Here is a 70,506-nt window from a genome sequence, read left to right on the forward strand (position 1 = left end):
ATTCAGATCACAGCTGGAGTTTAAAAAAAAAACAAAAAATAAAATCTGGAGTTTAAAAAAAATAAATAAATAAAACTTGTAAGTCTACAAAGGAGGAGGATTACAAGGCATTATTATGTACCACGCTAATGGTACTACCAAAATAGACTGGCAGAGCTTTTTTTTTTTTTTTTTGATCAAAATAGTGTTTTTGGTATTATGCGCCATTTTATTTTTATCTAAGTTATCAATTATAAGCTTCCTTTTAAGTGTGACACCAAAGATTAAGGAAATCCATTTAAAAATTCTCAGAGGGAGATTTTAAGGCAGAGATTTAGATTGGACCTTTTGTGAGGAATATATTGAAAAAAGAGATCATCTGTTTTATGTATGCAAATTTGCTCAAATCTTTTGGAAGGACAAACATCATTGGTTATTTCAAAAGATTCTCAGATTCAAAGAATTCAACACAGGGAATACAATTTGGTCTTATGTAAGGAAAGAAAATAAACTCTAATTAGTCAATAATACAATCATTATTTTAGGAAAACTCTTTTTACATAAACTAGATTTATGAAAGTTACGCTATACTTTATTTCCTTTCATGAGGAACAGTGTCAATTCTGCTTATCCCGGCAATATAAGAAGAAAAAAAATGGCAGTCAATTTCTTAGTTTGGGGTTAATGAACATGACCTATTAAAAACACTAACACTGAAAGAGATAAGTCATCAGACCTACTCAATAACATTATGACACAAACTGTATGTCCACTTAATAAGTAGGTCCAATATATAAAAAAGGAGATTTGTCATGCTTACCCTGGTATTATAGCAGGCTTTAACTAGAAAAAAAGTTGATAGAACTACTTAATAAAATCATTTTATTTTATTTCCATTTGATCTAAATAAGCTGCTCCTAATTTAAACCAAATGTGTAGATCTATTGAAGAACTTTCTTAGTTCTGAACTGATCATAAAGTACATCAAAAAGTAAATTTTTATGCTAAGTTTTTCACCTAAATAAAATTAAATCTACTTAAATATAAGCTGTGTTTACTTTTGTTTATTTTGTTTTAATTTAAAAAAAGCAATTCATAAAAAAACATTACTGCACAGCTATTACTTCAATAGCTACTTATACTTAACACAGTTAAGAATATGGAAAACGTTCTTCATTTCTTTTTGATCGGACTTAACTGTGTAATCTAAAGCATTACTTTGTATGTTGTGAAGGAAACAAAGAAGATAAGTACTCTGATGTAGGGTGGGCAACATATTTGGCAAAAAAGTATCACTACGAGGTTCCACAAAAACTCAAAACCAACGGCATCTGATGAGAATCCGTTCACTAAAACTCTTCAACTTTCTTTTCAAATGTACAAAGGTGTGGGGACACCGTGGAACACGCGGCAATATACTGTCAAAAAAGAGGAGGTCCTTTATTCAAAATAATATAATTTATGCAAATATGTTGTACATAATACTTGCTTATTTTAAGTTTAAAATCAGCTTATTTAAATTGTGTAAAATGGGAGTATTCCGTTTTTTTGGAGTTTGTTTTCCCCAAGTATTCATTTGGAGTAAGATCAACATAAAATAAGTGAGTAACGACAACAGTCCTGTTAAAAGGAAACAATTTAATGGTTTTGTTTCAATGTCATTTAATTGTGTTATTGTGACGTCTAAGAAATGGATGTCTAGACGCAATTATCAGCAAGCATTTCTAAGTAAAAAAAACTTATAAACTATATGCATAAACATCCCCTTTAATCTATCTTTCCCTTCTTTATCTCTTCCTTATTCTTTCTTTTATTTCTACAATGTATATTTCACATTCTGCCTGAAGCCTTTATTTTTAACTTAATAAATGATCTGTTCCATTATTGTTGTGTTTTGCATTGGTATTGTATAAATAAAAATAATTTTAAAACGTTATGCTTTGGTTCAACAGGCGCAGGCTACTACCCCTCCGGGTACGGACCCAAGATTGCTTTACCGGGATCCCCGTGCATATGACTTGGCAGGGGTGTGCTATTCAAATGACGAAAAACCGGCCCCCTCCGACCGCTTTACTAAAGCTGTACTCTCTTTAAAGAACATGTCAAATAGTTCTGCAGGCAGAAAAGAAAGGATAGGCGCAGGAATGACAACGGGGCAAAGAAGTCGAAACACATTTAAAGTGTAAAACTACATCTCCCACAAGCTCTCAAGGCCGCACTTTTTCCTGGCCGGGCACCTGCGGCTCACGGTCAAGGTAACCTACCTCCCTCCGTCGAATCCGACGAGCGAGCTCTACTGCCGGCAAGAGAAGCAAAGGATGTTTGGCAGGAGGGATCCGAAGCTGCGAACATCGTTTTGTTGCAGATGTAAAAAAGATAAAGACGGACAGAAATAACTGGGAAGCATAGCGTAAAAATCTCGCTAGCCACCGCTCTAGACTGGAAGCAGCCATCGCGTCGCAAAGAAGCGCATGACCAGACGAGTGTCGAGGCCACGCCCATAGTATGTTTTCCGCGGACCTCACATAGCCAATCACAAAACCCTGCTGTGATCGGGATTCAAATTGTGCAATAGATGTTTCTTATGTCTTGTTTTACAATCCTCCCATTTAATGATATTATACATCATGCTGAAGTTATATCTGTGCATATCGTGTAAAGTCATTGGCTCGGATGTAGCATTACCAGCATTACAAAACACAAATTAAATACATTTCTCCGGTTGACTATCATAAGCTACCTACAGGACAGGTGCACAAGTGCAGTGCAGTAAAAAATTCAGATCCCCGTGAAAATCAGCTTTATGCCAGTGCGTACAGCTTTTAACTGACTCTTATAGCCAAAAATAAATCTTAAAGGAACCGCATCGTATTGTGTCATAAATGCGAGGATTAAAGTTCAAAGTAACAGTCTTCAGAACAGACGACGTCTTCTGATTTAAATAAAAAACAAATAACGTAAATGTTAAAGCGACCCTTAATTAATATGATCAAGTTTATGATCAGTCGCGTGAGGAGTTATTATTAGCAGTGCTGACCTTTGTATTTAATGAGGTTATTAGAAATAAACTTGATGCATTAGGATTAAAAGTCAAGTCGAAGGTAAAGAATTTAGGGGTAACTATTGACTGTGACCTGAATTTTAAATCACATATTAATCAGATTACTAGGACAGCATTTTTTCACTTAAGAAATATAGCAAAAGTTACTCCTCTTATATTATTGAAAGATGCTGAGAAATTAGTTCACGCTTTTGTTTTCAGTCCTCTCAGGACTACCCAAAAAAGACATCAATCGATTGCAACGAGTGCAGAATACAGCTGCTAGAATCCTAACTAGGAAAAGAAAATCTGAGCACATCACCCCAGTTTTGATGTCACTACACTGGTTACCTGTGTCATTCAGAACTGACATTAAAATACTGCTTATGGTTTATAAAGCCTTAAATAATCTCGCTCCATCTTATATTTCGGAATGTCTGACACCTTATACTTCAAATCGTAACCTTAGATCTTCAAATGATTGTCTGCTTAGAATTCCTAGAGCTAAACTTAAAAGACATGGTGAGGCGGCCTTCTGCTGTTATGCACCTAAAATCTGGAATAGCCTGCCAATAGGAATTAGCAGGCTAATACAGTGGAACACTTTAAAACACTGCTGAAAACACATTAGTTTACCATGGCTTTCTCATGACTTCATTTTAGCTAAATCCTGACGCTCTGTATATTCAATTAATTATCATTATTATTCATGATGGCATCAAAATCCGTACTAACCCCTACTTTCTCTTCTGTTCTTTTTCCAGTTTTCTGTGGTGGCGATCTGCGCCATCACCACCTGATCAAAGCACCGTGATGTCCCTCCATTGATGGATTAAAGACCAGAAGTTCACGTGACCATCATTATCAAGTCCTTCCATGAGAACCCTGAATACAATCAGGACTGATTGAGGTCATTTATGTTAGATAGAATGCCTAGAGGGGGCTGGGTGGTCTCGTGGCCTGGAACCCCTGCAGATATTAATTTTTATCCAGCTGTCTGGAGTTTTTTTGTTTTTCCTGTTCTCCCTGGCCTTTGGACTTTACTTTTATTCTATGTTAATTAGTGTTATCTTATTTTAATTCTTATTTTGTCTTTTTTTCCCCTCTTTCTTCATCATGTAAAGCACTTTGAGCTACATTATTTGTATGAAAATGTGCTATATAAATAAATGTTGTTGTTGTTTATGATAGGGTTAAGCTTGCGTGCCCACCTAGAAATTAAAAACCCCTTTTTTCTAACATAGGTCCTTAAACCAAAACAGAGAAAAGCAAAAGAAATGAAAGTAGAACATTAGGTGGGTATAGACATATAGGAAGCAAAGTTTTATGACGAGGGTAACTTTTTCAAAATTAGATGAGGTTAATAGTGGTGGCCCTCAGGGACTGATGATGGGGCAGCTGATATTTTTACTACACATACATGATCTGGACAACAATATAAATAGCAAGTTGGCTAAGTTTGCAGATGATACCAAACTAGGAGGAATTATCAATGTTTATTACGTCAACTTGATCCATTCCATAAGCAGGAGCATTAGGGCAGCAAAATTAATAATAAGGTGGTTAACAAGGTGGACGGATGTACACTGTAGCCAAGCTCAACAGGATATACAACAGCAGAACACAGCATGGCAAAGGCATGGATGCATACATACACAAACACACACACACACACGCAAACGTTCAGACATATATAGCTTCAGTGCAGTAGAGTCAAGATCCTTTCACTCCCACACTCGTGATTTTTTACTGGAAGTTTATTTTATGTTATACAGGTTTAAATGTAAATATATACTGGTCCAGCTTTATTGGGTGTCTGCACACACTGGGGTTTTTGGTCATGAAAAGGCAGACAGTCTGGCTAAAAAGGCAATTAAAAAGCCAGAGGCAGATGGGAAGGGAGGCAGTGAAGACTACTTTTAGAGTGGTTGGGATTAAGAAGTGGAAGAAGATATGGGACAAAAGCACAAAGGGTAGGTGATATTATAGTGCAAGAGAAACATTTGATGTGTAGAAACAGAAAGGAGGATCTGTGGCTGACAGGGCATACAGTGCCCTCCAGAATGTTTAGGAGAAAGTCCGTTTTTTTCCTTCATTTCCCCCTCTCCTCCACATTTAAAATTAGAAATCAGACAATTCAGCTGTGATTAAAGTTCACATTGCTGGATATTTGGATTATTTTTGGTCACACCGCAACACTTTTTCTACATGATCTTCCCATTTTAGAGCACCATAATATTTGAGGCAATTGGCGTCACAGGTGTTTGTGATTCCTCAGGTGGGTTTCATGGCTTCATAAGATACATCAGCTTGCTTCTACCCTTTGGAGTCTGTAGTTGCCATTGTTCAACATGAGGACCAGAGCTGGGCCAATGAAAGTCAAAGAAGCCATTATGAGGCTGAAAATCAAGAAAAAAACATCAGAGACATGAGTAAAACATTAGAATAACCTAGAACAACTCTCTAGAATATCTTTAAGAAGAAAGAACACACTGGAGAGCTCAGTAATCACAAAGCGACTGGTAGGCTAAGGAAGACCTCCACTGCTGATGACAGAAGAATCCTCACTACGGTAAAGAAAAAGCCCCAAACACCTGTCTGACAGATCTGACACAGTCTTCAGGAGGCAGATGTGGATACATCAGAGACGACTATCTGGAGAAGACTTCATGAGGCTACACTGCAAGATGCAAACCACAAGTTAGACACAAAAACAGGATGGCCAGATTACAGTTTGAGAAAAAAGGACTTAAAATATCTTGCAGATGAAACAAAGAGTGATGGCAAGAGCAAAATGTGGTGATGAAAAGGAAATGCCCAACATCCAAAGCAGACCACCTCATCTGTTAAATATGGTGCTGGGGGTGTTGTGGCTACCACAGGTCCTGGCACACTTCTCCTCACTGATGATGGAACTGCTGATGGCAGTGGCACAGTGAATTCTGAGGTGTATAGAAATATCTGATCTGCTCAAGTTCCAGTAAAGGCTTCCAAGCGTATTGGACAGCACTTCATCCTACAACAAGATGATGATTCCAAACATACTGCTAAGGCAACACAGGAGTTTTTCAAAGCTAAAAAATGAAAAAGTTTAGAATGGCCAAGCCAGTCACCCAATTTAAGTCCAATTGAGCAGGCCTTCCATATTCTGAAGAGAAAAATGCAAGAGGACAAGCCCCCAAAACAAGTAGCATTAGAGGCTTGGCAGAGCCTCACCAGAGAAGATCCTCAGTACCTCATGATGTCTATGAATCACAGACTTCAATCAGTCATTGCATGCAGGGGATATGCGACAAAGTCCTAAATACAATGGCTTTAATGGACCTGCCATTGCTGTGTCCCAAACATGATGGTGCCCTGAATTGGAGGGGGGGGGGGGGGGGGGATATGTAGAACAAGTGTTGTGTGACCCAAATGAGTTCAAACACACTTAAATGAAAGTCTGCAATATGCACTTTAATCATGTATGAATTGTTTGATTTGTAATTTAAAACTGTGGTGCAGAAGTATTAAATGTGTCTTGTCCCAAACAGTATCAATGGCACTGTATGTGAATTATAGAACATGTGATAACGGTTTGTCCCAAATGCAGTATAGAACAAGTAAAAAATTTAACAACTAATGGCAAATGCAAAGGGATTTAGAGTAGGAAACACTCTTGGAAGTAAAATTTGGTCAAATAAGGTATGTACTGTATGTAGTATGGTGCATACATTTTTAGTCAAAACACATCCTGGTGGGAGAATCTGTATAGATGGTGGCAGTAAGGCACCTTCAGGTGGGATGCAGGCACAATAATCACACCGTGATTTTTTTTCTTGATATTTTTTAAACAGCACAGACCCCGTTCTAGTGATATGTGGTCTTAATGACTGCTGGTCTGTATGTGCCTTTTACAGGTGGCTTTCCAAATCCTAGGATGCACTGCACTTGTCTTCACAGAGGCAGTCTTTGTGTCGAATTTCTTTGTTCCTTTTATCATGTGGCTAAAGTTAGCTTCTAATACACATCTACATATTTGGTTGTCTCCTTTATTGGCTCCTAAATACTTATTTGCTTGCAGCCAGCGACTTATTCACACAGCTTACACAAACCAATAACATATTCTATACTAACTACAAGACAGATTGTCCTACAGCATATACATTAATTTGCACCAATTATATGAAAAAATAATTTTTCCACTTTTTGTACCTGCATGGCTATGAAAGTGTTAAATCATGTTGGGCCTTCTTAATTTTCACACTTGTGTGCCTTTGTGAAATTGCAGATGTGTTTTGCCAGGCCCAATACCAGGTACATGGGTCATGTTTACTAGCAAATGTGGCACACTTGCACACCAGATAAGTTAGGTTTAATGGGGGCGCTAAAGATTTAAATCGCTTTGGGACACTTTAAATTTTACAGTTTTGTGACAAGAAAGATTCCTTTGTTCAAATCCAGTTAAACTTTGTCCTGCCCAATGTGAATATATGCTTTAAACTGAATGCAAAGGTAGCATACTTTATACCTTATCTAATACAGTATATCAACTAACTATGATATTTAATGGCCAATATAAGGCATTAACTCACAATGGCCAACCTTATTTGTTAAACTTATGTGACAAGGCAGATGCTTTTGTTAAAACTCAGCTGAGTTTTGCCCATCCCAATGATGGCACAAAGGTCAAATTCACAGGCAAACTTGACACAATCTCATGCCTAATGATGTTCAATGGGCACTGAAAATTGTTAAATTGCACTCACTGAGCCAACTTCATTTCCACAGTTTGGTGACAACACTAACTCCTTTGTTAAACTGCAGTTGTGTTTTGCTTGGCCTAATGCAGATACTTAAGCCAAACTGACTGGCATGGTTGACTCTAGCTCTGGCCACATTCCCGTGTGAAAAAGCAGATACGTTTTCCCAGCAAGACAACGTCTGCCCTCATTCTTCTCATGAACTCAGGGTGCTCTAGAGATGGATCATCAACTCCCCTCACCAGCTTGTTCACCAGGTCTCTCCCAAATATAAAATGTATGGGCCGTGTGTCTTCCACTCCCAATCATCAGGGATGAAATTGATCTGATCTGACATTCTGAGTCTGAGCCAATTCTGCGCCCATCTAAAAACATCACCCTGAACTCCCACTTCTTTTAGTTTGATGCCCAACCTCTCATGTGGCACCTTATCAAATGCTTTCTGAAAGTCAAGATAAATAATATCATAAGCTCCACTTTGATGGTATCCTTTTGTTGCTTCCTCATAGAATTCCAGCATGTTAGTAAAACATGACCTCCCTCTTCTGAACACATGCTGACTGTTTTGTAAAACTCCAGTTCTTGGCCTGTGCTACTCAATCTTTTCCTTAATAATTCCTTCCATTAATCTACCTGTGATGTATGTTAAGCTTACTGGCCTGTAGTCACTTGGATCTGCTCTGTCACCCTTTTTATATATAACGGGATAATATTTGCCATTTCCCAGTCCTTTTGAATCTCCCCAGTGCGCAGTGACTTCCTAAAAATATGCATCAAGGGTTCATATATGTACTCATTGACCTCCTTAGAAACTCATTGATAAATATGGTGATTTATACTCTGCTTCATTCTCTACCAAAGAGGAGATAAGCCAGGTAGTCAGTGATTGGAGAAGAAATGGTGGTCCCTAGGTTGAATTAATTCAGCTATGTTCCAGTTAGCCACACCATGTCCTTCAATGGACGGATATTCCCTCCAATGTTATTTGTTGCTTTGTTCCCTGTGGCAGTGTTCAGGTTTAATTGGTTTTGCGTCTTCTTTATTTTGTTGTTAAATCTTCAATCCACACGCTGAGGGCTTTTTCCCATTTTCACTAAAGCCTTAACAGCTTTTGGTGCATCAACAACAAAACGTTTGTAAATTTCTTTCTCCTTCTTGCACATATAGCAAACTGTGAACTCGTTTACACTAATATCTTAGGTCCACATATGTTAAGAAACATCTATTTTATAACAGCCAGAACTGACACCATCACTGTCATCACCTTCCCCTTCACACGTCAGCTAAGTAATAACGACACAAATGGGACAATTTGTTAAAATACATGACACAATGCATAAAAACGTGACTGTCCCAGAAAAGAATGGGATGTCTGGTCAGCCTATATAATGATGTTTTTGCTCTTCTTATCTGGCGTGTCCTTGTCTCCACTGCCTCGTTCCCACTCCTTCATCTCTTAACATCTGCATTGACATCTGTCAGCATCTGTGCTACCTGGACCAGAATCACAAACACACTGACCTGACAATTTATTTCAGTTTGTGTGGCTTTCTGGAAGCTTACTGCCACTAATAATTGCCACTACTACTGACTAACTATATATATATATATATATATATATATATATAATTGCGTTATTTAACAATAAATATTGCATATTTTTGCAAATATATTGCTTGATAATATCATTATCATTGTTCTTGTGTGTGCTTCTCTCTAGTGATGAACAGTGAGAAAGAAAAGTCCTATTTATAACAGAACTGATTATTTCATTCTATGGCTTTCATTATGCCATGTTGGTCATATAGGACTAGCCGTGCCACCCATCTAAGATGGGTTCATATCTAAGTTATCAATGTAGATCTCAGCCTTAACATTTGCATTGCACCATATGTCTCTGTTATATGCCATTTGGTATGGGAGTCATAATAGCAGTGTTAATGTTTGTGATGCACCATCTGTTGGAATGACCAGTGCTTTATTACTAAAAATGTTTGTGATGCACCATGTTTTAGAATGACAGAGACATAGCAAGTGGACACACACACACAAACACTTAACATTTTGTAAAATGAATATCATCAAGACAATTCTTAGCCCAGAGCAGATTAGTAATTAGTCCGTCATTTTTTTTTTGTGCTGTTCTGAATTTTTTTTTTATCAAAACAAATACTTCATAATGAACAAGCCAAAGGGTAGATGTTAGTGTAAGAACAAGTCTTAGAAAGTTCATGTGAAATTCACAGCAGTGTCTGCTTAATTTCTATAGAATATCAGTCTCTTGTATTCACTTATAATATGGTACAGTCTTTTACCCCCTGTAAGTTAACATGAAATGGAACTTTCTTTGCTACGTCTGTGAAACTGAGTGTTAATTAAGCCAGTTAAGAAATAATCTCACTGCTAGCATGGATTGTGACATAAAGTTTATAGTACTAGGGTGTTGTACCGTGTTAGCCATTATGAATGTAGAGAAAAGCCAAGCAAAATGACACCTTTTATTGGCTAACTAAAAAGATTACAATATGCAAGCTTTCGAGGCAACTCAGGCCTCTTCTTCATGCAAGATAAAGATGATAAAGTTTACAACTAGGATATTGGCATACAGTTTACCAGTTTTCTGACTGTTCTACATGTAATATGACTGTATGACTAAACTTAGTGAGAAATAAAACGATAAATAAACCTTAAACAGAACATTCTTTAAAATAAGAACTTTTGTTTTCCTTTTAATTTAAATTTTTCTCTATTTTTGTGTGAACTGTTTTGCTTTGAATTTCACCAAAACTTTTAAAACGAAGATATTTGGATTGTGAAATCATTTGTCATACTATTGCCTGAACTGTACTAGGAAGCAAACTAAAAGCTGCAGAACTTTGGTCATTTTGAACAAACGAGGCTACAGTTTGAGTTGCTGGTTATTCTTTCATTTGCATATTAGTTCACAGTTGGTTAAGAAAATAAGGTAACAGAGTGGGCGGCACGGTGGCGCAGTGGGTAGCGCTGCTGCCTCGCAGTTGGGAGATCTGGGGACCTGTGTTCAATTCCCGGGTCCTCCCTGTGTGGAGTTTGCATGTTCTCCCCGTGTCTGCGTGGGTTTCCTCCGGGGGCTCCGGTTTCCTTCCAAAGACATGCAGGTTAGGTGGATTGGCGATTCTAAATTGGCCCGGGTGTGTTTGTGTGTGTCCTGCGGTGGGTTGGCACCCTGCCCAGGATTGTTTCCTGCCTTGTGCCCTGTGTTGGCTGGGATTAGCTCCAGCAGACCCCCGTGACCCTGTGTTCGGATTCAGCGGGTTGGAAAATGGATGGATGGATGGTAACAGAGTGCAACTGCAGCCCGCAGTGGGCGTATCCAGACTGACAGCAGAGGGCGTTTCCTGACTGACGTCATTGCTATTGCCGACTGCAGTTACACCCTTCTTGGATCGAACTTAAAGACTGTCACGTTGGTATGCAATACTTATGTGTTGCACTAGGGGGAACCAGAGCACTTCTAAACGTCTGCTATGAACGCAAAACTCCGTTAATACACATAATAATAATAAAAGGTGTCATTTTGCTTGGCTTTTCTCTACATAATAATAATGAAACATTTTACTTAAATAACACTTTTTGCATGCTTAACTATTTGCTCCATATAGTGTACAGCAGGAGAAGAAGCAGAGTAACACAGAGGTTTTCAAGTGCAGCTCCCGTAGTGGTGTGATTTTTCATCCCTATGTTTTTTTTTATCTCTCTTGGATTCCTACCGATAATTAAGCAAGCTATTATTTCCTAGCGTCTGTATTTTATTGTGTTACTCTAGTAATTATAAACTGGTTATGCTAAATGATCACTGGATGAAGCAGGCATGTATGCGTTAAATGGGTAACAGTTCATTCTTTTTAGTTGGTTGTGTCATTTTTTTTGTGTTAATTATCCAGTTATTTGAGCCATTACTTGCCAATAAGAACAATAAGTGAATGACACTAATGGAGCTGTCATGTGCACCTGCCAGCTCCTCTGATCATTAATTTTTAGTATTTGCATAAGCTAGAGAGATCAAACACAACACACAAATGTGAATTTAAAAGAAAATCATGAAACAGAGTTAAGCATTTAAAGCTCTGACATTTAAAAATAATAATATATAATATTTTCTTCTAAATGTAAATCTCATACTGCTGCATTTCCCAAATCCAAATTAAAAGAAGGGAAAAAGGTCAGCAAATTAAACAATGAGATCAATCAGGGGAAAAAATTAATCACTGAATGTGACAAAGCCTACAGCCATGGGGGCCTCTAGGACTAAACTTGAAAGCCCATGCAATAACTAATTGATAAATATTATTGAATTCAAAGTAGTATTGAAATATTAAATACTAAACAAGATAATAAAATAATAAAAGCTGGGTTAGAACAAGTATTCATAAAAGTATATAGACTTTGACAAATGAGAGGAGACCAGTCCGTCAAGCTCGTTTGTTTAGCTAATAGCTAACCTATCCCCATATTTCATCCAGGTTCTTCTTAAAGGCTATACTCAGTAGTTGGTTTCAGATTCCCACAATTCTTTGCATAAAGAACTAATATCTGGCTTTAGTGTTAAGCACATTTCTCGTTAATTTCTATTGGTGTCCTCAGCCACAAGATTCACTGCCCACTTGAGAGAATTTTACTAGTTCAATGTCTTTGAGGATTTTCAAAACTTGCGTTAGGTTCCCATTCAACTTCCTCTGCTTGAGACTAAACAGGTTTAATTCGTGTGTCGCAATAACGACCATGAGACATTGCGAAGGTTTGGGGCAGCCACCCATTTAATAGTTCCCGGCTGCAAAACTGCTTCAAAAGTAACGACATGTTTATTCAACAGAGTCCACAACAGAACTGACTTTCTTCAGGCAATATGGCGGCTTTAAAGGCCAGCAAAGGAAGTGATGTCATCAGCCCCGGAACCAGAAGGGACGTCATTGGCTGCCCCAGAGCCGGGCGGGATTTCCCTAGACTGGTCTGCAAAAGATCGAGAGGGAAAGTTAGTGCACTTCGCCACCCCCTGGTCTGGCATGGAATTACATGTATTCAAGCCCTTCGGTTGTCTCCAAAACACACGTGCGTGACACGTGCCACTGCCTTTCCACAGAGATTGGTTTAAACCGCCTTTTTTAATGAATTAATTGAGCCAGAAGAAATGCTTACTTTTGGTTGGTCATTCGTAGGTCTGGGTGCAGTAAAGCTAAAAGATCCATCACCCATACATCACAGGTTAGTTTTGTTGGATGACTAGATTGTCAGCATCAGAGGATCGCAGTGAGGATACTGGACTGAAGTGGTTCAGGAGGTTACTGAGAAAGGCCACGTAAAGTTTTCTAGGTTAGCAACAGGGTTTTAAGTTTAAGTCAAGTCAAGTTAAGTTGGGGAGCATACACTGGTACAGTGCATTGCCTCACCCACTACACAACGAAACAACTCGGGATCTTGGTTTGCAACCCCCAGGCAGACACGGGGTCCAGTCCCACCCTCCGGAAATGACCCTCTATCTGCCACAGCCAGGTGTTACATGGGCGACCCCTTGGTCTGGTCCAACCACTCGGATCCCCAACAGTGAGGATCTTACGAGCTGGATCACCCTCGGGGAAACACGCCACATGGCTATAGTGCCGTAACTGACGTTCCCTCACAATGCAGGTAATGTGCCTCATTCGGGACTCCATGAGCAACCGCTCATTCAACACAATGTCAAACCAACAGTACCAAGGATTTTCCGGAGAGACACAGTACCAAAGGAGTCCAGTCTTCGTCTCAGGTCACTGGATAGCGTCCATGTCTCGCAACCATATAGCAAGACAGAAAGCACCAGGACTCTAAAGACTTGGACCTTCGTCCTTTTACATTGATATCGGGATTGCCACACACCCCTTTCCAGTGACCTCATGACCCCCCCATGCTCTCCCAATCCGTCTACTGACTTCATAGGAAGAGTCACCAGAGACATGAATGTCACTGCCCAGTTAAGTAAACCTCTCAACAAGGTCAACACTCTCTCTGCAAACAGACACACTGCTGATGGCTGTTCCCAAGAGGTCATTAAAAGCCTGGCTCTTGGTTTTTATCCAGGACACTCACAAGCCCAGACACTAAGACTCCTCACTCAGTCTCTCGAGCGCCCCGATCAGAGCCTCCATTGACTCTGCGAAGATCACAGCATCGTCAGCAAAGTCAAGATCCGTGAACCTTTCTTCACCAACAGATGCCCCACAGCCGCTGGACCCCACGACCTTGCCCAACACCCAGTCCATACAAGCATTGAACAGAGTAGGAGCAAGAACACACCCCTGATGAACCCCAGAATCAACTTGGAAAAACACAGAGGTCCTGCCTCCACTCTGCACAGCACTCACAGTACCAGTGTACAAGCTGACCATGATATCCAGCAACCTTGAGGGGATCCCACCAATCCTCAGGATGTCCCACAGTTGATCGAGTTTAAGTTTAAGTTCAAGTTAAATTTGTTGTGAGATTTTTGAAACACAGACAATCCCCCAACTGTGCTGTGTGCTGGAACTCTGTTAACGCAGGCAGAGATTGGTTGGCTGCCATCAGTGTAACTGCAAATTTGCAGGCTCACCGCATAAACTGTCTGTCGCCCAATGGTTGGTGCTGGGAACATTTACGCTCCTTGGAGTTAGCCCCAAGCGTCACTCAGGCTGTAAAAATAGTGCTAAAAGCATTAGTCCCAAGGGTCATTCAGGCAACTATATAGGTTGCTACTACATACTTAAGCGTTAGACCCGAGGATTACTTGGGCTGTAAAAGTGCCAACAGTGTTACTCTGTGTCTTGTCTTGGTAGAGTAATATATTACTCTACTTTCCCCTTTTGTATTATTAATATGTAGCCTTTATCAGAATGCCTCAAATCTCACAGACTTACCACTGTTTATAACGTATTGTATCATATAACCTCTCCCCACCTTCCCTTCTACATCTATAACTTCGGGCAATTAGATGCAGTAAAAGACAAGCAGGAGTTAAGTTACAATTTAAACAATGTATTATTGATAATATTCATAAATAATAACAATATGCAAAGTACATTTGAATATTGGCAACCATACAACTTGATAAATGTTGATGTGTAGTTTCAGGCAGCACACGGACTTGTTAGTTACTTAAAATGTCTCTAGTTAAGTCATCATTTGTGGTCAGCTTTCTTCAGAGCAGGCCGCATGCCTGTCTCAATATGGCTGCCGAGCTGCGCTCTTCATTCTGTTGTCCATTTCAGTTCATGGTGTGAGATGGTCATTCAGCAGTTTGGTAAGAGAGAGAGAGTGAGGGAGTGAGCAAATGTATAGGGTTTCTCTCCAACCCCTAGAGCCAATAGGACATCATGGTACTTAAAGGCTTCTGATACAATCCAATTCCAAACAGCCATACTTCAGACCAATGGGGGGATAGAACACCTTCACACCTGCTCCTCAAAACATATGTTAAGGTAAAGCTTGGCAGTTAGGCAGCCTGGCTTTGTATGGGGGTTGAGAGAGAGACTTTAGCAGAGAAACACTTGCCAAACTGGTTTGAGGCACTTCTCCCAAATCCTGTTGTAAAATTCAAAAAGACCCATTCCTAAAAGGCGGGGGTAAACATGAGTACTTCTCACTAATGTAACACTAATATTATATTGCTTTGCCTAAGTTACAAATAAAGACATACAAAATATTTATCAAGTTGTATGCAAAATTTCACATCACAACACTCGGGAAGGCATGTATTGCATAAGCGACAATGTTATCCAGGCAATGGTGCAGACACGTCTTCTTCTAGCCTGATAATGGTGTCTTGTAAGAAACGTTTTTCAGCAGCCCAGGTGTCGCACACTCTTGACGGAGATATGAGCTGTGATGAAGAAGTGAGTCTGTCTTCAGGTAGTGAAACTGAAACAGACAGTGAAATCGAAAGTGATTCTGATGAATCCGAAAGTGACGCTTGTGTCAATCACACATGTGCAGTCTGGAAAGAAGCAAGGAATCATGTTACTATTGTCCCAACTGTGACGCTGGGTTGTGTATTTCACCATGCTTCAAGATATTGCACACAAATGACACATTTTGTCAGTATATATGATATTATTATTATACTTTCTACACTACCGACTTTGTTCTTTAAGTCTCTTACACATTTTTCAGTAGAACGACCAGATTTAATAACTGTGTAATTTTGCGCCCTAGGATCCAAGTTACCTGAACTATTTTATAACATTTCAGTAATTATTTACCGATCTGATGTTGATCTTTCTGATCATAAAATAGGTCATTATGATAGAAATCAGCAAGAAGAATTCATAATTAATTGCAGAATTATGGTATTTGGGGGTTCCTCTAGAATGCCACTTTCTCTTGCACAATTTGGTTTGAAAACTAATCAGCACATCAACATCTCATAGCAGGCTTACGTTTCAAGTTTGGTATTTTTCCGTCCAGTCATTTTAGCTCTAGACTGTCCTCAAGAAACTGTGACACACAGACACCCATCATCGAGATATCGATGTTTTCGGTATCAGGGGACCCTAAAATGTCAAGATACGTCGAAAACCAGAGATCCAAATTTTTGACGAATCTAAAGTTTTCGCTTCTCCCCCGTAGACGATAGGTTATGGTGAGGGAGGGCGCAAAGCAAAAATGCAATGCTTTTTACATGTTTACTGGCCACTGAGCTGGCTTTGCGTTCTTTTTTCTGTCTTCTCTCCTCCAGAATGGGATGGCTCTAGCCACTGATCTGTAGCCACTGAACCTACCCGACGAGGGAGGCTATCTGTTCCTAAACTGAAGAAGGAAGTTAATACAGAATGATCGATAACATGACTGCTTGATTGCTGTGTTTGTGAAGTGGCAGCTCCCATTTGAATAAATGCAGAGACTGTTCCTGTTTTCACTACAATAAAGGTGATTTTCTTAAACACATGGACTCACTTCCTTCACTCTGCTGCAAGTCAGTGACCCATACATCACAATGTACAGTGTTCAGTAAACATCTTCCCCACATGTGTGACCGGCTTACAACATATCACCACTGTCTGGCACCACAAGTGTTATAACATAATAAACACTGAATGAGCACTCGGTTTCCTTAGACATGCAATTCCGCCCAATACAAATGGCACTCAGTAATATAACATTGTTTACAGATTATTTTGCTTTCCCTTTTCCAAAAGTAAGGTGAAGGGCAAAAATAATCGTATCAGTACTCATCTTCGATTATGTAATTGGTAGGAATGATACAGACAAGAAGAAGGTTCTGTTACTTTGGAAGCCAGTGAAGTGTGAACAGAACAGACATTGTGTTCTCACTGCTGTGAGTTGGAAGAAGGAGTCCTGGAGTAGAATTCTGAGCCAGCAGGAGCTGAAATAAATGATTGTAAGGATATGAGCCTTTGAAGAATTATAGGAATCAGTACAGGATATGATGGAAACATGGACAAGCTTATCAATATTACAAATGGAACATAAACAATTTGAGAGAAATTCAAACAATGTGAGTTACTGAAATTATGATATTATGCTTCAATGTATTTCCAAATGGGCGGCACGGTGGCGCAGTGGGTAGCGCTGCTGCCTCGCAGTTGGGAGACCTGGGGACCCGGGTTCGCTTCCTGGGTCCTCCCTGTGTGGAGTTTGCATGTTCTCCCCGTGTCTGCGTGGGTTTCCTCCCACAGTCCAAAGACATGCAGGTTAGGTGGACTGGCGATTCTAAATTGGCCCTAGTGTGTGCTTGGTGTGTGGGTGTGGGTGTGTTTGTGTGTGTCCTGCGGTGGGTTGGCACCCTGCCTGGGATTGTTTCCTGCCTTGTGCCCTGTGTTGGCTGGGATTGGCTCCAGCAGACCCCCGTGACCCTGTGTTCGGATTCAGCGGGTTGGAAAATGGATGGATGTATTTCCAAATAATCCTGATCCTACGCAACATATTTATAGAAAATGAATGGGTCGGACTTTCAAGCAGTTCACAGAGAGCTGTCTCTAAGGGATGCTTGCACATATTGAGATTTTGATCATCTTTTTTGTTAATTATTCAGCATGATGATAACAGGGGAATACTGAGCAGGCAGCGCTTCCTGAATCAATTATGCAATAAACATGTGATGTTCAAGCTAATTAATTTTTCCTTTGGTGAGTTACACACACTGTAGGATGCAGGCAGAAGACCGGATTCATTTAGTGGTGGTAGTCTGTTTAAACCTGCCAGCTATAAAATGTGCACTCAAACGTGGGAAACTATGCTACAATGAATGTTCGCCCCCTTGGACGTTTTCAAATTTATTTGTGATACACCATTGAATCACAGTGGATTTATTTATTTAGAAAGAAAAAAACTCTTTAATGTCAAAGCAAAAACAAAGCTCTGCAAAGTGGTCTAAATTGATTAAAAATACAAAACCCAAAATTATTGATCACAGAAGTATTCACCCCCTTCGAGTGAGTGTTTAGTTGATGCAGCTTTGGCAGCTATGACAGCCTTGAGTCTTTGTGCACATCTCTCACTTTATCAGCTCTGACATTTTTTTTCCCATTCATCTTTGAAAAACTGCTCAAGCTCTATTAGGTTGCATGTTGATTATGTGTTTACAGCACTTTACAAGTCCACACACAAACACTCAAGTTGAGATTTGGCCACTCCAGAACATTAAAATTATTGTTTCTAAGCCATTCCTCTATAGCCGGGGTACTCAATAGGCGGACTCCGGTCCGCATCCGGACCCAAATACGGTTAAATCTGGACCGACGCCAAAACAAACATGCAAATGTAATCATAATCCAAATGAGTTCTCAATGAAGTGTGCAATTGTGATTCCGCGCGATATATCTTTGAGGTTTCTACTCGGTTTGGTTGCTTCATCTATGTCCAATCACAGCAGTTTGAGTGAACGCTGGCGGGACTGGTCGCCGCTGCTCGTCGGTAACTAGACTGTGATTTTGTGGGTATTTTTTTTTTTTGCCATTTTGTTGACATCTCTGTGTGGCTGTATATGCTGTATATGCATTTAGCTTCAGCCTAACCTCCGTTTCGTTTGAAACTTACCTGCTTATTCTCTGGACGTCTGAGCTGCCTCTGGCCTCCTCACCTACAATGTGGACTGGTAGGATAATCGCCTGGTTAATGCTTGTTTGGAGTCTTCTGTCGCTCGTTATCCAACCTGCGACTGGCCTCCTCCAGTATCCAGCTGCTGAGCTTCTTCGACTGCGTCTTCTCCAGTCTGTGCCTCTGCTGTCGGTGCTGTATTTCGACCCGGATGTCATACTTCTCCCTCGTCGGAGATACATCCACCGTGGGTCTCGTCGGAGATTCCGAATGGACGTCTCAAAAGGAATTAACTCTTTTTGGTCTGATTTTCGGCACCCTCCAAACAACACAGATAGGAAAGCTGACCATAGCGTGTTGGCCAGCTTAGCTCGGTCGACTAACACCACTGTCAAATGCGACAGCAACATTGTCAGCTTTGGTCTACTGAACATCAGCTCACTCACGAGCAAGGGACATCTCATTCAGGATCTCCTCATTGACCGTAAGTTTGACTTTCTCTGTTTAACTGAGACTTGGCAGCAACCTCAAGACTTTTCACAACTTAATGAATGCACCCCCCCGGGGTTTGTTTACACTTGTCAATCCCGTGCCTCTGGCCGTGGAGGAGGTGTCGCGATTATTTATCGCGAGAAGTGGAAAGTCCTGCCGTTGTCTGCTCCTGCTGTTAGCTCTTTTGAATCGACTGTGTGTCAACTGTCTGGCCCAGTTCCTACCATCATTGCAACTGTCTACCGTCCTCCTAAGTCAAACAACAATTTTTTGAACGATCTTGTTACCTTCCTTACTCATTTATCTGTAATTACTCCAAATATAATTCTGCTGGGGGATTTTAATGTACATCTGGACAATATCAATATCCCTCTCACTAGAGACTTTTTATCTTGCCTGGAGAGTTTTGGATACCAGCAGCACACTGATGTTCCTACTCATTGTAAAGGACATATCTTGGACCTGATCTGCTGCTCTGGTGTTGTTCCTTTTGATCTCACAGCAGATGAACTTACTATAACCGACCATTTTCTTCTTTCATTCAATGCCAAACTTACCTTTTCTGTTCCTAAGCTTCCACGTCTCATAGCCTTTCGCAACATTAAGAATATTAACTTGAATTTGCTGTCTTCTAGGATTGATTCCCAACTGGACTTTTATAATTTTTCCACTCCCATAGAACTGGTCTCATATTATAACACCTGTCTTAATGGTATTCTTAATTCTCTGGCTCCGCTAAAAATCCGTTCTGTTTCTTTTTCTTTTTCTGCCCCTTGGTTTACGCCTGAACTTCGGCTTCTGAAAGCTAAGGGCAGGCAACTTGAAAGGTTGTTTAAAAAATCCGGACTCTTTGTCCACAAAGAGATGTATAAAAATCATCTTCTCTATTATAAGGATTGTATAGCTCAAACCAAGTCTAATTATTACACTCAGTTAATTACTCGTAATACAGGTAACACCAAGACTTTGTTTTCTTTACTTAATAATGTTACACAACCTCCAGACTCTTTACCATCTCACCTTTACTCAACTGCTTTCTGTAATTCTCTTATGTCTTTTTTCAACGAGAAAATCCAAAAGATACATCAGCACCTTGGTCCAGATCCTCACTATATTCCTTCTGAACTACACTCGCCTATTCACTTTTTCTCTTCTTTCCAGCTTCCCACTTCCTCTGAAATTTCAGATCTCATCTGCAAATCCAAGTCATCTACTTGTCAGCTGGACCCCCTGCCTACAGTTCTGGTTAAAGCCTGCCTCCCCTCTCTAGTCCCTCTCATTTCTGCCATCATTCACTCTTCTCTCACTACTGGTATTATTCCCTCATCATTTAAAACTGCTGCTATAACCCCAATACTAAAAAAACCTGGTGCTGATCCTACTAATTTCAATAATTTTCGCCCCATTTCTAACTTGCCCTTTATCTCCAAAATTCTTGAAAAAATTGTAGCTATCCAACTTCATACCCATTTATCTCACAATAATCTATATGAAAAGTTCCAGTCTGGTTTTCGCCCCCTTCATAGTACAGAAACGGCACTTGTTAAAATTACTAATGACCTCCTTATGGCTGCTGATTCTGGTCTAATCACTATTCTCATCCTCCTTGATCTGAGTGCGGCCTTTGATACTATTTGTCATACCACTCTCCTTAATAGATTATCTCTGATTGGCATTACCCACACTCCACTTGATTGGTTTAGATCCTACCTCTTAGGCCGCACTCAGTTCATACAACTTAAAACCTTCACATCCCAACCCACCGCTGTTACTTCTGGTGTGCCCCAGGGCTCTGTCCTGGGGCCTCTTCTTTTTATTATTTACCTTCTTCCCCTTGGCAATATTTTTCGCAAATATAACATTAATTTTCACTGTTATGCTGATGACACCCAGCTCTACCTTGCTGGTAATCCCACCTCCTCTTTTCCACCACCCTCGCTTATTGACTGCATTGCTGAAATTAAATCCTGGTTTTCTTCGAATTTTCTTAAATTAAACAGTGACAAAACTGAGGTTCTCCTCATTGGTTCAAAATCATCATTATCCAAAACCAATAATCTTTCTCTTATTATTGATAACTCTGTTGTTTCCCCATCATCTCAGGTCAAGAGTCTGGGTGTCATCCTCGACAGTACTCTATCTTTCCAATCTCACATTAATAACATCACCCGGTCTGCTTACTTCCACCTACGTAATATTAATCGTATTCGCCTCTCCCTCACTCCTCATACTACTGCCATTCTTGTTCATAGTCTTGTCACTTCCCGGCTGGACTACTGCAATTCACTCCTCTTTGGTCTCCCGAATAAATCTCTTCATAAGCTTCAGTTAGTCCAGAATTCTGCAGCACGTATCATCACTCAAATCCCATCTATTCACCATATTACTCCGGTCTTGCAGCAGCTTCATTGGCTCCCGATTAAGTTTCGTATTGATTTTAAGATTCTACTATTAACATTTAAGGCCATCCATAACCTCGCCCCTCCATATCTGTCTGACCTTCTTCATGTTGCCATTCCATCCCATAATCTTAGATCCTCTTCCTCCACCCATCTGACTGTCCCTCCCGCCCGTCTAACCACCATGGGGAGCAGAGCTTTCAGTCGTTCTGCTCCCAAGCTCTGGAATTCATTGCCTGCGGATCTCCGAAATATCAAATCATATTCATCCTTCAAATGTAAACTTAAAACGCATCTGTTTAAAATGGCTTTTTCTTTTTCATCCTGATTATAATGGTTTTGTTTGGTTTTAATTTCTAGATTTTCTGATGTTTTAAGTTTTTTATAATTGTGTCTTTTATTTAATTATTTATTTATTTATTGTTGTTTGGTGTCCTTGAGCTCCCTGAAAGGCGCCTTGTATAAATAAAATGTATTATTATTATTATTATTAGTATCGTTCCCACTACTCCCCGCCTCCCCCCCCCAATACTCGCTCGCTCATTCACGGCAGCCAGATTTATGTACCGGTCACGTGCTCTGGGTCAGGCCGGTGAACAGGCAGTCTCATCACTCGCAGGCAGTGCAAATTTCGATAACTGAATTTTTTTTTTGCTGACTGAAAGTGAAGATGGCTGGCTCAAGACAGTACATTGATAAGAAAAGAAAAGTTGATTTTGAAAACCGCGAATTTAAGAGTGAGTGGACAGAAAAATATGCGTTCGTGCTCCCCGTGGGAAGCAGAAAACCAATGTGTTTAATCTGCAACGAGACGGTAGCAATAATCAAAAGTGGTAATGTGAAACGCCATTATGAAACCAAGCATGCACATTTCGAACAAAATTACCCTCAGAACTCAGAGGTAAAGACCATAAAAATAAACCAGCTGAAATCATCATATGAAGCTACAAGCAGTGTAATAGTTAGATCAGCCACACAACAGGAGCGGGCAACAGAAGCCTCACTTAGAGTAGCATGGGTCCTGGGAAAAAACAAGAAACCCTTCTCTGATGCTGAAGTAGTCAAAGAGTGTATGAGAGAAGTGGTGACTGCTCTGTTTGAAGGGACTCAAAAGGATGAAATAATCCAGAAAATAAACCAAATACCCTGTTCTGATTCCACTGCTGCAAGACGAGCTGAAATACTCGCTGATGATTTGCTTGAACAACTTAGTTCTGCTATAAAAAAAGCCAAATTCATTTCATTGGCTGTGGATGAATCCACAGATATCACGGACAATGCACAACTCATGGTCTTTGTCAGATTTTTTGATGAAGAAAAGGGAGAATTTCATGAAGATGTTTTGGGTCTCACAAACCTCCATGGACACACAAGGGGGGATGATATCTATGAAGCAGTGACACAGATGCTTAGAGACAGAGCGATAGACCTGAAGCATGTTGTTTCCATTGCTACTGATGGCGCACCATGTATGATTGGGAAAGAGAGGGGATTAGTGTCATGCTTGAGAACTCACCACCCTGACCTCATGGCATACCACTGCATAATTCACCAGATGGTTTTGTGTGCCAGCCTTGGAGAAAGGTACTCAGAAGTCATGACAACAGTCATGAAACTAGTCAATTATCTGAGAGCATCCACTGCTTTGCAACATCGTTTATTGCGCTCATTTCTAATAGAGGTGAATGCAACATTTGATGATTTGCTCCTTCACAACAATGTCCGGTGGCTTAGTAAAGGCAAGGTACTGGAGCGTTTTTGGGCACTGCGGAAAGAGCTGGAGACATTTCTGTTGGATCAGAAGAGTGCAAAAGCCAAACCGTTTGTGGATTTCATGAAGAATGACGAGAAAATGGAAATTGTTGCTTTTCTAATGGACATTACTTCCCATCTTAATGACCTTAATATGAAGCTCCAAGGCAAAAACAGCACAGTGTGTGACCTCATGTTAGCTGTCCGTGCTTTCCAGAGGAAGCTGGAGGTGTTCAAATGTGACTTACAGCAGGACCTGCTTCACTTCCCAAGACTTTTGGATCAGACTGCAGGAAAACATCACCATCACAATTATGCTGAATTCCTGGACAAGCTGATTAAAAATTTCCAAACTCGCTTTGAAGATTTCCCTTTGGGAAAACAAGTCTTGCTGTGCATCGAAAATCCATTTCTTGTCAAAAATATTGCAGAATTCTCAAATAAGGCCACAAAAGTCTTCCAATGGGCCAGTGCTGCTTCTCTGCAAACAGAGTTAATTGAGCTACAAGAAAACCTAGCACTGCAGGAATCTCACTGTGACCTTGTCACCTTCTGGACAAAGATGGTTACTGCGGCAGGTGTTCCTCTCCTGCAGAAGATGGCCCTTCAACTTCTTACAATGTTTCCCTCAACGTACTGCTGTGAATCTGCCTTTTCCACTATGAACATGGTGAAAAACACATACCGCAACACCCTCACCAATGAACATTTACATCAGTGCCTCCGCCTTGCCCTCACACCTTTTATGCCCAAGTTCAAACAACTGGTGGCACAAAGAAGGTGTCACCTTTCACACTAAAAGGCCTACCATGTCATTTTTTTGTGTATAGTTCTAAAGTTTGGGGATTGCCTTTTTTTGGAGTTCTCTACTTGGAATTTGACCGTCACTTTTCCGGACCTCAGACTGAATAGAAATTTAGTAAGTGGACCTTTCAAATTTATATTTGAGTAGCCCTGCTCTATAGCTTTGAGGTTGATGTGTTGTTCTACCAAGGTGCAGGTTTTTTGTGGACTGTATGAAGTTTCCATGATTTTGCTGTTTTTGTTTTATTGACTACTCGCACAAGCCTTGTAGGGCCTGCTGTAGAAAAGCATCTCCACAACCTGATGCTGTCACTGCAATTCTTCATGGAGGGGATGGTGTGTTTTTGATAATGTGTAGTGTTTAAACATGGTGTTTAGTCTGATGGGCAAAAGGCTGAGTGGTGGCTCTGAGGCTAAAGATTTGTGCTGGTATCTGGAAGGTGGCTGGTTCAAATCCTGTTACTGCCAGAAGAGATTCTACTGCATTGGACCCTTGAGCAAGGCCCTTAAAGTGAAAATTGCTCCAGGGGAGCTGTACAATGGCCAAACCTGTGCTCTGACCCCTAAAGGTCACAACACAAGACAATTTCCTCTCTGGGATAAATAAAGTGTATGAAATAAATAAAAGTTCCATGTTGGTTTTGTCAGACCATAGAACCTCCTTTCTTCAGGTGTGCCTACTGGCAAACTCTAACCAAGATGTCCTGTGCATGTTTCTCATTGCCACTCTCTCATAAGCTTGTGATTGATGAAGCACAGACTGTTCAGTCTTGAACCACTGTAGCTTGTAACTCCTTCAGAGTTCTTGTAACTCTTTTGATTGCCTACCTCCATATTCGTCTTCTTGCATAGTCACTCAGTTATTGTGGACAGTGTGGATGGTGACAAGTGATGTCAATTTGATTAATTTTGTGACATTTAAAACCGATTGGTGCATCAATTAATGATTTAGGCATGTTACATTAAAGGGGGTAAATTCTTACCCAATCAAATATTTTGTGTTTTATATTTGTAATTAAAACCAATCACATTAAATTTGACCCAACACAGACTCACTCCGGAAGCATGTATATTTTTCTTCACCTGTGGGGCACGTCTTTCCCGTGTCCCATAGGCACAACACAGTCCTACAAGTAAACACACAAGCACAAAACACTCTTCCTTTGCACCACCACTCCTCCCGACTCAGAGATCAACTTTCACTTTGGCATTAGTCATTCTCAATTAATCAGCTTCTAAAAAGTCAAATACGTCTATAAACATTCAATGCTGAATGCCAATAAAGTGCTATACAGTAATCCCTCCTTCATCGCGGGGGTTGCGTTCCAGAGCCACCTGCGAAAAAAGAAAATCCGCGAAGTAGAAACCATATGTTTATATGGTTATTTTTATATTGTCATGCTTGGGTCACAGATTTGCGCAGAAACACAGGAGGTTGTAGAGAGACAGGAACGTTATTCAAACACTGCAAACAAACATTTGTCTCTTTTTCAAAAGTTTAAACTGTGCTCCATGACAAGACAGAGATGACAGTTCCATCTCACAATTAAAAGAATGCAAACATATCTTCCTATTCAAAGGAGTGCGCGTCAGGAGCACAGAATGTCACATAGAGAAAAGCAAACAAATCAAAAGGGCTGTTTGGCTTTTAAGTATGCGAACCACCACGGCACAAAGCAGTTGAAGGCAGCAGCTCACACCCCCAGTGCAGGATTTATGTGTAAGCTACACAAGTTATAGCTTAGGGCCCCCGCCTTCTTGGGGGCCCCCAAAACAAATTGTCCGAATGAGCAATTGTCATATATACTTAAATATACTACAGCATTATTTGTCCCAATCAGGCCCGGCCTTAGGCATAGGCGAAGTAGGCGACCGCCTAGGGCCCCGGATCGACACCTTGGTCTAATTTTCACACATTTCACAGAGCTTCCAGGGGGGCTCCGCCCCCCTCAGAGGGCCCCTGGACCCCCCTTTCGCCTAGGGCCCCATAATACCTAACACCGGGCCTGTACCCTGTACAGACTTAACATAGTGCATAACTAAGTTACTAAGACGTCAGTAACAATGCATTTAACTTGGCCGGAGCTTGCATTAAAACTGCAGTGTTGCGTTGGCCAGGAATCGAACCCAGGTCAACTGCTTGGAAGGCAGCTATGCTAACCACTATACCACCAACACAAGTGACAGACATTTGCTTGTATTTTCCCATTAAATTCATCGAGTTTTTTTCCCAGATTCGTTATGAAATAGGATATGACTCGGTAACGGCCGGATGGGTTTTGTTTTTACTGTGAATGCAGGACGTAGAGATTGGATTTGACGTCCAGAGTCACCTTTCATGTAAATTAGCCAATTTAGCAGAAATAAGTTATTTAACGTTTATTTTTTTTCGTTGTAGTAATAAGGTTCTTCACAACGTCTGAAAACAATTACGAGTGATTTGATACGTCAGATACTTCATTCCTGTAGAAACTTACACTTAAAGACACTGCATTTATTTCCAATATTCAGTATACCCAGTACAGACTTATCATAGTGCATAACTAAGTTAGTAAGACGTTACTAACAATGCATTTAACTTGGCCGGATCTCGTATTAAAACTGCAGTGTTGCGTTGGCCGGGAATCGAACCCGGGTCAACTGCTTGGAAGGCAGCTATGCTAACCACTATACCACCAACACAAGTGACAGACATTTGCTTGTATTTTCCCATTAAATTCATCGAGTTTTTTTCCCAGATTCGTTATGAAATAGGATATGACTCGGTAACGGCTGGATGGGTTTTGTTTTTACTGTGAATGCAGGACGTAGAGATTGGATTTGACGTCCAGAGTCACCTTTCATGTAAATTAGCCAATTTAGCAGAAATAAGTTATTTAACGTTTATTTTTTTTCGTTGTAGTAATAAGGTTCTTCACAACGTCTGAAAAGAATTACGAGTGATTTGATACGTCAGATACTTCATTCCTGTAGAAAGTTACACTTAAAGACACTGCATTTCTTGCCAATATTCAGTATACCCAGTACAGACTTATCATAGTGCATAACTAAGTTAGTAAGACGTTAGTAACAATGCATTTAACTTGGCCGGAGCTCGTATTGAAACTGCAGTGTTGCGTTGGCCGGGAATCGAACCCGAGTCAACTGCTTGGAAGGCAGCTATGCTAACCATTATACCACCAACGCAAGTGACAGACATTTGCTTGTATTTTCCCATTAAATTCATCGAGTTTTTTTCCCAGATTCGTTATGAAATAGGATATGACTCGGTAACGGCCGGATGGGTTTTGTTTTTACTGTGAATGCAGGACGTAGAGATTGGATTTGACGTCCAGAGTCACCTTTCATGTAAATTAGCCAATTTAGCAGAAATAAGTTATTTAACGTTTATTTTTTTTCGTTGTAGTAATAAGGTTCTTCACAACGTCTGAAAAGAATTACGAGTGATTTGATACGTCAGATACTTCATTCCTGTAGAAAGTTACACTTAAAGACACTGCATTTGTTGCCAATATTCAGTATACCCAGTACAGACTTATCATAGTGCGTAACTAAGTTAGTAAGACGTTAGTAACAATGCATTTAACTTGGCCGGAGCTCGTATTAAAACTGCAGTGTTGTGTTGGCCGGGAATCAAACCCAGGACAACTGCTTGGAAAACAGATATGCTAACCACTATACCACCAACACAAATGACGGATGCTTGTATTTACCCATTAAATTCATCGAGTTTTTTTCCCAGATTCGTTATGAAATAGGATATGACACGGTAACGGCCGGATGGGTTTTGTTTTTACTGTGAATGCAGGACGTAGAGATTGGATTTGACGTCCAGAGTCACCTTTCATGTAAATTAGCCAATTTAGCAGAAATAAGTTATTTAACGTTTATTTTTTTTTCGTTGTAGTAATAAGGTTCTTCACAACGTCTGAAAAGAATTACGAGTGATTTGATACGTCAGATATTTCATTCCTGTAGAAACTTACACTTACAGACACTGCATTTATTTCCAATATTCAGTATACCCTGTACAGACTTATCATAGTGCATAACTAAGTAAGTAACAATGCATTTAACTTGGCCGGAGCTCGTATTAAAACTGCAGTGTTGCGTTGGCCGGGAATCGAACCCGGGTCAACAGCTTGGAAGGCAGCTCTGCTAACCACTATACCACCAACGCAAGTGACAGACATTTGCTTGTATTTCCCCATTAAATTCATCGAGTTTTTTTCCCAGATTCGTTATGAAATAGGATATGACTCGGTAACGGCCGGATGGGTTTTGTTTTTACTGTGAATGCAGGACGTAGAGATTGGATTTGACGTCCAGAGTCACCTTTCATGTAAATTAGCCAATTTAGCAGAAATAAGTTATTTAACGTTTATTTTTTTTCGTTGTAGTAATAAGGTTCTTCACAACGTCTGAAAACAATTACGAGTGATTTGATACGTCAGATACTTCATTCCTGTAGAAACTTACACTTAAAGACACTGCATTTATTTCCAATATTCAGTATACCCAGTACAGACTTATCATAGTGCATAACTAAGTTAGTAAGACGTTAGTAACAATGCATTTAACTTGGCCGGAGCTCGTATTAAAACTGCAGTGTTGCGTTGGCCGGGAATCGAACCCGGGTCAACAGCTTGGAAGGCAGCTATACTAACCACTATACCACCAACGCAAGTGATAGACATTTGCTTGTATTTCCCCATTAAATTCATCGAGTTTTTTTCCCAGATTCCTTATGAAATAGGATATGACTCGGTAACGGCCGGATGGGTTTTGTTTTTACTGTGAATGCAGGACGTAGAGATTGGATTTGACGTCCAGAGTCACCTTTCATGTAAATTAGCCAATTTAGCAGAAATAAGTTATTTAACGTTTATTTTTTTTCGTTGTAGTAATTAGGTTCTTCACAACGTCTGAAAACAATTACGAGTGATTTGATACGTCAGATACTTCATTCCTGTAGAAACTTACACTTAAAGACACTGCATTTTTTGCCAATATTCAGTATACCCAGTACAGACTTATCATAGTGCATAACTAAGTTAGTAAGACGTTAGTAACAATGCATTTAACTTGGCCAGAGCTCGTATTAAAACTGCAGTGTTGTGTTGGTCGGGAATCGAACCCGGGTCAACAACTTAGAAGGCAGCTCTGCTAACCACTACACCACCAAAGCAAGTAAAAGAAATTTGCTTGTATTTTCCCATTAAATTCATCGAGATTTTTTCCCAGATTCGTTATGAAATAGGATATGACTCGGTAACGGCCGGATGGGTTTTGTTTTTACTTTGAATACAGGACGTAGAGATTGGATTTGACGTCCAGAGTCACCTTTCATGTAAATTAGCCAACTTAGCAGAAATAAGTTATTTAACGTGTCTTATTTTTTTTTCGTTGTAGTAATAAGGTTCTTCACAACGTCTGAAAAGAATTACGAGTGATTTGATACGTCAGATACTTCATTCCTGTAGAAACTTACACTTAAAGACACTGCATTTTTTGCCAATATTCAGTATACCCAGTACAGACTTATCATAGTGCATAACTAAGTTAGTAAGACGTTACTAACAATGCATTTAACTTGGCCGGATCTCGTATTAAAACTGCAGTGTTGCGTTGGCCGGGAATCGAACCCGGGTCAACTGCTTGGAAGGCAGCTATGCTAACCACTATACCACCAACACAAGTGACAGACATTTGCTTGTATTTTCCCATTAAATTCATCGAGTTTTTTTCCCAGATTCGTTATGAAATAGGATATGACTCGGTAACGGCCGGATGGGTTTTGTTTTTACTGTGAATGCAGTACGTAGAGATTGGATTTGACGTCCAGAGTCACCTTTCATGTAAATTAGCCAATTTAGCAGAAATAAGTTATTTAACGTTTATTTTTTTTCGTTGTAGTAATAAGGTTCTTCACAACGTCTGAAAAGAATTACGAGTGATTTGATACGTCAGATACTTCATTCCTGTAGAAACTTACACTTAAAGACACTGCATTTTTTGCCAATATTCAGTATACCCAGTACAGACTTATCATAGTGCATAACTAAGTTAGTAAGACGTTAGTAACAATGCATTTAACTTGGCCGGAGCTCGTATTAAAACTGCAGTGTTGCGTTGGCTGGGAATCGAACCCGAGTCAACTGCTTGGAAGGCAGCTATGCTAACCATTATACCACCAACGCAAGTGACAGACATTTGCTTGTATTTTCCCATTAAATTCATCGAAGTTTTTTCCCAGATTCGTTATGAAATAGGATATGACTCGGTAACGGCCAGACAGGTTTTGTTTTTACTGTGAATGCAGGACGTAGAGATTGGATTTGACGTCCAGAGTCACCTTTCATGTAAATTAGCCAATTTAGCAGAAATAAGTTATTTAACGTTTATTTTTTTTTCGTTGTAGTAATAAGGTTCTTCACAACGTCTGAAAAGAATTACGAGTGATTTGATACGTCAGATACTTCATTCCTGTAGAAACTTACACTTACAGACACTGCATTTATTTCCAATATTCAGTATACCCTGTACAGACTTATCATAGTGCATAACTAAGTTAGTAAGACGTTAGTAACAATGCATTTAACTTGGCCGGAGCTCGTATTAAAACTGCAGTATTGCGTTGGCCGGGAATCGAACCCGGGTCAACTGCTTGGAAGGCAGCTATGCTAACCATTATACCACCAACGCAAGTGATAGACTTTTGCTTGTATTTCCCATTAAATTCATCGAGTTTTTTTCCCAGATTCGTTATGAAATAGGATATGACTCGGTAACGGCCGGATGGGTTTTGTTTTTACTGTGAATGCAGGACGTAGAGATTGGATTTGACGTCCAGAGTCACCTTTAATGTAAATTAGCCAATTTAGCAGAAATAAGTTATTTAACGTTTATTTTTTTTCGCTGTAGTAATAAGGTTCTTCACAACATCTGAAAAGAATTACGAGTGATTTGATACTTCATTCCTGTAGAAACTTACACTTAAAGACACTGCATTTCTTGCCAATATACAGTATACCCAGTATAGACTTATCATAGTGTATAACTAAGTTAGTAAGACGTTAGTAACAATGCATTTAACTTGGCCGGAGCTCGTATTAAAACTGCAGTGTTGTGTTGGTCGGGAATCGAACCCGGGTCAACAGCTTGGAAGGCAGCTCTGCTAAACACTACACAACCAAAGCAAGTAAAAGACATTTGCTTGTATTTTCCCATTAAATTCATCGAGTTTTTTTCCCAGATTCGTTATGAAATAGGATATGACTCGGTAACGGCCGGATGGGTTTTGTTTTTACTGTGAATGCAGGACGTAGAGATTGGATTTGACGTCCAGAGTCACCTTTCATGTAAATTAGCCAATTTAGCAGAAATAAGTTATTTAACGTTTATTTTTTTTCGTTGTAGTAATAAGGTTCTTCACAACGTCTGAAAAGAATTACGAGTGATTTGATACGTCAGATACTTCATTCCTGTAGAAACTTACACTTAAAGACACTGCATTTGTTGCCAATATTCAGTATACCCAGTACAGACTTATCATAGTGCATAACTAAGTTAGTAAGACGTTAGTAACAATGCATTTAACTTGGCCGGAGCTCGTATTAAAACTGCAGTGTTGTGTTGGCCGGGAATCAAACCCAGGTCAACTGCTTGGAAAGCAGCTATGCTAACCACTATACCACCAACACAAGTGACAGACATTTGCTTGTATTTCCCCATTAAATTCATCGAGTTTTTTTCCCAGATTCGTTATGAAATAGGATATGACACGGTAACGGCCGGATGGGTTTTGTTTTTACTGTGAATGCAGGACGTAGAGATTGGATTTGACGTCCAGAGTCACCTTTCATGTAAATTAGCCAATTTAGCAGAAATAAGTTATTTAACGTTTATTTTTTTTTCGTTGTAGTAATAAGGTTCTTCACAACGTCTGAAAAGAATTACGAGTGATTTGATACGTCAGATACTTCATTCCTGTAGAAACTTACACTTACAGACACTGCATTTTTTGCCAATATTCAGTATACCCAGTACAGACTTATCATAGTGCATAACTAAGTTAGTAAGACGTTAGTAACAATGCATTTAACTTGGCCGGAGCTCGTATTAAAACTGCAGTGTTGTGTTGGCCGGGAATCGAACCCGGGTCAACTGCTTGGAAAGCAGCTATGCTAACCACTATACCACCAACGCAAGTGACAGACATTTGCTTGTATTTCCCCATTAAATTCATCGAGTTTTTTTCCCAGATTCGTTATGAAATAGGATATGACTCGGTAACGGCCGGATGGGTTTTGTTTTTACTGTGAATGCAGGACGTAGAGATTGGATTTGACGTCCAGAGTCACCTTTCATGTAAATTAGCCAATTTAGCAGAAATAAGTTATTTAACGTTTATTTTTTTTTCGTTGTAGTAATAAGGTTCTTCACAACGTCTGAAAAGAATTACGAGTGATTTGATACGTCAGATACTTCATTCCTGTAGAAACTTACACTTAAAGACACTGCATTTATTTCCAATATTCAGTATACCCTGTACAGACTTATCATAGTGCATAACTAAGTTAGTAAGACATTAGTAACAATGCATTTAACTTGGCCGGAGCTCGTATTAAAACTGCAGTGTTGCGTTGGCCGGGAATCGAACCCGGGTCAACTGCTTGGAAGGCAGCTATGCTAACCACTATACCACCAACGCAAGTGACAGACTTTTGCTTGTATTTCCCCATTAAATTCATCGAGTTTTTTTCCCAGATTCGTTATGAAATAGGATATGACTCGGTAACGGCCGGATGGGTTTTGTTTTTACTGTGAATGCAGGACGTAGAGATTGGATTTGACGTCCAGAGTCACCTTTCATGTAAATTAGCCAATTTAGCAGAAATAAGTTATTTAACGTTTATTTTTTTTCGCTGTAGTAATAAGGTTCTTCACAACATCTGAAAAGAATTACGAGTGATTTGATACGTCAGATACTTCATTCCTGTAGAAACTTACACTTAAAGACACTGCATTTCTTGCCAATATTCAGTATACCCAGTACAGACTTATCATAGTGCATAACTAAGTTAGTAAGACGTTAGTAACAATGCATTTAACTTGGCCGGAGCTCGTATTAAAACTGCAGTGTTGCGTTGGCCGGGAATCGAACCCGGGTCAACTGCTTGGAAGGCAGCTATGCTAACCACTATACCACCAACGCAAGTGACAGACATTTGCTTGTATTTCCCCATTAAATTCATCGAGTTTTTTTCCCAGATTCGTTATGAAATAGGATATGACTCGGTAACGGCCGGATGGGTTTTGTTTTTACTGTGAATGCAGGACGTAGAGATTGGATTTGACGTCCAGAGTCACCTTTCATGTAAATTAGCCAATTTAGCAGAAATAAGTTATTTAACGTGTCTTATTTTTTTTTCGTTGTAGTAATAAGGTTCTTCACAACGTCTGAAAAGAATTACGAGTGATTTGATACGTCAGATACTTCATTCCTGTAGAAACTTACACTTAAAGACACTGCATTTTTTGCCAATATTCAGTATACCCAGTACAGACTTATCATAGTGCATAACTAAGTTAGTAAGACGTTAGTAACAATGCATTTAACTTGGCCGGAGCTCGTATTAAAACTGCAGTGTTGCGTTGGCCGGGAATCGAACCCGGGTCAACTGCTTGGAAGGCAGCTATGCTAACCACTATACCACCAACGCAAGTGACAGACATTTGCTTGTATTTCCCCATTAAATTCATCGAGTTTTTTTCCCAGATTCGTTATGAAATAGGATATGACTCGGTAACGGCCGGATGGGTTTTGTTTTTACTGTGAATGCAGGACGTAGAGATTGGATTTGACGTCCAGAGTCACCTTTCATGTAAATTAGCCAATTTAGCAGAAATAAGTTATTTAACGTTTATTTTTTTTCGTTGTAGTAATAAGGTTCTTCACAACGTCTGAAAAGAATTACGAGTGATTTGATACGTCAGATACTTCATTCCTGTAGAAAGTTACACTTAAAGACACTGCATTTTTTGCCAATATTCAGTATACCCAGTACAGACTTATCATAGTGCATAACTAAGTTAGTAAGACGTTAGTAACAATGCATTTAACTTGGCCGGAGCTCGTATTAAAACTGCAGTATTGCGTTGGCCGGGAATCGAACCCGGGTCAACTGCTTGGAAGGCAGCTATGCTAACCACTATACCACCAACGCAAGTGACAGACATTTGCTTGTATTTCCCCATTAAATTCATCGAGTTTTTTTCCCAGATTCGTTATGAAATAGGATATGACTCGGTAACGGCCGGATGGGTTTTGTTTTTACTGTGAATGCAGGACGTAGAGATTGGATTTGACGTCCAGAGTCACCTTTCATGTAAATTAGCCAATTTAGCAGAAATAAGTTATTTAACGTTTATTTTTTTTCGTTGTAGTAATAAGGTTCTTCACAACGTCTGAAAAGAATTACGAGTGATTTGATACGTCAGATACTTCATTCCTGTAGAAACTTACACTTAAAGACACTGCATTTCTTGCCAATATTCAGTATACCCAGTACAGACTTATCATAGTGCATAACTAAGTTAGTAAGACGTTACTAACAATGCATTTAACTTGGCCGGAGCTCGTATTAAAACTGCAGTGTTGTGTTGGCCGGGAATCAAACCCAGGTCAACTGCTTGGAAAACAGATATGCTAACCACTATACCACCAACACAAGTGACAGACATTTGCTTGTATTTACCCATTAAATTCATCGAGTTTTTTTCCCAGATTCGTTATGAAATAGGATATGACTCGGTAACGGCCGGATGGGTTTTGTTTTTACTGTGAATGCAGGACGTAGAGATTGGATTTGACGTCCAGAGTCACCTTTCATGTAAATTAGCCAATTTAGCAGAAATAAGTTATTTAACGTTTATTTTTTTTTCGTTGTAGTAATAAGGTTCTTCACAACGTCTGAAAAGAATTACGAGTGATTTGATACGTCAGATACTTCATTCCTGTAGAAACTTACACTTACAGACACTGCATTTATTTCCAATATTCAGTATACCCTGTACAGACTTATCATAGTGCATAACTAAGTTAGTAAGACATTAGTAACAATGCATTTAACTTGGCCGGAGCTCGTATTAAAACTGCAGTGTTGCGTTGGCCGGGAATCGAACCCGGGTCAACTGCTTGGAAGGCAGCTATGCTAACCACTATACCACCAACGCAAGTGACAGACATTTGCTTGTATTTCCCCATTAAATTCATCGAGTTTTTTTCCCAGATTCGTTATGAAATAGGATATGACTCGGTAACGGCCGGATGGGTTTTGTTTTTACTGTGAATGCAGGACGTAGAGATTGGATTTGACGTCCAGAGTCACCTTTCATGTAAATTAGCCAATTTAGCAGAAATAAGTTATTTAACGTTTATTTTTTTTCGCTGTAGTAATAAGGTTCTTCACAACATCTGAAAAGAATTACGAGTGATTTGATACGTCAGATACTTCATTCCTGTAGAAACTTACACTTAAAGACACTGCATTTCTTGCCAATATACAGTATACCCAGTATAGACTTATCATAGTGCATAACTAAGTTAGTAACACGTCAGTAACAATGCATTTAACTTGGCCAGAGCTTGCATTAAAACTGCAGTGTTGTGTTGGCCGGGAATCGAACCCGGGTCAACAGCTTGGAAGGCAGCTATGCTAACCACTATACCACCAACGCAAGTGACAGACATTTGCTTGTATTTTCCCATTAAATTCATCGAGTTTTTTTCCCAGATTCGTTATGAAATAGGATATGACTCGGTAACGGCCGGATGGGTTTTGTTTTTACTGTGAATGCAGGACGTAGAGATTGGATTTGACGTCCAGAGTCACCTTTCATGTAAATTAGCCAATTTAGCAGAAATAAGTTATTTAACGTTTATTTTTTTTCGTTGTAGTAATAAGGTTCTTCACAACGTCTGAAAAGAATTACGAGTGATTTGATACGTCAGATACTTCATTCCTGTAGAAACTTACACTTAAAGACACTGCATTTATTTCCAATATTCAGTATACCCAGTACAGACTTATCATAGTGCATAACTAAGTTAGTAAGACGTTACTAACAATGCATTTAACTTGGCCGGAGCTCGTATTAAAACTGCAGTGTTGTGTTGGCCGGGAATCAAACCCAGGACAACTGCTTGGAAAACAGATATGCTAACCACTATACCACCAACACAAGTGACAGACATTTGCTTGTATTTCCCCATTAAATTCATCGAGTTTTTTTCCCAGATTCGTTATGAAATAGGATATGACACGGTAACGGCCGGATGGGTTTTGTTTTTACTGTGAATGCAGGACGTAGAGATTGGATTTGACGTCCAGAGTCACCTTTCATGTAAATTAGCCAATTTAGCAGAAATAAGTTATTTAACGTTTATTTTTTTTTCGTTGTAGTAATAAGGTTCTTCACAACGTCTGAAAAGAATTACGAGTGATTTGATACGTCAGATACTTCATTCCTGTAGAAAGTTACACTTAAAGACACTGCATTTTTTGCCAATATTCAGTATACCCAGTACAGACTTATCATAGTGCATAACTAAGTTAGTAAGACATTAGTAACAATGCATTTAACTTGGCCGGAGCTCGTATTAAAACTGCAGTGTTGCGTTGGCCGGGAATCGAACCCGGGTCAACTGCTTGGAAGGCAGCTATGCTAACCACTATACCACCAACGCAAGTGACAGACATTTGCTTGTATTTCCCCATTAAATTCATCGAGTTTTTTTCCCAGATTCGTTATGAAATAGGATATGACTCGGTAACGGCCGGATGGGTTTTGTTTTTACTGTGAATGCAGGACGTAGAGATTGGATTTGACGTCCAGAGTCACCTTTCATGTAAATTAGCCAATTTAGCAGAAATAAGTTATTTAACGTTTATTTTTTTTTTGTTGTAGTAATAAGGTTCTTCACAACGTCTGAAAAGAATTACGAGTGATTTGATACGTCAGATACTTCATTCCTGTAGAAAGTTACACTTAAAGACACTGCATTTGTTGCCAATATTCAGTATACCCAGTACAGACTTATCATAGTGCATAACTAAGTTAGTAAGACGTTACTAACAATGCATTTAACTTGGCCGGAGCTAGTATTAAAACTGCAGTGTTGTGTTGGCCGGGAATCAAACCCAGGACAATTGCTTGGAAAACAGATATGCTAACCACTATACCACCAACACAAATGACGGATGCTTGTATTTACCCATTAAATTCATCGAGTTTTTTTCCCAGATTCGTTATGAAATAGGATATGACTCGGTAACGGCCGGATGGGTTTTGTTTTTACTGTGAATGCAGGACGTAGAGATTGGATTTGACGTCCAGAGTCACCTTTCATGTAAATTAGCCAATTTAGCAGAAATAAGTTATTTAACGTTTATTTTTTTTCGTTGTAGTAATAAGGTTCTTCACAACGTCTGAAAAGAATTACGAGTGATTTGATACGTCAGATACTTCATTCCTGTAGAAACTTACACTTACAGACACTGCATTTATTTCCAATATTCAGTATACCCTGTACAGACTTATCATAGTGCATAACTAAGTTAGTAAGACATTAGTAACAATGCATTTAACTTGGCCGGAGCTCGTATTAAAACTGCAGTGTTGCGTTGGCCGGGAATCGAACCCGGGTCAACTGCTTGGAAGGCAGCTATGCTAACCACTATACCACCAACGCAAGTGACAGACATTTGCTTGTATTTCCCCATTAAATTCATCGAGTTTTTTTCCCAGATTCGTTATGAAATAGGATATGACTCGGTAACGGCCGGATGGGTTTTGTTTTTACTGTGAATGCAGGACGTAGAGATTGGATTTGACGTCCAGAGTCACCTTTAATGTAAATTAGCCAATTTAGCAGAAATAAGTTATTTAACGTTTATTTTTTTTCGCTGTAGTAATAAGGTTCTTCACAACATCTGAAAAGAATTACGAGTGATTTGATACGTCAGATACTTCATTCCTGTAGAAATTTACACTTAAAGACACTGCATTTCTTGCCAATATACAGTATACCCAGTATAGACTTATCATAGTGCATAACTAAGTTAGTAAGACGTTAGTAACAATGCATTTAACTTGGCCGGAGCTCGTATTAAAACTGCAGTGTTGCGTTGGCCAGGAATCGAACCCGGGTCAACTGCTTGGAAGGCAGCTATGCTAACCACTATACCACCAACGCAAGTGACAGACATTTGCTTGTATTTTCCCATTAAATTCATCGAGTTTTTTTCCCAGATTCGTTATGAAATAGGATATGACTCGGTAACGGCCGGATGGGTTTTGTTTTTACTTTGAATGCAGGACGTAGAGATTGGATTTGACGTCCAGAGTCACCTTTCATGTAAATTAGCCAATTTAGCAGAAATTAGTTATTTAACGTGTCTTATTTTTTTTTCGTTGTAGTAATAAGGTTCTTCACAACGTCTGAAAAGAATTACGAGTGATTTGATACGTCAGATACTTCATTCCTGTAGAAACTTACACTTAAAGACACTGCATTTGTTGCCAATATTCAGTTTACCCAGTACAGACTTATCATAGTGCGTAACTAAGTTAGTAAGACGTTACTAACAATGCCTTTAACTTGTCCGGAGCTAGTATTAAAACTGCAGTGTTGGGTTGGCCGGGAATCAAACCCAGGTCAACTGCTTGGAAAACAGATATGCTAACCACTATACCACCAACACAAGTGACAGACATTTGCTTGTATTTCCCCATTAAATTCATCGAGTTTTTTTCCCAGATTCGTTATGAAATACTATATGACATGGTAACGGCCGGATGGGTTTTGTTTTTACTGTGAATGCAGGACGTAGAGATTGGATTTGACGTCCAGAGTCACCTTTCATGTAAATTAGCCAATTTAGCAGAAATAAGTTATTTAACGTTTATTTTTTTTTCGTTGTAGTAATAAGGTTCTTCACAACGTCTGAAAAGAATTACGAGTGATTTGATACGTCAGATACTTCATTCCTGTAGAAAGTTACACTTAAAGACACTGCATTTTTTGCCAATATTCAGTATACCCAGTACAGACTTATCATAGTGTATAACTAAGTTAGTTAGACATTAGTAACAATGCATTTAACTTTGCCGGAGCTCGTATTAAAACTGCAGTGTTGCGTTGGCCGGGAATCGAACCCGGGTCAACTGCTTGGAAGGCAGCTATGCTAACCACTATACCACCAATGCAAGTGACAGACATTTGCTTGTATTTTCCCATTAAATTCATCGAGTTTTTTTCCCAGATTCGTTATGAAATAGGATATGACTCGGTAACGGCCGGATGGGTTTTGTTTTTACTGTGAATGCAGGACGTAGAGATTGGATTTGACGTCCAGAGTCACCTTTCATGTAAATTAGCCAATTTAGCAGAAATAAGTTATTTAACGTTTCTTATTTTTTTTTCGTTGTAGTAATAAGGTTCTTCACAACGTCTGAAAAGAATTACGAGTGATTTGATACGTCAGATACTTCATTCCTGTAGAAACTTACACTTAATGACACTGCACTTCTTGCCAATATACAGCATACCCAGTACAGACTTATCATAGTGCATAACTAAGTTAGTAAGACGTTACTAACAATGCCTTTAACTTGTCCGGAGCTAGTATTAAAACTGCAGTGTTGGGTTGGCCGGGAATCAAACCCAGGTCAACTGCTTGGAAAACAGATATGCTAACCACTATACCACCAACACAAGTGACAGACATTTGCTTGTATTTTCCCATTAAATTCATCGAGTTTTTTTCCCAGATTCGTTATGAAATAGGATATGACTCGGTAACGGCCGGATGGGTTTTGTTTTTACTGTGAATGCAGGACGTAGAGATTGGATTTGACGTCCAGAGTCACCTTTCATGTAAATTAGCCAATTTAGCAGAAATAAGTTATTTAACGTTTATTTTTTTTTCGTTGTAGTAATAAGGTTCTTCACAACGTCTGAAAAGAATTACGAGTGATTTGATACGTCAGATACTTCATTCCTGTAGAAACTTACACTTACAGACACCGCATTTATTTCCAATATTCAGTATACCCTGTACAGACTTATCATAGTGCATAACTAAGTTAGTAAGACATTAGTAACAATGCATTTAACTTGGCCGGAGCCCGTATTAAAACTGCAGTGTTGCGTTGGCCGGGAATCGAACCCGGGTCAACTGCTTGGAAGGCAGCTATGCTAACCACTATACCACCAACGCAAGTGACAGACATTTGCTTGTATTTCCCCATTAAATTCATCGAGTTTTTTTCCCAGATTCGTTATGAAATAGGATATGACTCGGTAACGGCCGGATGGGTTTTGTTTTTACTGTGAATGCAGGACGTAGAGATTGGATTTGACGTCCAGAGTCACCTTTCATGTAAATTAGCCAATTTAGCAGAAATAAGTTATTTAACGTTTATTTTTTTTCGTTGTAGTAATAAGGTTCTTCACAACATCTGAAAAGAATTACGAGTGATTTGATACGTCAGATACTTCATTCCTGTAGAAATTTACACTTAAAGACACTGCATTTCTTGCCAATATACAGTATACCCAGTATAGACTTATCATAGTGCATAACTAAGTTAGTAAGACGTTAGTAACAATGCATTTAACTTGGCCGGAGCTCGTATTAAAACCACAGTGTTGCGTTGGCCAAGAATCGAACCCGGGTCAACTGCTTGGAAGGCAGTTATGCTAACCACTATACCACCAACGCAAGTGACAGACATTTGCTTGTATTTCCCCATTAAATTCATCGAGTTTTTTTCCCAGATTCGTTATGAAATAGGATATGACTCGGTAACGGCCGGATGGGTTTTGTTTTTACTGTGAATGCAGGACGTAGAGATTGGATTTGACGTCCAGAGTCACCTTTCATGTAAATTAGCCAATTTAGCAGAAATAAGTTATTTAACGTTTATTTTTTTTCGTTGTAGTAATAAGGTTCTTCACAACGTCTGAAAAGAATTACGAGTGATTTGATACGTCAGATACTTCATTCCTGTAGAAACTTACACTTAAAGACACTGCATTTTTTGCCAATATTCAGTATACCCAGTACAGACTTATCATAGTGCATAACTAAGTTAGTAAGACATTAGTAACAATGCATTTAACTTGGCCGGAGCTCGTATTAAAACTGCAGTGTTGCGTTGGCCGGGAATCGAACCCGGGTCAACTGCTTGGAAGGCAGCTATGCTAACCATTATACCACCAACGCAAGTGACAGACATTTGCTTGTATTTTCCCATTAAATTCATCGAGTTTTTTTCCCAGATTCGTTATGAAATAGGATATGACTCGGTAACGGCCGGATGGGTTTTGTTTTTACTTTGAATGCAGGACGTAGAGATTGGATTTGACGTCCAGAGTCACCTTTCATGTAAATTAGCCAATTTAGCAGAAATAAGTTATTTAACGTTTCTTATTTTTTTTTCGTTGTAGTAATAAGGTTCTTCACAACGTCTGAAAAGAATTACGAGTGATTTGATACGTCAGATACTTCATTCCTGTAGAAACTTACACTTAATGACACTGCACTTCTTGCCAATATACAGCATACCCAGTACAGACTTATCATAGTGCATAACTAAGTTAGTAAGACGTTACTAACAATGCATTTAACTTGGCCGGATCTCTTATTAAAACTGCAGTGTTTCGTTGGCCGGGAATCGAACCCGGTTCAACTGCTTGGAAGGCAGCTATACTAACCACTATACCACCAACGCAAATGATGTACATTTGTTTGTATTTTCCCATTAAATTCATCGAGTTTTTTTCCCAGATTCGTTATGAAATAGGATATGACTCGGTAACGGCCGGATTGGTTTTGTTTTTACTGTGAATGCAGGACGTAGAGATTGGATTTGACGTCCAGAGTCACCTTTCATATAAATTAGCCAATTTAGCAGAAATAAGTTATTTAACGTTTATTTTTTTTCGTTGTAGTAATAAGGTTCTTCACAACGTCTGAAAAGAATTACGAGTGATTTGACACGTCAGATACTTCATTCCTGTAGAAAGTTACACTTAAAGACACTGCATTTGTTGCCAATATTCAGTTTACCCAGTACAGACTTATCATAGTGCGTAACTAAGTTAGTAAGACGTTACTAACAATGCCTTTAACTTGTCCGGAGCTAGTATTAAAACTGCAGTGTTGGGTTGGCCGGGAATCAAACCCAGGTCAACTGCTTGGAAAACAGATATGCTAACCACTATACCACCAACACAAATGACGGATGTTTTCTTCTATTTACCCATTAAATTCATCGAGTTTTTTTCCCAGATTCGTTATGAAATAGGATATGACTCGGTAACGGCCGGATGGGTTTTGTTTTTACTGTGAATGCAGGACGTAGAGATTGGATTTGACGTCCAGAGTCACCTTTCATGTAAATTAGCCAATTTAGCAGAAATAAGTTATTTAACGTTTATTTTTTTTTCGTTGTAGTAATAAGGTTCTTCACAACGTCTGAAAAGAATTACGAGTGATTTGATACGTCAGATACTTCATTCCTGTAGAAACTTACACTTACAGACACTGCATTTATTTCCAATATTCAGTATACCCTGTACAGACTTATCATAGTGCATAACTAAGTTAGTAAGACATTAGTAACAATGCATTTAACTTGGCCGGAGCTCGTATTAAAACTGCAGTGTTGCGTTGGCCGGGAATCGAACCCGGGTCAACTGCTTGGAAGGCAGCTATGCTAACCACTATACCACCAACGCAAGTGACAGACATTTGCTTGTATTTCCCCATTAAATTCATCGAGTTTTTTTCCCAGATTCGTTATGAAATAGGATATGACTCGGTAACGGCCGGATGGGTTTTGTTTTTACTGTGAATGCAGGACGTAGAGATTGGATTTGACGTCCAGAGTCACCTTTCATGTAAATTAGCCAATTTAGCAGAAATAAGTTATTTAACGTTTATTTTTTTTCGCTGTAGTAATAAGGTTCTTCACAACATCTGAAAAGAATTACGAGTGATTTGATACGTCAGATACTTCATTCCTGTAGAAATTTACACTTAAAGACACTGCATTTCTTGCCAATATACAGTATACCCAGTATAGACTTATCATAGTGCATAACTAAGTTAGTAAGACGTTAGTAACAATGCATTTAACTTGGCCGGAGCTCGTATTAAAACCACAGTGTTGCGTTGGCCAAGAATCGAACCCGGGTCAACTGCTTGGAAGGCAGTTATGCTAACCACTATACCACCAACGCAAGTGACAGACATTTGCTTGTATTTTCCCATTAAATTCATCGAGTTTTTTTCCCAGATTCGTTATGAAATAGGATATGACTCGGTAACGGCCGGATGGGTTTTGTTTTTACTTTGAATGCAGGACGTAGAGATTGGATTTGACGTCCAGAGTCACCTTTCATGTAAATTAGCCAATTTAGCAGAAATAAGTTATTTAACGTGTCTTATTTTTTTTTCGTTGTAGTAATAAGGTTCTTCACAACGTCTGAAAAGAATTACGAGTGATTTGATACGTCAGATACTTCATTCCTGTAGAAACTTACACTTAAAGACACTGCATTTGTTGCCAATATTCAGTTTACCCAGTACAGACTTATCATAGTGCGTAACTAAGTTAGTAAGACGTTACTAACAATGCCTTTAACTTGTCCGGAGCTAGTATTAAAACTGCAGTGTTGGGTTGGCCGGGAATCAAACCCTGGTCAACTGCTTGGAAAACAGATATGCTAACCACTATACCACCAACACAAATGACAGACATTTGCTTGTATTTTCCCATTAAATTCATCGAGTTTTTTTCCCAGATTCGTTATGAAATACGATATGACATGGTAACGGCCGGATGGGTTTTGTTTTTACTGTGAATGCAGGACGTAGAGATTGGATTTGACGTCCAGAGTCACCTTTCATGTAAATTAGCCAATTTAGCAGAAATAAGTTATTTAACGTTTATTTTTTTTCGTTGTAGTAATAAGGTTCTTCACAACGTCTGAAAAGAATTACGAGTGATTTGATACGTCAGATACTTCATTCCTGTAGAAACTTACACTTAAAGACACTGCATTTGTTGCCAATATTCAGTATACCCAGTACAGACTTATCATAGTGCATAACTAAGTTAGTAAGACGTTACTAACAATGCATTTAACTTGGCCGGATCTCTTATTAAAACTGCAGTGTTGCGTTGGCCGGGAATCAAACCCAGGTCAACTGCTTGGAAAACAGATATGCTAACCACTATACCACCAACGCAAATGACGGATGCTTTCTTCTATTTACCCATTAAATTCATCGAGTTTTTTTCCCAGATTCGTTATGAAATACTATATGACTCGGTAACGGCTGGATGGGTTTTGTTTTTACTGTGAATGCAGGACGTAGAGATTGGATTTGACGTCCAGAGTCGCCTTTCATGTAAATTAGCCAATTTAGCAGAAATAAGTTATTTAACGTTTATTTTTTTTCGTTGTAGTAATAAGGTTCTTCACAACGTCTGAAAACAATTACGAGTGATTTGATACGTCAGATACTTCATTCCTGTAGAAACTTACACTTAAAGACACTGCATTTTTTGCCAATATTCAGTATACCCAGTACAGACTTATCATAGTGCATAACTAAGTTAGTAAGACGTTAGTAACAATGCATTTAACTTGGCCGGAGCTCGTATTAAAACTGCAGTGTTGCGTTGGCCGGGAATCGAACCCGGGTCAACAGCTTGGAAGGCAGCTCTGCTAACCACTATACCACCAACGCAAGTAAAAGACATTTGCTTGTATTTTCCCATTAAATTCATCGAGTTTTTTTCCCCAGATTCGTTATGAAATAGGATATGACTCGGTAACGGCCGGATGGGTTTTGTTTTTACTGTGAATGCAGGACGTAGAGATTGGATTTGACGTCCAGAGTCACCTTTCATGTAAATTAGCCAATTTAGCAGAAATAAGTTATTTAACGTTTATTTTTTTTCGTTGTAGTAATAAGGTTCTTCACAACGTCTGAAAAGAATTACGAGTGATTTGATACGTCAGATACTTCATTCCTGTAGAAAGTTACACTTAAAGACACTGCATTTTTTGCCAATATTCAGTATACCCAGTACAGACTTATCATAGTGCATAACTAAGTTAGTAAGACGTTAGTAACAATGCATTTAACTTGGCCGGAGCTCGTATTAAAACCACAGTGTTGCGTTGGCCAAGAATCGAACCCGGGTCAACTGCTTGGAAGGCAGCTATGCTAACCACTATACCACCAACGCAAGTGACAGACATTTGCTTGTATTTTCCCATTAAATTCATCGAGTTTTTTTCCCAGATTCGTTATGAAATAGGATATGACTCGGTAACGGCCGGATGGGTTTTGTTTTTACTGTGAATGCAGGACGTAGAGATTGGATTTGACGTCCAGAGTCACCTTTCATGTAAATTAGCCAATTTAGCAGAAATAAGTTATTTAACGTTTATTTTTTTTCGTATGGAGTGATTTGATACGTCAGATACTTCATTCCTGTAGAAAGTTACACTTGAAGACATTGCATTTTTTTGCCAATATAAAGTATACCCTGTCAGTCCAGGATTTATGTATAAGCTACACAAGCTATAGCTTAGGGCCCTCGCCTTCTTGGGGGCCCCCAACACAAATTGTCCGAGTGAGCAATTGTCATATATACTTAAATATACTACAGCATTATTTGTCCCAATCAGGCCCGGCCTCAGGCATAGGCGAAGTTGGCGACCGCCTAGGGCCCTGGCCTCCGGGGTGCCCCGGATCGACTCATTGGTCTAATTTTCACGCATTTCACAGAGCTTCCAGGGGGGCTCTGCCCCCCTCAGGGGCCCCCTGGACCCCCCTTTCGCCTAGGGCCCCATAATACCTAAGACCGGGCCTATTTTCACGCTAATCCGAGACACAGGCTGTGGGCCGAGGGGAGGGGGAATAGTGACGTCAGGAGTAGAGAGTTGGTCTGGGCCCTCCTCACTGTCCTGTTTCACTAATACGTGGGCAAAGCCACGGGGGATGACTGGTATATATTACAATATATATATTGTAACATAAAGGCACTATATAGGCATTTGACCCAACACAGACTCACTCCGGAGGCATGTATATTTTTCTTCACCTGTGGGGCACGTCTTTCCCGTGTCCCATAGGCACAACACAGTCCCACAAGTAAACACACAAGCACAAAACACTCTTCCTTTGCACCACCACTCCTCCCGGCAAGCGTAGTCCTCCTCCTCCCGACTCTGGCCATTGCGTGGTGGCTGCTGGCCCCTTTAATAGTCCACCCGGAAGTGCTCCAGGTGGTTGACTGCCGAGTTCCGGCTGCATTTCCTGGTGTGGCAAATACACTGCCCATAAGGGCTCAGGAGTCCAAGCTGCAGCATCCCCTGACAGTGCTTGCGGGACCCAGCAGGGCTGCACCCAACTCCAATTCCCATGGAGTTCCATATAGCATCCAGGGGGAGGTATTGCACAGTCTATGGCTGCTACCCCTGAACATACAGCTTTATATATACTGTATATAAAGAAGTTCTCCCTGGATTTAGTCCTAATTGCACTTGCCCTTAATTTCTACTGATGTCATTGAGCGTGTGAGTCATCTATAAGCTGAAAGGATGTTGCTGGATCGACTTTATCAATGCCTATGAGAATATTAAACACCTGAATGAGGTCCCATGCAGTCTCCTAAACCTAAATAGGTTTAATTCTCTGAGTCTGTTACATTAGGACATGTTCTTAAATCTTGGGAGGCACTTGGTTGTTCTCCTCTGCACAACTTCAAGTGCTTGCTATGTCTTCCTGCTGACCAGAACTCCACACAGTATTCCAGATGTGGTCTCATAAGTGCATTATACAGTTTGAGCATAACGTCCCTTGACTTGTATTCAACAGTGTTTTATGATATAGCCTAACATTTTATTTGCCTTGTAAATTGCTTCGTCAATGAAAATGTTGTGTCAGCATAAACCCCTAAACCCAATAACACACCATATTATAACATAACATATAACATATGTGACAGATAGAGGAGCTCTCGCTCCCTTGAACCCTCGGACAATACACCAGACACCGGATAAAAGTCCAAATATGATATTTATTATAATAATACTGTGCACAAAGCACCACCACTCCACAAATCTCCAATAAACCATACACGATAAACAAATCACAATAATCCTCCACTCCCAGACGCTTAGCCACCCTGCTTCCCAACTCAGCTCGTCCGTCTGGGATTTCCCAGAGTCCTTTATAGTCCTTGACCCGGAAGTGTTTGTCCCTCAGTCCATGTGACTTTCCATCACTTCCGGGTCAGGTAAAACTCCTTTTATTCATCCCGGAAGCACGTCATTTCTTCTGTCCATGTGACTGTGACGTACTTCCGGGGTGTAGGGAAAATAGTCCCAGGGCCACCCTGCAGCGACTCCTGGTGGTCCTCATGGTATCCAGCGGGGCTGTGCATTAAAAGTCAACTGTCCATAATTCCCTGCTGGCATTCTGGGCATCTCCATGCTGCAAGGAGGGCTCCATCTGCCGGCCTGGGGGTGCTGGCTGGGATGAATGGCTGGCCATATCTCACACATATCATAACATATGAGCTGGGCAAATGAGGATGCACACAGCTAGCAAGCGGTTAGTGCAGCGTTTCTCAACCTTTAAGTATTTTCGACCCGAGTTTTCATAACAGTTTTAATCGCGCCCCCCTAACGTTTTTTTGAAACCCTAATAAAATGTATTCCTATATTTTTTGCTGCAGATACACCACTACAAGTTTAAAATTTTCCTACGAATGGCGAAATTACGCGACATATGGCAACATTCGCACCCCCTTTTTTGTTACTTTGCGCCCCCTAGGGAGGCATTCCCAACAATTTAAGAACCACTGGGTTAGTGCAAGCTGTCTATTGCTGTTCTTAATACAAAAACCAAAACAGTGTCCAAAAGTGCAGTGCATTCCAAAATCAAGGAAGTAGCAGAGGTTAAAATTTCAAATTAACCCTTAAAAACAGACAAGATTTGTCCTTAGCCCCAGTGCCTCTGTCTAAAATCTGACATCTCCTCAGCTCATCCCATCAGGACCTTGCAGCACATGAAGACAACCACCGACATATGCAGCCATCTTCTAATCCCAGTTTCAGGTTCCTACATCCAGTCCCTCTGCATCTAATGGTAGATGATATACAGCAGGGCCTGCGTTGCTCAAAAGGAGCACCTCTTCTCCAACCCTGTTCTCGTGCGCAGGCCTGCTGCACATGTCCATTGGGGCACACTCCCAAGCACTTGCCTCCTTTCCTCTCAGCACAGGCTCCTTGCCATCCTGTCTCTTTCTCATTCCCTTACCTTCTGTGCCTTATTTTTCTCTCTCCTCTTGTTTTCTTATTCTTTTTCTTGTTTTCCCCTTCTACCATATAGGCTCCCTTTATAGCCCCGATTGTGTGCACGTCCTGTCCTCCACCTGCTCCGAGGTGTGAATGTAGTACTTGACTGACGTGCTCACATTTGTGCATGAATACGTGATCAGCCAAGCCCCCCAATCAACCTCGGAGCAGCAAGTGGACCTGCACCCACTCACACACGCACCTGCACCCGCTTGGAGCTTGCACACTCCAGGACCCCTGACTATTTATTAAAACTGTTCTTGGCCATTGACCTCTAATCACAGGGCCCACTATGAGCATGCCAACCCACTTCAAAACTGTTGTTCTACCACTGAATTAAACTGCCTGTTTTATATAGTGTCCTTCATATCTGTCTATGTGTGCCCTTAGCTTATTTATTAAGAAGCCTACAAGACTGCATGGCATGCCATTTTGCTGAAATCCTACCTAAGTAACTAAAATTAAAGTGTCATACATTTTGCAGAAGAAAAGGTTACTGTGTTCTTTTTTGTTCTTTTTGCTTTGCATCTTAATCATTTTAATCAAAGCTAAGCACTTATTGTTATAACATGGTGTACAAGAAGACCTCCAGTGGGTGCCTTTCAGAACATGGTGTACTGGATCTGTTGCTGATTGTTTTTTTCTTTTTTTTAATATTTAAAGGTTTCTTTGATTTATTCATACCCTAGATGCTTCTGATTTGAAGTATGTGAATATTCAGAAAACTAGCTAAAGAGCAGAAGCTCTCTTTCCTTATGAAACAGATTGTCATTCTACTGTTTCATTTTCATTTTTTTCTACGTGAAGGAGGATAACAAAGAGAACAAATTAGCAAAATGCAGACAGAAAAAATTAAAACCTGTATCATGAACCTTCTTACGGAGCACCTTCCCTAAACCTGTGCATGAACTCTCCTTCAGGACCCTGTCAGGACATCAGTAGAATTCTTTCACTCACACAGGACACACATTACCTCTGATGAGATACTGAAGGCTGCTTTCTCTAAGCCCTTTGTAGATGCCCCAGAGGATGGATTGGCATCCCACCCAGAATGGAGGTGGAGTCCTTGCCCAGACGGGATGTCCTAATGGAAGGATGGACTAAATGGGGTCAATGCCTGGTCGGGACACCTTATGAACCCCATCCTGTGTGAGAAGCTTGAAGATCACAAGAACTAGCAGGAGAGCACAGCAGGAAGCAGTTCATCCCCCACTTAATAGGTGGCAGTGTCCCTCATATAGAGTCCCACTTTGGACACCCACAGGGTTGCATTGGAGTTGGAGTCCAGAGGAGCAGCCCTGTATGGACAATAGAGGGCATTGCCAGGGGAGGATCTGCCTGGCTTTTTAATAACCTGAAAGTGCTTCCAACTGGCTACATCACGTCACCAGAAGTACTCCAAGGTCCTCAATAAAAGAGACAGCACTGCCTTGTCCAGGTGGTTCAGGGCTGAGAGCAGAGAAGGTCAACACTCGACTGGACGAGTAGCAGTGTGGTGGAAAGAGAGAGAGAGAAAGAGAAAGAAAGAAGAAACACCTCTCTATTGTTGGTACAATGTATTTTGTAATAAAATCCCTTTATTTGAACTCAGGACTGTGCTTTCATGTTCATATTTGTGGTTTGAGGCTCTTTGGTGTCCCCTAGCATTCACACCTTGTATACTGTGGTGCTCTCTGATTGCTCTCAAAAATGAGAAAACCTCTTTCTGGTGAACATTATTTCAGAACACTGTAGTAGTAAGTTGTTGTTGTGATTGGGATTAATAAAGTATCTATCTATCTATCTATCTATCTATCTATCTATCTATCTATCTATCTATCTATCTATCTATCTATCTATCTATCTATCTATCTATCTATCTATCTATCTATCTATCTATCTATCTATCTATCTATCTATCTACTGTGTTAGCCATTATATACTGTATGTAATGAGATGTCAAGGAAAATGACACCTTTTATCGGCTAAGTAAAAGATTACAATATGCAAACTTTCGAGGCAACTCAGGTCCCTTCTTCAGGCAAGACTGTGATACAAAAACTAGAATTTCCTGTGTTTATATAGACAATAGGACAGATGCAGCACATTGTAGTCTTTTTAGTTAGCCAATAAAAGGTGTCATTACGCTTAACTTTTCATTGCTTTCATGTCACTGCTAATCTACAAGTTTTTAGATGTATGACTTTAACATATTGGACTTAAGAGTTTTCAACATTCACCTTTTGAAACCATTTAAGTGTGTTTCTTTTAAATTGATGGGGTGTGGTGTGTTAGAGAGCGATGCTTACTGTTGTTCTCATGATGTATGTTTGTATTTGTATTTCATTTACATGAGCTTCTGAAAATACATTCTATGTTACTGACATTATTACTGCTATATAAAGTATTTGCGTTCTTATTACTTAATGTTTTAAGACATAGGTGTCGAACTCGGGTCCTGGAGGGCCCCAGTGGCTGCAGGTTTTCATTCTAACCATCTTCTTAATTAGTGACCAGTTTTTGCTCCTCATTAACTTCCATCCATCCATTATCCAACCCGCTATATCCTAACTACAGGGTCACGGGGGTCTGCGGGAGCCAATCCCAGCCAACACAGGGAACAAGGCAGGAACCAATCCCGGGCAGGGTGCCAACCCACCGCAGGACACACACAAACACACCAAGCACACACTGGGGCCAATTTAGAATCGCCAATCCACCTAACCTGCATGTCTTTGGACTGTGGGAGGAAACCGAAGCGCCCGGAAGAAACCCACACAGTCACGGGGAGAACATGCAAACTCTACACAGGGAGGACCTGGGAAGCGAACCCAGGTCCACAGATCTCCCAACTGCGAGGCAGCAGTGCTACCCACTGCGCCACCGTGCCGCCCCTCATTGACTTCTTCTGCCTTAATTTTAATTAACTTGACTCAGGCCACTTTGTTGTTTCTTTTACTTAATTAGCAGCCAAAACAATAATGAGACACAAAACAAGCCACCACATGACCAGTTCACCTATGTCCATCACACAATATCTGAAAATAAAGAAAGGTGATGGTGGTCTCAGTAAGGTTGATCTCTCAGGTCACCAAAAATCTTGATAGTGTTCTTAGAAAAAAATCAGAAAATCAATAGTTTTGGAAATGTCTGCTGTGGCACAATGAGAACAGCAACATACTTTAGAATTAAATAATGAGTTTAATTATCAGCAAGAATCGGCTTCTCATTTTTTTTTTATGATTTTATTGATTTTATTAAAATCAAATGACATTCCATACACATAACTCAAGTTTTACAAAAAATAATAATAAAAAAAAGGATTCTAAACAAATCAACTCCCACCCCTGAGAGAGAGAGCTAGGCCAGCAGTGTAAAACTTTATGCTAGTGAATAGATACATTAATAAATAAATAAAGATAAATGGAGTAAAAGAGGGGAGAGAACCTGCTTCCTCAATTTAAATGCTTATTCTAAAATGTTATTGATTAGATCCTGCCAGGTTCTGAAAAATTTTTGCACAGATCCTCTAAGTGCGAATTTGATTTTTTCCAGTTTCAAATAGTATATAACATCAGTTACCCACTGATTTAAAAGAGGAGAGTTAGGATTCTTCCAGTTAAGCAAGATAAGTCCACGTGCCAATAGTGAAGTAAAGACAATTACATTTTGTACTTCTTCACTTTAAGCCCATCTGGAAGTACCCCAAACACAGCTGTTAGTGGAAACCCACCAGGAAAACCTGCAAACTCCAGGCAGAGAAAACTAGGGATGTGACTCCCTGTGAAGCAGCAGTGCTACCGCTCTGCCACCGTGTCGCCCCCAACATTAGAATCGGCTTCTCATTAAGAAAGTGATTGGAGTGAAATTGGTTGGAGTTTGAAGCCCCGATTTGGCTGGTCATCTGTCGGCTTGTTTCACATTTCATATATTTTCAGTTCCAAAGTGCTTGCTGTTTGTTTCCATAACATTTTATGGATTTAAAAAAAAATCTAGAGGTGTCACATTCAGTTTGATCTGGTGATGGTGCATCAGCTTTCAGTGTTGTTTCAACTTCAGATGTTGGTTTTACTGCTGTACTAATGCAGGTAACTTAAGATTCTTCTTAATTATTTTTTAAAATGTCCTTTCAAATTTACTTCTTTATCACTCTTGCCTGCCTTACTCTTTGTAACAATTACAGTAATTTAGTGTCTTTACAGTAATTTGCTTGTTGAATGTGATTGGATGAGTTTTTAATTTGTGAACTTTTTGCAAGTTGTTTCTTAACCACTAGCATTTACATTATTTTGTTGTTATTTGTTCTTATTTTACCTCCTGTACTACGTTGGGCCCCTGAGCAAAGCCCTTAACCTGCAATTTGCTCTGTCCTGGGTATGACATTAATCTGCATCCACCTGAGGGGGTTGGTGGCAGAATTGGCACTCCAGCCGCCATAAATACCTCACACTGGTTCCATTCTATTAGAACTAGTTTGGTGCTGAGGTGTCACCTGTTGCATGGCTACACTCGGGTCCTAATCTAGGATCCTGAGTTGGTTTGTCATGTTTTGGATGCGGCAATGTGCTGTATCAGTGCGCACTCCTAACCTTAACTCTCCTCCTCTCTCTATACTTAATACTTAAACTTACTGCACAATTTTAATTGGGGTCAACGTTTTCTATGTCTGCTTGGCAATTTGCTTGCGTTTAAAATTTTGTTTACACCATTTGTTTTGTTTGCTTTTCAGAAATTATATGGCGGCAAATTTGTCTGCACCTTTGACACGTAGCCAGAGTACAGTGTTGGTGAGTTGGTTCAATTGAGCCAATTGCTCATATAAGTGGTCATAAGCTGCCATCCAATGAAGACACAATTTTGTTACACAGTCTGCAAAGCAATGATTGAAAGTTTGATGCTACCAACTGACTATCTTTCACTTACTCCAGATGAACTGAATGATCACCCAGACTATCAAGCAGCTGTGCATCATGTCAGAAAACTGTGAGTTGTCAATGACTTTGCCGAAAGAGGCACTGCACTTATTCAGGATTACAACTCTATGATAACAACTGATGAGGAACAGAAACAATACATTCTACAGACAGTTGAAAGTCACAGGAAGATGTTTCCTGACAGTAGAAAAATCTGCTGTCGCTGCCGCACAGTCACAACATTTTCTAATTAACGACTATAAAGTTGTGCAATACAATTTTGATTTATCGTTATCTGCAGAGACACTGCATGTTAATTTCGTATACTAGTGACCAACATTACACCTATGATGAATATATTGAATATTAAGAATCACATGTACGGAATTTTCATATTCAACATATTCAGGGGTTGAGAGTTGAGAAATTCCAACATCTAACTTTTACACTTATTTAAGTGCCACCCTTATATATATATATATATATATATATATATAGAGAGAGAGAGAGAGAGAGAGAGAGAGAGAGAGAAAGAGAGATAGGTTTAACAGAACAAGATCCAGAGGACAGAAATATATTGAAGAAGATGATCTGCTGTGGCAGCCCCAAAGAGGAGCAGCCAAAAGAAAAAGAAGAAGATATATAGGTAAAATTCCGTTACAATGAATATCTTTACAACAAAATTTTCATTACAACCAAGTATTTTTATGGTCCTGACAGTTTTCCCATATAACACGAGTCTATAGAAATCTCATTACTACGAAGTACATTAAGCAGATACTTTCATTACAACAAAGTGACCTTGAAATGCTTGAATGAATCATCCACAGAGCAGTTAGTTCTGTGGTCGCAGCTCACTTGTGCACAACGATCCCCGAACTGAAACATTGTCATTTTTTTTCTTTCTTCGGACTTTCCTCGTACTGTTTTTTTGCTGTTTTTGTTTTTGGTGGTTTTCAGTGATACCTTTTGCTTATTGCTCGTCAACATTTGAAAAACATCCATTGGAATTTAACTCATTGTCACCCTCCTAAACGGCAGACACAAAAAAACGATAATAGTTCATATTAGAAAAAGAAACTTTAAATTTTTGCAGCTCTTGATTGTGGCAAAAAGAAAAACAACGTTACTAGTGAATTCAGAATTTCGCCCTCAACACTGTCAACTTTCTTGAAAGACCGAACAAAAAAAGAAGAAAAATCTTGGGTTGCAAATGTATGCGAACTGCTGCATTTGAACCCCGAAAAAGCCATTTTTATGTGGTTCAGTGATGCTTGTTCAAGAAACATTTCTATTAATGCGGCTCTCATTCAAGAAAATGTGAGGTTTCTAAACTCTCATGGGACCTCCTCCAACTGGACAACACACCGAAGAGCATCCTGAAATGCAATCACCGTGTCTGTGGAAGACTGTTTATTGTTGCTGGGGCAACAGCAGGCTCACAGCACTGGGGCGGCTCTTCATCGAAGCAAACAGAAAAGCTCTCGATGGGTGATGCAGGGAACAGTATTACTTGGCCACTAACCTGGCCATGACCCTGCCTGACTGCTGTGTCTGTGTATAGGAGGGTGGTAGATCCCGCTACAATAAATAACCATGCTGTTCCTGTTTCAAGCTGAATAAAGTTGGTTTTGCTAAAGTACTGAAACTAAGCCTCGTGTTTTGGGGTGCAAGACAGGGACTTATAGCGCGCCCATGATCTTTTAGGATTCGCTTCTATGGTGCCTCACTGCCCCTGGAACGGACAAACAATCTTCCACAGTCGCGGCAATCGCGCTTCGGGGCACACTTCAGCATGACATTCCTGTTGAGATCCCAAAAGAGTTCAGAAACCTTACAATATGAAGAAGAAGAAAAGGATGATTTGGCCTCTGATTGATAACTGTGCTGCCCACAACATGCTTCCACATTTAGATAATGTTCAAGTTGAATTCCTCCCACCCAACTGCAGAGCAGTGCTTCAGCAATTGGGTTTGGGCATCATTAGCACCCTGAAATTGTATTATTGCAAGGAAATGCTGAGAGAATTTCTTATCATCATAACTTGTAGACAGGAGAAGATTAAAATTAACTCGTAAGAAGCTATTGAAATGATTGCAAACGCCTGGACACAAGTTAAAGAAAGCACTATAGCGACAGATACAGAATCTCATTACAACAAAATATTTTTTATGTCCCTGGCAGTTCATTATAATGGATTTTTACCTGTACATATATATTGTGACTGCCAGCCAGAACATTTACCTTTCTGGGACACCTTCTTAAAGGAAGGATAGGGGAACAGATCTCCACAGGGTACTGCCTTCCCTGGAGCACTAGATGGCAGCCCCCATGGGTTGCAGTGATGCCTTGGATTGAAACAGGGCTCCATGGGAGTTAAGGTTTGGCACATCTCTGTTGGGTTCCATGGGGGCTACCTGTGGGGGGGGGGGGGTCAGTGCTCCCTTTGTGGGGCTTTCACAACACTTGGGAGTGCTTCCAGGCCTCTCTAATGAGCCATCTGGAGTACTCCCAAGTGTAGCATAGAAGGAGCCGCATGTCTTCATTCATGGAGCCAGAGCCAGGAGGAGGAGGAGGACGAAGCTTGCCAGAGGAGGAGTGGAGGCAGAAGGTGACAGAATAAAAAAAAAAAAGGCAAAAGGCTGTGTTCTGTTTATTGTACTGTGCGTGGTGCTGGTGGGAAATGGGTGAATAGCATCCCCCTTGGAAATAAAGCCTTGTGTGTTGCAGAGCCTTGTGCCTGTGTCTGTCTGTGTCGGGATTGGGGAGATGGTGTGCCCCCAATGTGCATATAGGACATACAGTAATCCCTCCTCCATCGCGGGGGTTGCGTTCCAGACCCCCCCGCGAAAGGTGAAAATCCGCAAAGTAGAAACCATATGTTTATATGGTTATTTTTATATTGTCATGCTTGGGTCACAGATTTGCACAGAAACACAGGAGGTTGTAGAGAGACAGGAACGTTATTCGAACACTGCAAACAAACATTTGTCTCTTTTTCAAAAGTTTAAACTGTGCTCCATGACAAGACAGAGATGACAGTTCTGTCTCACAATTAAAAGAATGCAAACATATCTTCCTCTTTAAAGGAGTGCGCGTCAGGAGCAGTGACTGTCAGAAAGAGAGAGGGAAGCAAACAAATCAATAGGGCTGTTTGGCTTTTAAGTATGCGAAGCACCGCGGCACAAAGCAGTTACAATGAAGGCAGCTGCTCATACCCACTCTGTCAGGAGCAGAGAGAGAGAGAGAGAGAGAGAGAGACAGAGAAAAACAAACAATCAAAAATCAATACGTGCCCTTCGAGCTTTTAAGTATGCGAAGCACAGTGCAGCATGTCATTTCAGGAAGCAGCTGCACAGAAGGTAGCAACATGAAGATAATCTTTCAGCATTTTTAGACGAGCGTCTGTATCGTCTAGGTGTGCGAACAGCCCCCCTGCTCACACCCCCTACGTCAGGATCAGAGAAAGTCAGCGCAAGAGAGAGAGAAAAGTAAGTTGGGTAGCTTCTCAGCCATCTGCCAATAGCGTCCCTTGTATGAAATCAATTGGGCAAACCAACTGAGGAAGCATGTACCAGAAATTAAAAGACCCATTGTCTGCAGAAACCCGCGAACCAGCAAAAAATCCACGATATATATTTAAATATGCTTACATATAAAATCCGCGATAGAGTGAAGCCGCGAAAGGCGAAGCACGATATAGCGAGGGATTACTGTATATGGATATTTCATACATATAATAATGTTCAAGGGTTTTAACAGTTCCCCTTATCCATTTTGTGTCATGTTTTTCGGTATGGTCCAATTTGACCTGCACAGGCCACACAGCCTGCTTTTTAGGTGGAGTGGTGGCTCTGAGGCTAGGGATCTGCACTGGCAATCGGAAGGTTGCCGGTTCAAATCCCGTAAATGCCAAAAAGAGACTCTGTTGGGCCCTTGAGCAAATTGAAAAAAACAGACGTTTAAAATATAACTAGGTGACTTATGTGAATAACTTAAGATATTATATTAATGAACTTTTTTTTACAGGTGGTGCAGAGGTTGTGTTGCTGCCTCCATGGACTTTGCATACTCTCCCCGTGTCTGTGTGAATTTAATCCTGCAGTCCAAAGACATGCAGGTTAGGTGGGTTAGCGATGCTAAATTGTCCTGGTGTGTGTGCGTTTGGTGTGTTGGACCCTATGTTGGACTGGCGCCCTGTCCAGGGTCTGTTCCTGCCCTGCAACCTGTGCTACCTGAGATACTCTCTAGTCCCCCCATAGCCCTAGTCTGAATTAAGAGGGTTGGAAAATGACATAACGTTATTTATTTGTATGTTTTTGTTTATTATTTGGCTTTGGCCCATGGAGATTCGGATTCTGACCTTGAATTTACAATAAGTTTGTAGGTGACTTTAAATGTATTAACATCTTAATGTTCTTTATTTATGTGGCACCATTTTGATATCTTACGATTATAATCATTGTGCAAACGATGTAACGGAACACCAATCATGCTATGTGTCAACACTCCTTAGTGTGAGGTAGCTTAAATTTCAAGTAAGACTAGCAGTTAGATTGTGCATTTTAGTTTTGACTTCACATTGTACCTGACTTTCAAATTTCATTGTGTATTTTGCTCCTTGTTTCCTATTTGGCTTAATGTCATAGTTTTCCGTCTCTGTGTACATCTTTATTTTCGTAATTAATAATCTTTGGGCACTGAGTTTCAGCTAACAAAACGAGTTTGGTGAACTGAGTGGTCTTCTCTAGTTTATCAGATGGCTTATGTTCGGTGGCACAGCTGCCATGGCACAATGTCATTCCTGGACATTCCTTCTCTTTTTCGTCAGTGTTGCGTACCCCCTAGTGTAAGTGACAGAGCGCATGTGTTGGAATTGTTAACTTCTGATGACTGGAGCCCACAATGTGATCTCCAGTCTCCAGTATGCACAACCGGGACACAGGAGTCTTATTGTTCCTAGCTTTAGGTCTGAACAACAGAATGACAAATGGGTTAACCATGCATAGAATGACATTGAAGTGCTGGAGTGTGTTTCAAAGCTGTAAAAGAATCCTGATTGTAGAGTGGAAGACAATATAGTATACAGTATCATCAGGAGCCAAACAACAGTCAAAGAAACAGCTTGTGGTCCAAGTAATAGGTACCTGCTTTGCCTTACATGTGTGGGTCTTGTTAATATCCATCTTAAAATGAAGAAAGCAAAGCTGACTGAAACACAGCTGTTTCTCACTTTATGGCATCCAGAAAAGCAGTTGTCTGGTCTGCACAAGTAGATTTAAGAACCTGTTATGTCTTTACACATCATAAATGTGGATTTAGTAGGACTGCTCATTAAATCAGTCATGGATACCTAAACATGTTTGTATTTGTAGGCCATGAATCACAATACCTACATAGAAGCAACGTCTCATTAAAAATGAACAGGTTTGCACGATGAGAGGTATCTATCTATACATGTTAAAGAAAACATCTTTGTAAGCTTTGACTGCAATTCGATATTTGACAGGAAGCCAGAGCAAACAAGCCAACTGAGTGGTAAAGTGTTCATAATGCTTTATTCGAGACAAAATTCTGGCAGCAGCATTCTGATCCTGTTGTAACCTGTTGATATTTTAGAATGATGAATAGTTCAAAACTAAAGAACTCCAACTGGGAAGTAATAAATCATAGCAAAGGGCTTGAGCGTCAGAACTGGTAGGGTAGGGTAGGGATGGACAATCATGTTGCATAGACGATGAAATGATGTCATGCAACTATTACAGGAATATTCTACCCAAAAAAACTAATTTTTTATATGTGTTACTGACGCCATGTAGCTCTATAGTGGTGTGTTAATCTCATGTTTTTATGTAGAACAGTGGTAACACAGTTTCTGATATACTAGCGGAGCTACGGTGACAAACCCTGAACAACAGCAAACGATACCAAAAAGTATTTGAAAAAAGTTACTTGATGTCATATATTCTACAAACTGTCCAGTCATAATCTCACAAAGTCCTAAACACATGTATTTTTACAAACAAACCACTTTTGGAAAATGATGTCAAGAACAAAATCTTGGGGTTGTTTTTGATAGTAACCTCTCTTTTGAGAAACAGATTAATTCTGTGGTCAAGAGTTGCTTTTCCCAGCTTCGTCTTTTAGCCAAAGTTAAGCCATTTTTATCTCTTAGAGAGCTTGAGAAAGTTACTCATGCTTTAAACTTTTCTCGACTTGATTACTGCAGTTCATTGTATTCTGGGATTAGCAAATCCCTGATATGTAAGTTGCAGTTGGTTCAGAATGCTGCTGCCCGTTTTTTGGTTGGGACAAAAAAAGTTTGATTCTGTATCTCCAATTTTAGCCTCTTCACACTGGCTGCCAGTTAGCATTAGAATTTATTTTAGCATTTTGTTGCTAGTTTTTATATCATTACCTGGGTATGCTCCCACCTATTTATCTGAATTGTGTGTTTTATACCAGCCATCCATAGAGCTTTGATCTACTGGTCAGTTGTCTCTTGTGGTCCCTCATACTAAGTGCAAAACTATGGGAGTCAGGGCTTTGGCAGCTGCTGCTCCTCATCTGTGGAACGCTTTACCTTTTTACATTAAGGAGTCACCTTCAATTGAACTGTTTAAAGCTAGAGTGAAGACTCACTTTTATTCTTTAGCATAGATACTAGTGATTTTCCCCTTTTAGTCAGTGGTTTATTTCGATTTACTGCTGGTTATATTATGTTTTAATGTATTTTATTCTATTTATTTTTATTTTATGCTTTTGTATGTTTCTATGTAAAGAACTTTGGTCACAGCATTACTGATGTTGTTTTAAGTGTGCCCAATAAATAAACTGACATTGACACAGAATGTGCTCAGTCTCACCTGAGCATTTGAATTCAAGACCCACCTCCCCACCTTATTCATTGGTCAGGAGTCCAGCCAAGTAACAGCTTGCTCAATGGCTAACATTGTGTTTCATGTGCACTGAAAGATGTGTAAAAATAAAGTTTAAAAGTTAAAGAAGATCAAGTGGTGACTTTATCAGGAAGAGAATCTGCCTCTGTTTCATAGACTGCTGCTAAATAATCCCATGGTATTCCGCCATGAATGAAAATGTAATGGTAGGAAACAGATATTCAGTTCAAATGCTAGTTTACGCTTGGATACAATCTATTTTCATTCACAAGAGTGCTTTCAAGGGGTGGATTATTAACAATATTTTAATAAAAAAACATTTGTTCGGTATGTTTTGATCATACAACTGGATGATTAGATATGTGGATTATGCAACACAAGTAATGTGAGAATTTTTGAAACTGTTTGCTGTTTTCCAGCATTGATAGCCATAGACATATATTATATTAAGTGTTCAGAAAACTGAGGTTTTGATTTTTGCCCCCCTCGATCTGCACCCAACAGTTACTCAAAAACTTCCTACCATCTCTACTTCTTCCCTTGGTAATTAAAAAAAGTATATCCATCCATCCATCCATCCATCCATCCATCCATCCATCCATCCATCCATCCATCCATACATACATCCATCCATTATCCAACCCGCTATATCCTAATACAGTATATCAAAGAAATAAAAATCCATTTGTAATTTAGGTGTCAATAACCACAAAATTAAAAATGAAACATAAACATAACATCCTGTGGTGGGCTGGCACCCGGCCCGGGATTTGTTCTTGCCTTGTGCCCTCTGCTTGCTGGGATTGGCTCCAGCAGACCCCCGTGACCCTGTGTTAGGTTATAGCAGGTTGGATAATGACTGACTGACTGACTAAACATAACATAATGGAAGTGCATTTAAGACTGATGCTAAAAAGCACTTCTTTACCTAAAGCATCATGGGAAACTAAAACCAACCCACTATTGAAAAATATTTAAAATAACTTAAGCTATTATAATAATGAACTTTTTTACAGGTGGTGCAGTAGTTGTGTTGCTGCCTGACATTTCAGGTCCTCCCTCTGTGGATTTTGCATGTTCTCCCTGTGTCTGTGTGAATTTAATCCTACAGTCCAAAGACATGCAGGTTAGGTTAGCTAAGCTAAATTGGCTTGGTCTGTGTGTGTTTGGTGTGTTGGACCCTGTGATGGACTTGCGCCCTGTCCAGGGTTTATTCCTGTCCTGCAATCTGTGCTAGCTGGGATACTCTCTGGTCTCCCCGTAGCCCTAGTTTGGATTTAAGAGGGTTAGGAAATAACATGACATCATTTATTTGTATGTTTTTGTACATTGTTTGGCTTTGACCCATGGAGATTCGAATTTTGACCTTAAAGTTACAATATGTTTGTATGTGAGATTAAATGTATTAATATTTTAATTTTCCTTTTTTATGTGACACTATTTTGAGATCATGTGATTATAATCATTGTGCAGACAATGTAACGGAATACGACACCAACCAGGCTATATGTGGACATGCCTCTTGTCAACACTCCTTAGTGTGAGGTAGCCTAAATTTCAAGTAGGACAAGCAGTTAGATTGCGTATTTTGGTTTTGAATTCACATTGTACCTGACTTTCAAATTTCATTTTGTCATGTTTGAACAATCTCTCAGTTTTGATGCTCCTGTCAGGTGTCTCTGTCACTCTTGCTTTTTTAATTTAAGAAACCTATCCAAGTTAAGATCTGTTGTTACCAAGGCTGAGACGGAACTGCTTATCTGTGCTTTCATCTCATCATACCTGCATTATTTCAATTCCCTCTTTTACCTCCCTGATTAAAGCCAGTTTGACTCATTTTCAGACTTCAATCTGCAGCTGCAAGGCTTTTAACATGTTCACACAAATGGACCCACGTCTCCCCAATTCTATTGTCTCTATGTTGGATACCAATGGAATTTAGGAGCTCCCCGACGCATCACAAAGCTCCTCTAGCATTACACCTCAGGCCACGTTTTGAGATCTGCTCAGTTGATCTCCTTTCAGTTCCTCTTACCTGACTAAAGACTCGTGGGGATCTCGCATTCCAGTGCATTGCTCCAAAGTTATGGAATAGTCTGCCTCTGATGTTGAGATCGACAGAATCCATTGAACTGTTCAAGTGTCAGCTTAAGACACATCTGTTCAGGCAGGCATTTGGTGACTTTTATATTGTCCTTGTATATTATGCTGTTTTGAGTATTCCTTTAAGCTTGACTTCACTGCTGTTTATGAAGGAGGGTGGGATAATTTTGTAAAAAGCAAAGTTTAAAAAGGTGGAAGATGGCACAGTGGTTAACTCTTCTGCATTATGGAGCCAACATTCTGGGAGTGAATCGTGAGCCAAGTTAGTATGTGTGTGAGTTTTTTTTCTTCAAGTGCTTCAGATTTCCTATCCAAAAGGGTTAATTGTTAATTCCAATTCCACCGTGTAGGTGTGTGTGCCAATGGGCACCCTCAGTGGACTTGCATCCTCCCTGAGCTGTTTCCTGCCGCGCAACCAGTGATGAGTTTAAAGACAAATAGTTAAGCTTCTTGAGCTGCGCAGACAATCCCATTAGAACTAATTCAATTTAGTGTGTGACGCTCGGGTCATTGAGATGTCAACTTCTCCCTAGTGAATGAGCATCCAGGGTGATTTTCAGCTTGATATGGGCGTCATCAGTTTAGAAGGGAAGTCTGGGGACATGCCGTCAAATCAAATTGCCCAGATGTTAAAAATAAAGTGACCCAAATTTCAGAACGTTAAGGCACTTCAAAGGAGACAGACTGTGGGGAGCAGAGAAAAAACTCAAGTGCTTGCGACTGGAGAGTTAAAATGACACAACACCTGTCACCACAAGAGGGCGCCAAACCCAAGACACAATAATACCTGACATACTTATAGGATAACTTAACAGATATTTATTTATCCTTGGCAAGTTTCCATCAATCATCTTTCCAAAGACCATCCACTATAGACAAAAATAAATAATTCTTCCTCCTTTCATTCTCCATTGAGCATTCCCAACTCTGACTCATTAATGTAAAGGCAGCGGTCTCTCCCTTTTAAGCCAGACCAGGGAATGCTTCTGGTGCTGTGCCATGTGTTTCTGGAAGCATTTCTGGGCCATAAACAAAGTAAGGAGGTCCTCACCTGAAAGAGCCCTCTTTCGGTACCCAGGAACCCCGAACAGGGCTGCACTTCTAGACTCTAACTCCCAAGCACCCCTGCAGGTGTCCTGACTGGGTTACCATACAAGAACCACTGCTACAGTGCATCCGGAAAGTATTCACAGTGCATCACTTTTTCCACATTTTGTTATGTTACAGCCTTATTCTAAAATGGATTAAAATTTTTTTTTTTTTCCTCAGAATTCTACACACAACACCCAATAATGACAACGTGAAAAAAGTTTACTTGAGGTTTTTGCAAATTTATTAAAAATAAAAAAATTGAGAAAGCACATGTACATAAGTATTCACAGCCTTTGCCATGAAGTACAAAATTGAGCTCAGGTGCATCCTGTTTCTCCTGATCATCCTTGAGATGTTTCTGCAGCTTAATTGGAGTCCACCTGTGGTAAATTCAGTTGACTGGACATGATTTGGAAAGGCGCACACCTGTCTATATAAGGTCCCACAGTTGACAGTTCATGTCAGAGCACAAACCAAGCATGAAGTCAAAGGAATTGTCTGTAGACCTCCGAGACAGGATTGTCTCGTGGCACAAATCTGGGGAAGGTTACAGAAAAATTTCTGCTGCTTTTGCAGGTCCCAATGAGCACATTGGCCTCCATCATCCGTAAGTGGTAGAAGTTCGAAACCACCAGGACTCTTCCTAGAGCTGGCCGGCCATCTAAACTGAGCAATCGGGGGAGAAGGGCCTTAGTCAGGGAGGTGACCAAGAACCCGGTGGTCACTCTGTCAGAGCTCCAGAGGTCCTCTGTGGAGAGAGGAGAACCTTCCAGAAGGACAACCATCTCTGCAGCAATCCACCAATCAGGCCTGTATGGTAGAGTGGCCAGACGGAAGCCACTCCTTAGTAAAAGGCACATGGCAGCCTGCCTGGAGTTTGCCAAAAGGCACCTGAAGGACTCTCAGACCATGAGAAAGAAAATTCTCTGGTCTGATGAGACAAAGATTGAACTCTTTGGTGTGATTTCCAGGGTCACGTTTGGAGGAAACCAGGCACCGTTCATCACCAGGCCAATACCATCCCTACAGTGAAGCATGGTGGTGGCAGCATCATGCTGTGGGGATGTTTTTCAGCGGCAGGAACTGGGAGACTAGTCAGGATAAAGGGAAAGATGACTGCAGCAATGTACAGAGACATCCTAGATGAAAACCTGCTCCAGAGCGCTCTTGACTTCAGACTGGGGCGACGGTTCATCTTTCAGCAGGACAACGACCCTAAGCACACAGCCAAGATATCAAAGGAGTGGCTTCAGCACAACTCTATGAATGTCCTTGAGTGGCCCAGCCAGAGCCCAGACTTGAATCAGATTGAACATCTCTGGAGAGATCTTAAAATGGCTCTGTACCGACGCTTCCCATCCAACCTTTTTTTATTACTCTTTAATTTAATATTTTTTGCTGCTGGAATATGTGAATTTCCCCCTGGGATTAATAAAGTATCTATCTATCTATCTATCTATCTATCTATCTATCTATCTATCTATCTATCTATCTATCTATCTATCTATCTATCTATCTATCTATCTATCTATCTAACCTGATGGAGCTTGAGAGGAGCTGCAAAGAGGAATGGGTGAAACTGGCCAAGGATAGGTGTGCCAAGCTTGTGGCATCATATTCAACAAGACTTGAGGCTGTAATTGCTGCCAAAGGTGCATCGACAAAGTATTGAGCGAAGGCTGTGAATACTTATGTACATGTGATTTCTCAGTTTTTTTTATTTTTAATAAATTTGCAAACACCTCAAGTAAACTTTTTTCATGTTGTCATTATGGGATGTTGTGTGTAGAATTCTGAGGAAAAAAATGAATTTAATCCATTCTGGAATAAGGCTGTAACATAACAAAATGTGGAAAAAGTGATGCGCTGTGAATACTTTCCGGGTGCACTGTACCTGGCGTATGGTAAATAGAACAGCTCCCCACTCTCGGCTTCCTCTGATCCATCTTTTATATCATGTCTGCCAGACACAGAGTTATTTTTCCATCCCACCAGCCACTCCTTCTTTTGATCAACTCTGGCCTCTCGCCCAGGTAAGAAACCATTTTCCTTCCCATCTGGGACATTCATTCTCCTCCTGCATGCCTTAAATGTTTCAGGAGGATTTTTTTGGTCAATGGTCAATAGTTTAAAAAGTCTCTTTTATAATATGCCCTGAATTCATCATTGTGTCATCAAAAGACATAGCAGCCTGCTCTTATGATGCAACCAAAGTGTATAAACCAGATCATTTAATTTTAGTAGAAATTCAATTCATGGCCTCCTGAGCCATCAGCAGCAGAATCTGCATTAAATTTTCTGAGCATTAAACTCATCGAGCTTATCCATCCGGTATTTTAATACAACAATGAGGCATGGAGTCAGTGGCTCTGAATAGACAGAAGCATAGCGTGATGATGCGGGTTCCGCTCCATGCTCCCATCTTTCTTCTGGGAGCTTTGAACCCAACACCATCAGTAATGCCACCGATGATCTGGACAGTGAGACACAACAATGAAGCAAGGGGATGGTGGAAAAAGTGCAAAAATACTTTTATTTAAAATCAACAAACCAAAACAAAGTGTCCAACTTAAAGTGCAGTGCATCAAAGTTAATAAATAAATAATCCATAAAAACTGGTGAATTGTGGAGGTTAAAAACACACTAGAAAAAATCCTTTAAAAATGATGAGTTTAAAACAATGGCTGGAAGCAGTCTTTTAAAACAAAGCCGGGTGCCTTCTTTTACTGGTGATTCCACTGTTTCTCCCATCCAGGCTATGCACCAGGGGAGTCACCCTCCATGTAGCTGACCTTCTTCACTTCTCTGGTCTGGCTCTGGTTCTGCTCACCCAGACCCAGACTTGGGTTCCCCAGTCCCCAGCGACCAGGATGCTCACACTGGGGCTTCCACTTCCCAAGTCCCCGACTCCCGCTGCATATGCTGCAGCGAGCCAACCTTCTCCTGGTCACTCCTGCATCAAAAAAGCGCTCAATAGGAGTGACCACTACCATCGGCCCTTGGGTACCGGCCAAACACCCCACTCAGGCTTGCTTCTCCCAGCTGCTTGCAATCAGCGCGAGTCTATGCTCGCTCACTTTCTTTCTCTCCCGTTCTTTTATTTTTTCTTCTTCCCCTATCATCCGCCTTGCGCTTCTATTATATGATCTGGGGACATGGCTCAGGTGTGGCAATCAGCAGCTCCCGGCAACAATTACGGATACGGTTGACTCCTCACCTGTGCATTTAAGCGAGGACCGTCCGCATCACGAATCACCCGGGAACCGCTTCGGCCACACTACCATGCCCCCTCTCTAAGTCGTGAGTATGGCGACTATTTATTTAAAAAGTGGTCTTTTTGACTTGAGCTGTGGACCTGCTACACCACACGTAGAACCTTAAATTCTTCAGAAATGTCCTGACTTTCCATAGAAACTCCCCATAGAATCGCTGATGCATGGATCCTATTCCTGAATTCCATGGTATAGAACCAGTGCCTCAAATGTTATCTAAGTTTATACCTCAGTGACCTCAAGTCCTTCCTGGGGCAACAGGAGTGCAGCTTGCACAATGAACAATTCATCTAGTCTCTGCCCACAGGAATTATTGTCACACCATTGCTAATAAACGAACAAGAAGTACTCATGCCAAATAAAACTCTGGAACTACTACTATAAATGCAGGAGCAAATATTTCATACAAAGGACAGGATGTTACAGTCCCTAAAGTTTCTGTACCACAACTGTCTTCCGAGGGAGTTGTTTGAAGATGGCCACTAGGTGGCGTTGCCACCATGAGGACACATTGTCAGTTGTGAATCTCCACATCATTGGGTGTTTCGGCCTTTTATCACAAGAAACCCTTTGCTGAGGCAGGCCCACCACAGACTGATCAGACCTGGGTGTGTGTCTCATGGTTGGCTGGTCACCTTGGCAGGACAAGCAGTATCTTTCCTTTTCAGCCACAACCAGTGGCTGTTCCTTTCAGCTGTGTTGGCCAGCTCTTTGATTGCTTTCCCGTGGGCTACCCTCTGACACCTATTTCCCTGAATAACTTTGCTGTCGAGCTGGCTACAAAGACCCTGCACCCCACTTCAACTGTGTGTACTTTTACCTCCCATCCTCTGTCCTCTGCTTCAGCTGCTAGGTTGGAGTACTGCAGCTTCTTACACTCATGAGCTTCGTCGACGACATCCTCCCCACAGGACTATTATCTCAATGACATAGGCATGTTTGCTAGAGTTGGATCAATGGACCAGGTCTAGTCGCAGGGTGGTTGTTGCAATCACTGATGGAAAAATGAGTCTCTGGCCTAAATCCACTCACATTTCTCTTTCTATAGCTGCATTACGTGGTCCTCTTTCATGCTGTGAGAGGTTTGTTTTCAGTATTTCCTCCTTCCCAGATAAAGGATGGAGGTTGTTAGGGCACTGCCTGCTTGTTAAGAGTTATGGCGTTGATGGTGACTCACTTGTGCTCAAGTTTGGCTGCCAAGCGCTTTAACACTTGATTGTGTCACCAGCTTTATCTACCTTGTGTTACGTTGGTCTTGTAGCCTATCAAGATGTGCTTAAGAGTTGATGGAGCTTTGCACATAAGCCGGATTCTCTCCCAACCAGAGATTTAAGTTTTTGGGAGAGGGCAGAACATCATATGTGGCCTAGATGATAAAACTCCTTCTATTTAGCTCAGTGCTGCACAATTTGTTTCCTCTTCTCAACACCCTCCAACCTTGTCCAGTGGCTTTGTCTCGCTTGACTTACAGCTTTGAACCACCTGGCTGTTTCTTCCTGTCAGTGCACCTCTTCTTTTACCATGGTACGACTTTCATTCGGTGTTGCCTTCTGCCAGGTAGAAGTTTTTGTTCCCAGGTCAAAACCTCTTCTGCCTTGTTGGATGTGGCCTACTATATCTTGGTGCCGATGGGCAGATTTAGCATCCTGCACAGCAGCAGTTGGAGTCCACTTCTTCCCTGCTACCAGGGTAGGAGCATCTTCTCTCACCACTGGGTCCCAAGACCCTGTGAAAGACATGTCCAGCTTTGCATTGGCACATTAAAAATTCTTCCACTTGGTTAGAGATTGGTGATGAGAGAGCTCTATTCCCATAGGTTCCAATGCTGCTGAGGCACCTTTGTAGTCCAAGCCATTTCCTCACTTGTGAGTACATCAGCCTCTCCAGTTGCTTGGCATGCAATAGTGTTACCTCGTATATGGTTACTGGCCACATTAGTCACAGTAGCAGCCCAAACTGAAAACATCACAGCTTCAACTTCCCTGGTAGAAAGGTGTTGTTAATTTGCTTGAGGCTGTTGATTGTGTCCTGCCTGAGTTGTTCCAGTTGTTGAGTATCTTGGAGGTCTGCGTTATACCTTCCAAGGCTCTTGTTGGAATTGGTTCATTATTGATATAGAACCCTTTGTCTGTGAGATGGCTTTTGACAACTGAGATGCTGTGACATTTACTTGGTTTGATTCCCATTCATGCCCACTTGATGTTTTCCTGGCGTTTCTGTATCACTTTTTTATTGTTGTTATGGTGGTCATGTCATCCATGTGTGCCCTTATTGGTGGAAGACTTTGCCAATCCCTGAACTGCTTGCCTCCCAAAACCCATCAAGATGCATGGATAATGAGCTTCATTGTAATAGTGAATGCCAGAGGAGAAATGGTGCAGCCCACCATAATGCCTATCTCCAGATGCTGCCAGGCAGAGGTAGTGTTATTCTGTTTTGTGAAACAGATCTGGATATCCTGGAAATAGGTTTTGACCAACTTTGTGATGTTCTTTGGGACATAGAAGAATTTAAAGGCTATCCATAGGATCTTGTGAGGAACTGATCCAAAGGCACTGGCAAGATCTAAAAAAAAACACATGCAGGCCTCTCCTTTCTTTCTAGGTAGTTTGTGCCTGATGCCAGACGATATTGGAGTGTTAACAGACACCCTGAAAAGCCACGTATCCTGGCATTCTGGATTGAAGTGTCAACAATGTTGTTTCTTTGCATAAATGTTGAGAGCCTTTGGGTTAGCACACTCAAGAAGATCTTTTCTTGCACATTCAGAAGGCTGATTTGGTGGAACTGGCTGATGGATGATGAGTTTTTCTGTTTTTGGATCAGTATGCCTCCTGGCGTTCGCCATGCCTTAGGTAGAGTTCCTTTCTGCCAAGCCACCTTCAGCAGCGTCCAGAGGTATTTCAGAAATCCAGGGGTGTTCTTATATTGCCTGTACTGAAGACCACTGGGCCCAGGAGCTGAAGCTGATCTTGCCTGTTTTATGATACTCTTCACCTTCCTCCATGTGGGGGGCCATTAACCCATGTGGTGTTCAGGTGGGTGAATTAGTGGCACGTTATCCAGGATGGTAATTGGTTCATGCCTCCAGTCGTCAGGTCTTCCTCAGGTGCACCTCCAGAACTTGAATGGGTACTTTGTTGTCCCCACTCTTTTCATTGCTAAAGAGGCTTTCAATGAAGTTGTAGGGATCCCCATAGAAACGGATCCTTGCTTGTTCATTCTTCTTATGCTGTTGTCTCAGGTATTTGTACCCTTGTCAAATTCTGTTTTATTTCAGCCTGCAATGCATCAACACCTTCCCTTTCCATCTCAGTAGCCTTCCTCCCCTGCTTCGTCTGTTGTTTTTATCCTTCACTAGCCTGTCAATCTCAGGCTGCCAGCTGGACTTGGGCTGGGTTGTAGAACCTTTCTGAATTCTCCGAATGTTCCCTTTCACCCCAAATATGTCGACATCATAGTTATAAATGATGGCTCCCATTCTCTCCAATTTTCTAAATCTAAATCAAATAACTGAACACACTGGACAGCAGCTAG

At 40.4% G+C, this 70,506-nt stretch overlaps 1 protein-coding gene and 28 non-coding genes across 29 annotated transcripts in view; all 29 read right to left on the reverse strand.

The window, feature by feature from the left end:
• Positions 1–2,465, reverse strand: part of faah2b (fatty acid amide hydrolase 2b) — a 32,698-nt gene extending 30,233 nt beyond the window's left edge. The window contains exon 1 of the mRNA XM_051928516.1: positions 2,244–2,465. Within this exon, the coding sequence (XP_051784476.1) occupies positions 2,244–2,432 (189 nt within the window). The 5' untranslated portion in view covers positions 2,433–2,465. The remainder of the gene's footprint in view (positions 1–2,243) is intronic.
• A 23,895-nt stretch (positions 2,466–26,360) lies between these two features.
• Positions 26,361–26,432, reverse strand: trnag-ucc (transfer RNA glycine (anticodon UCC)). The gene has a single exon. It is a non-coding gene; the product is annotated as a tRNA-Gly (tRNA).
• A 432-nt stretch (positions 26,433–26,864) lies between these two features.
• trnag-ucc (transfer RNA glycine (anticodon UCC)) lies at positions 26,865–26,936 on the reverse strand. The gene has a single exon. It is a non-coding gene; the product is annotated as a tRNA-Gly (tRNA).
• A 432-nt stretch (positions 26,937–27,368) lies between these two features.
• On the reverse strand, positions 27,369–27,440 carry trnag-ucc (transfer RNA glycine (anticodon UCC)). Its single transcript has one exon. It is a non-coding gene; the product is annotated as a tRNA-Gly (tRNA).
• A 922-nt stretch (positions 27,441–28,362) lies between these two features.
• trnag-ucc (transfer RNA glycine (anticodon UCC)) lies at positions 28,363–28,434 on the reverse strand. Its single transcript has one exon. It is a non-coding gene; the product is annotated as a tRNA-Gly (tRNA).
• A 432-nt stretch (positions 28,435–28,866) lies between these two features.
• trnag-ucc (transfer RNA glycine (anticodon UCC)) lies at positions 28,867–28,938 on the reverse strand. Its single transcript has one exon. It is a non-coding gene; the product is annotated as a tRNA-Gly (tRNA).
• A 940-nt stretch (positions 28,939–29,878) lies between these two features.
• Positions 29,879–29,950, reverse strand: trnag-ucc (transfer RNA glycine (anticodon UCC)). The gene has a single exon. It is a non-coding gene; the product is annotated as a tRNA-Gly (tRNA).
• Positions 29,951–30,382: 432 nt separating this feature from the next.
• trnag-ucc (transfer RNA glycine (anticodon UCC)) lies at positions 30,383–30,454 on the reverse strand. Its single transcript has one exon. It is a non-coding gene; the product is annotated as a tRNA-Gly (tRNA).
• A 433-nt stretch (positions 30,455–30,887) lies between these two features.
• On the reverse strand, positions 30,888–30,959 carry trnag-ucc (transfer RNA glycine (anticodon UCC)). The gene has a single exon. It is a non-coding gene; the product is annotated as a tRNA-Gly (tRNA).
• A 926-nt stretch (positions 30,960–31,885) lies between these two features.
• Positions 31,886–31,957, reverse strand: trnag-ucc (transfer RNA glycine (anticodon UCC)). Its single transcript has one exon. It is a non-coding gene; the product is annotated as a tRNA-Gly (tRNA).
• Positions 31,958–32,390: 433 nt separating this feature from the next.
• On the reverse strand, positions 32,391–32,462 carry trnag-ucc (transfer RNA glycine (anticodon UCC)). The gene has a single exon. It is a non-coding gene; the product is annotated as a tRNA-Gly (tRNA).
• Positions 32,463–32,895: 433 nt separating this feature from the next.
• trnag-ucc (transfer RNA glycine (anticodon UCC)) lies at positions 32,896–32,967 on the reverse strand. The gene has a single exon. It is a non-coding gene; the product is annotated as a tRNA-Gly (tRNA).
• Positions 32,968–33,399: 432 nt separating this feature from the next.
• Positions 33,400–33,471, reverse strand: trnag-ucc (transfer RNA glycine (anticodon UCC)). Its single transcript has one exon. It is a non-coding gene; the product is annotated as a tRNA-Gly (tRNA).
• Positions 33,472–33,907: 436 nt separating this feature from the next.
• Positions 33,908–33,979, reverse strand: trnag-ucc (transfer RNA glycine (anticodon UCC)). The gene has a single exon. It is a non-coding gene; the product is annotated as a tRNA-Gly (tRNA).
• Positions 33,980–34,411: 432 nt separating this feature from the next.
• trnag-ucc (transfer RNA glycine (anticodon UCC)) lies at positions 34,412–34,483 on the reverse strand. The gene has a single exon. It is a non-coding gene; the product is annotated as a tRNA-Gly (tRNA).
• A 937-nt stretch (positions 34,484–35,420) lies between these two features.
• trnag-ucc (transfer RNA glycine (anticodon UCC)) lies at positions 35,421–35,492 on the reverse strand. The gene has a single exon. It is a non-coding gene; the product is annotated as a tRNA-Gly (tRNA).
• Positions 35,493–35,924: 432 nt separating this feature from the next.
• On the reverse strand, positions 35,925–35,996 carry trnag-ucc (transfer RNA glycine (anticodon UCC)). Its single transcript has one exon. It is a non-coding gene; the product is annotated as a tRNA-Gly (tRNA).
• Positions 35,997–36,933: 937 nt separating this feature from the next.
• trnag-ucc (transfer RNA glycine (anticodon UCC)) lies at positions 36,934–37,005 on the reverse strand. The gene has a single exon. It is a non-coding gene; the product is annotated as a tRNA-Gly (tRNA).
• Positions 37,006–37,938: 933 nt separating this feature from the next.
• On the reverse strand, positions 37,939–38,010 carry trnag-ucc (transfer RNA glycine (anticodon UCC)). Its single transcript has one exon. It is a non-coding gene; the product is annotated as a tRNA-Gly (tRNA).
• Positions 38,011–38,442: 432 nt separating this feature from the next.
• trnag-ucc (transfer RNA glycine (anticodon UCC)) lies at positions 38,443–38,514 on the reverse strand. Its single transcript has one exon. It is a non-coding gene; the product is annotated as a tRNA-Gly (tRNA).
• A 941-nt stretch (positions 38,515–39,455) lies between these two features.
• On the reverse strand, positions 39,456–39,527 carry trnag-ucc (transfer RNA glycine (anticodon UCC)). The gene has a single exon. It is a non-coding gene; the product is annotated as a tRNA-Gly (tRNA).
• A 941-nt stretch (positions 39,528–40,468) lies between these two features.
• trnag-ucc (transfer RNA glycine (anticodon UCC)) lies at positions 40,469–40,540 on the reverse strand. The gene has a single exon. It is a non-coding gene; the product is annotated as a tRNA-Gly (tRNA).
• A 432-nt stretch (positions 40,541–40,972) lies between these two features.
• On the reverse strand, positions 40,973–41,044 carry trnag-ucc (transfer RNA glycine (anticodon UCC)). The gene has a single exon. It is a non-coding gene; the product is annotated as a tRNA-Gly (tRNA).
• A 432-nt stretch (positions 41,045–41,476) lies between these two features.
• Positions 41,477–41,548, reverse strand: trnag-ucc (transfer RNA glycine (anticodon UCC)). Its single transcript has one exon. It is a non-coding gene; the product is annotated as a tRNA-Gly (tRNA).
• Positions 41,549–41,984: 436 nt separating this feature from the next.
• trnag-ucc (transfer RNA glycine (anticodon UCC)) lies at positions 41,985–42,056 on the reverse strand. Its single transcript has one exon. It is a non-coding gene; the product is annotated as a tRNA-Gly (tRNA).
• A 937-nt stretch (positions 42,057–42,993) lies between these two features.
• trnag-ucc (transfer RNA glycine (anticodon UCC)) lies at positions 42,994–43,065 on the reverse strand. The gene has a single exon. It is a non-coding gene; the product is annotated as a tRNA-Gly (tRNA).
• A 432-nt stretch (positions 43,066–43,497) lies between these two features.
• trnag-ucc (transfer RNA glycine (anticodon UCC)) lies at positions 43,498–43,569 on the reverse strand. Its single transcript has one exon. It is a non-coding gene; the product is annotated as a tRNA-Gly (tRNA).
• Positions 43,570–45,013: 1,444 nt separating this feature from the next.
• trnag-ucc (transfer RNA glycine (anticodon UCC)) lies at positions 45,014–45,085 on the reverse strand. The gene has a single exon. It is a non-coding gene; the product is annotated as a tRNA-Gly (tRNA).
• A 433-nt stretch (positions 45,086–45,518) lies between these two features.
• trnag-ucc (transfer RNA glycine (anticodon UCC)) lies at positions 45,519–45,590 on the reverse strand. Its single transcript has one exon. It is a non-coding gene; the product is annotated as a tRNA-Gly (tRNA).
• Between the last annotated feature and the right edge of the window lie 24,916 nt (positions 45,591–70,506).

Source organism: Erpetoichthys calabaricus, chromosome 5 (assembly GCF_900747795.2).
Source record: "Erpetoichthys calabaricus chromosome 5, fErpCal1.3, whole genome shotgun sequence".
Lineage (NCBI taxonomy): Eukaryota > Metazoa > Chordata > Cladistia > Polypteriformes > Polypteridae > Erpetoichthys > Erpetoichthys calabaricus.